Source organism: Sardina pilchardus, chromosome 1, assembly GCF_963854185.1.
Source record: "Sardina pilchardus chromosome 1, fSarPil1.1, whole genome shotgun sequence".
Lineage (NCBI taxonomy): Eukaryota > Metazoa > Chordata > Actinopteri > Clupeiformes > Clupeidae > Sardina > Sardina pilchardus.
In genome coordinates this window covers 17704672-17768749 of record NC_084994.1, presented here as the reverse complement: position 1 = coordinate 17768749, position 64078 = coordinate 17704672, and the positions used below count along the sequence as shown (strand labels likewise).

General features: G+C 39.5%; 5 protein-coding genes and 2 long non-coding RNA genes across 9 annotated transcripts in view; 1 reads left to right on the top strand and 6 right to left on the bottom strand.

Moving 5' to 3' along the window:
- LOC134083517 (CMRF35-like molecule 9) overlaps positions 1 to 293 on the bottom strand; it is a 9991-nt gene extending 9698 nt beyond the window's left edge. For both annotated transcript variants that reach the window (XM_062539812.1, XM_062539813.1), the window contains exon 1: positions 160 to 293. In XM_062539812.1, the coding sequence (XP_062395796.1) occupies positions 160 to 196 (37 nt within the window). In that variant the 5' untranslated portion in view covers positions 197 to 293. The remainder of the gene's footprint in view (positions 1 to 159) is intronic.
- A 5657-nt stretch (positions 294 to 5950) lies between these two features.
- LOC134083501 (CMRF35-like molecule 8) lies at positions 5951 to 9346 on the bottom strand. The gene is made up of 6 exons (XM_062539810.1): positions 9213 to 9346; positions 8601 to 8945; positions 8349 to 8480; positions 7449 to 7577; positions 6820 to 6860; positions 5951 to 6324 (listed from the first exon to the last, which is right to left on the bottom strand). The coding sequence occupies exons 1-6, from the start codon at positions 9250 to 9252 to the stop codon at positions 5977 to 5979; spliced, it is 1035 nt and encodes a 344-aa protein (XP_062395794.1). The 5' UTR covers positions 9253 to 9346; the 3' UTR covers positions 5951 to 5976.
- Positions 9347 to 11607: 2261 nt separating this feature from the next.
- Positions 11608 to 15323, bottom strand: LOC134083559 (CMRF35-like molecule 5). Its single transcript, XM_062539815.1, has 7 exons — positions 15243 to 15323; positions 13358 to 13690; positions 13143 to 13220; positions 12937 to 13014; positions 12629 to 12730; positions 12394 to 12434; positions 11608 to 11811 (listed from the first exon to the last, which is right to left on the bottom strand). The coding sequence occupies exons 1-7, from the start codon at positions 15280 to 15282 to the stop codon at positions 11680 to 11682; spliced, it is 804 nt and encodes a 267-aa protein (XP_062395799.1). The 5' UTR covers positions 15283 to 15323; the 3' UTR covers positions 11608 to 11679.
- A 3863-nt stretch (positions 15324 to 19186) lies between these two features.
- LOC134083751 (uncharacterized) lies at positions 19187 to 19983 on the bottom strand. The gene is made up of 3 exons (XR_009939752.1): positions 19958 to 19983; positions 19412 to 19441; positions 19187 to 19259 (listed from the first exon to the last, which is right to left on the bottom strand). It is a non-coding gene; the product is annotated as an uncharacterized LOC134083751 (long non-coding RNA).
- Positions 19984 to 26152: 6169 nt separating this feature from the next.
- LOC134083447 (CMRF35-like molecule 8) lies at positions 26153 to 43305 on the bottom strand. 2 transcript variants are annotated; one of them, XM_062539775.1, is made up of 8 exons: positions 43228 to 43305; positions 31797 to 32138; positions 30862 to 30909; positions 30394 to 30420; positions 30091 to 30180; positions 28338 to 28442; positions 28033 to 28103; positions 26153 to 27173 (listed from the first exon to the last, which is right to left on the bottom strand). In XM_062539775.1, the coding sequence occupies exons 1-8, from the start codon at positions 43277 to 43279 to the stop codon at positions 26718 to 26720; spliced, it is 1191 nt and encodes a 396-aa protein (XP_062395759.1). In that variant the 5' UTR covers positions 43280 to 43305; the 3' UTR covers positions 26153 to 26717. The 2 variants fall into 2 exon arrangements, with proteins under 2 accessions (XP_062395759.1, XP_062395765.1); XM_062539781.1 differs by having other exon boundaries at positions 30091 to 30177.
- LOC134083717 (uncharacterized) lies at positions 40692 to 41814 on the top strand. Its single transcript, XR_009939749.1, has 3 exons — positions 40692 to 40758; positions 40976 to 41111; positions 41378 to 41814. It is a non-coding gene; the product is annotated as an uncharacterized LOC134083717 (long non-coding RNA).
- A 2337-nt stretch (positions 43306 to 45642) lies between the features above and the next one.
- LOC134083437 (CMRF35-like molecule 1) lies at positions 45643 to 60019 on the bottom strand. The gene is made up of 9 exons (XM_062539765.1): positions 59900 to 60019; positions 54407 to 54748; positions 54095 to 54130; positions 53381 to 53407; positions 52442 to 52471; positions 49605 to 49691; positions 47807 to 47911; positions 47600 to 47670; positions 45643 to 47096 (listed from the first exon to the last, which is right to left on the bottom strand). Exons 1-9 carry the CDS (start codon positions 59934 to 59936, stop codon positions 46401 to 46403), a joined length of 1431 nt encoding a protein of 476 aa, XP_062395749.1. The 5' UTR covers positions 59937 to 60019; the 3' UTR covers positions 45643 to 46400.
- Between the last annotated feature and the right edge of the window lie 4059 nt (positions 60020 to 64078).

Below are 64078 nucleotides of genomic sequence, written 5' to 3'. Positions count from 1 at the left end.
TTAACTGATACTCATGTGATGTGATGTGTGTATGTGTGTGTGTGTGTGTGTGTGTGTGTGTGTGTGTGTGTGTGTGTGTGTGTGTGTGTCCAACAGTGGTGTGTGTGTGTGTGTGTGTGTGTGTGTGAGTGAGGGTGAGTGATGTTGTTAGATCCTCACCTGCAAGCAGACAAAAGATGATCAAAAGTGTTTCCATATCTCTCCATTGGATTGAACAAATATCCAATAACTTTTTACTTTTGGCATTTGCATTGAGAGAAAGAAAGAAATCAATCAATCAGCAGGTGTCTGTTTGAGTCGTAGTGAACTCTTAAAGTGCATTTGATGTGTTAAGACCTCCGTTTAGACCCCTCCTATTTCCTCTCTTGGCGCTATTTAGAGATGCTTCTCAACAACAGAGTGCGACGTGAAACATAAACGAGACGTGAGACAGAAAATGTGTCACCTAGAGCAGAGTGTGACATGAAACCGGGCTAAATGTGTTATTGAAAGCTCACGTTCTGGCGCCTGCTGCCGGTCTCTAAAAGGTCAGTTCAGATCAGGGCCCGTATTCACAAAGCATTTTATCTTACCACTAAGAGTACTCCTAAATCGCGCTAGAAGATTTTAGTTAGGAGTTTTCCATTAAAAGTTATTCACAAAGCCTTTCAGACCTACTTTTAGTAAGGAGAAACGCCCACTCCTAAACTAAAAGTGAGTCTTCGTTGCTATGGTTGACGTCATTACTCATGCACGAGCTTGATGAAAGTGACCACCTTGATTGGCTGGTGATTATAATGCGGGAATGATGGCAAACCTCCCCTACAATGACGAGTTGAGTGACAGGTGTTAGGTGTTAGGTCTTAGCTGGTGAGAATGCGTGCGCTATGTCGGGCTGTGAAGGATGGAAGATGATGAATAAATAGGCATAGCCTTAATGAATAAAGAGTAAAGCAAGCCTAGGCTTAATGAAACACTATGGACTGGAGCAGTATATTTGCAACATGTTTTAAATTAATCTGTATGAAAACACGTAGCCTATATTTGCAAAGAGGAGAAGCGATTTAATTTAATTAGGCACAATAAGACGTTACATTTAGTTTACATGCAATGGTGGTTTTGGTTGTCGGTGGCATTATTGCATTTGCATCCTTAGTTGCAATGCACATTTATTCCCTTGCATGACAGCGAGCTCCTGCACTGCACGGTCATTTCAAAACATCGCGACGTGAAATGCCACTAAAAGCGGGTTGTGAATAGGTCTTAGTGAGTTAGAAGTCCTCTCGAGTTCTTTTACGCTGTCCTAGACTTAGGAGCTACTTTTAGGCTTAGAATGCTTTGTGAATAACTTTTAGTGAAAAAAATTAGGAGTCATAAAGTTACGAGTGACACGCGCCCATTATTTTTAGGAGTTCCTCCCTAAATTCGCCAGTTAGGAGCTACTTTTAGCCCTAAAATTCTTTGTGAATACGGGCCCAGTTCTCTAGTTGAGATAAACTGCTGACACATTTGTCACAAACACATTCAAACACATGTGTATTTCTCTTACTTAAACCAAGGGAAAGTGTAAGCAGTTTATCTATGATCACATGAATACCTTCAGATAAAAATAATGGGCCAATTGCTCTGTCAGTTAGCATTGTGCTAGCTGTGCTACGATTTAAAACCGTGCTCCTTAAAACGGAGGTTTTGGAGTTTAACACGCAGCTGCGCATGAAGTTTAACGTGATTGCTGTGTCAGAAATGAGACAGGATCAGCTGATTCCTAGTTACTGGGGTTAAACTGCCTGGAAGCCGGAAGTACGCTGTTTTGAGTTTTGCCCCAGCAGATGCAGTCGTAATTCAACAGTCTTAACGCATTTCAGGATTTTGACGGGATACTTTTTATGACTCTTGTGGCTAAATGCGCTCTAAGTGCCAAAACACTTTGGAAATGTAAAGTACATTTTAATAAAACGCAAATAATGTTGAAATATATCATGAAATAGTCTAGGCTACTTTTGTGGAAATCTGAATCTGAAATATTATCCAGTAGGCTATGCTTTATAACATTAAATCAGTCAATCAATCAATTGTCACGAATTAAATAGAACATTACACGGAGGAGCAAAAATAAGCCTTTTAATCGCCACACTTCAGCCCAATATGGACAAATTATGCTGGGCACTAAACCCACATTCCATGGCTCCGTGCGCATTCCAGCCTTTACGAATCCATGTGGGACTAGGCTACGTATTTTGTCAGCCTAAACAGGACTACACCATGGCCAGGCAAAATGCATCTGTGCGGTATAGGCTACATAATGTCACAACTGTCTTTAATGCCTGTGAAATGCAAGTTAGTGTGTCGGATAGGGGCAGACGTTTTCAAATCATACTGCTCCCCGAGCGCCGCTGGTTGGTTGGTTCTCTCACAGGATGAAACAAGTACCTATTCTATTCTATTCTATTCTATTCTATTCTATTCTATTCTATTCTATTCTATGTAAGGGATAATCAACGACGCGCCCTGTGCGTTTCTAGGAAAATGATGCACTTATCGAAGTGTAAAGTCCCCTCCGCCTGCGGCATCGGGTCCTTATTACCACTTCGAACGTGCATTATTTTCCTATAAACGCACGGCGCGTCTTTGATTATCCCTTAATATTCTATTCAGTCATTGAATGAATGAAAGCGCCTCCCGCAAACAGCGGGTGGAAATCCCTTTCAACGACATGAAACGTAATAGTGAACCTTCAAATATAATAATGTTTCAGTGCCCATCAGTCTCTACATTTAGCAACATCACCAAACAGTCCAAAAGTAAATTAAACCCCAAACTAAACTGAAAACTACTGCTTTTACAGTTTTTGCCTGTTGCTTGAACACTATAGACCCATGCTTAGACTAAAGTAACACAACTTGAAGTTTTGTTGCCATATCTCAAACACATGTACCTATACCTTAAACACAAGTGCTGCTTTGCACTCTAGCTGCAATTCTGCAACACACTTACTCCTTTATGCAACACACTTGGTCCTGCATACTACTCTCTATGTCATACATAGACACTTCGTTCAAAAATGAAATCTCAGAGTACCATTTGTTAAACACATGTATCCAAAATACAAAACACATCGGTTAATTGCAACCACTCAAATACACACCTGAACGCACCTACTTGCAAAACTGAACACCAATCAGCCATCTACAAAAAGACCATTCGTTTAGCCATTGGAAATGGTGATGTGAACGGTATATTTCCCAGTGTTGTGTCATTGTTTCCTTGTGTGTAGAGTTTTGGCACAATGAGTGAAGTTTTTCTAAATGTATTCAAGCAAATATGTTTTATATAAAGTAGACTAGTGTATTCCTCCTGATTTGCAAGTGTATGCATATGATGCAAGTGTGTTTCATTTTGTCACCAGTTACATTTTGACAAAGGATTGTTGGGTTTTGATTGCAGAGTTTAGGTACTGATAGAAGAGTTTCAATTTGGCATACATGTGAAAGGTTTATTTCCTAGTGTTGTGTTAAGTTCACTAGTGTGTAGAGTTTTGGTATGGTGAGCGAAGTTTTGCAAAATGTGTTCAAGCAACAGGCAAAAACTGTAATAGCCTGCCGGTGCCGCTAACAAAACGCATGTCTCTGGTCTCACAATAAAACGCACGTAACAAAAGTTCTTGCCTGGAAGTCTGCCTCAAATAAATGCTTTGCGCAGCCTAAGTAGCCTAAATAAAGACCATAATCGAGGGTTGATGGTACGATCTACCGTGCGTTAGGCTATTTTACGAATAGGCCTACTCGTTCTTTGTACATTTGTAGTTAGGCATTTGCCAACTTAAGCAACTGCTATCTTGTAGCCTTTATTGTAGCCTACTGTGTAATAAGTCCAAACTAGCCAACAGTGTGTGTATGTGTCGGTTTATGAAGCGTAAGCTGTCACCTATCTTGCTATCCTGCAAACTATGGTTTAGTCTACCGCAAAACCATGTCCTTTCCGAGATTAGACTAACACGCATTACAGTTTTTGCCCGTTGCTTGAACACTATAGACCCATGCTTAGACTAAAGTAACACAACTTGAAGTTTTGTTGCCATATCTCAAACACATGTACCTATACCTTAAACAAAAGTGCTGCTTTGCACTCTAGTTGCAATTCTGTAACACACTTACTCCTTTATGCAACACACTTGGTCCTGCATACTACTCTCTATGTCATACATAGACACTTCGTTCAAAAATGAAATCTCAGAGTACCATTTGTTAAACACATGTATCCAAAATACAAAACACATCGGGTAATTGCAACCACTCAAATACACACCTGAATGCACTTACTTGCAAAACTGAACACCAATCAGCCATTTACAAAAAGCCCATTCGTTTAGCCTTTGGAAATGGTGATGTGAACGGTATATTTCCCAGTGTTGTGTCATTGTTTCCTTGTGTGTAGAGTTTTGGCACAATGAGTGAAGTTTTTCTAAATGTATTCAAGCAAATATGTTTTATATAAAGTAGACTAGTGTATTCCTCCTGATTTGCAAGTGTATGCATATGAAACAAGTGTGTTTCATTTTGTCACCAGAGTTACATTTTGACAAAGGATTGTTGGGTTTTGATTGCAGAGCTTAGGTACTGATAGAAGAGTTTCAATTTGGCATACATGTGAAAGGTTTATTTCCTAGTGTTGTGTTATGTTCACTAGTGTGTAGAGTTTTGGTATGGTGAGCGAAGTTTTGCCAAATGTGTTCAAGCAACAGGCAAAAACTGTAAATGCGCCCTCTAGTGGGTGATTTGAATTTCCTTGAAGACACAGCAATTGAGATCAATGTAAAACGCAGCAGCAGGTTAAACCACAGGTGCATATGACACAGCAATGGAGCTTAAGTCGTCACGTGACTTCTTGCGTCACCACCGAGTTTAAAACCGTGTTAAACTCCAAACTAGCGACAGAGCAATTGCCCCAATATGTCCACCCAAAAGCAGATCACAATAAGGACCAGAGGGACTGCAGGGGAGTAGGTCAAAAAGCAACTTAGGGGCCAGAGCGTAGAGGGATTTTTAGGTGAGAAGCAGAAGATCTGCTACCAGGTCTTAGTGCCTGTTAAGACTCTTGGTGGTGGCTGAGTTCTGTTTATAGTGTAGTCTATACAGGGACTTGAAGGGGAGACCTGTGAGTATGGTAATGCAGTAGTCCAGATGGTGGAGAAGAAGCAGTGGATGAGGGTTTTTGGCTTATTGACTCGGATAGAGGGGGTTGTAGTCTTGATTTTTCAGGTGACAGACTGCAGATTTTGTGGTGTGCTTAATGTTTGATTGGAATAACATGGTGGGGTCCAGGACGACGCCCAGGCTGCGTACTTTGTGGGATGGGGCAATGGAACAGCCATTCACGCCCAGGAGAAGATCCCCAACTTTCCTGAGCCGTGGCTTAGGAGCCATCACCATGGGCTGATCAGTTGATCATCACCACCATCAGATACTGTACTGTAGGACAGTATTCAAATGTAATGAGCTACCAAAACCAAGAGGTGGCGACATTGCTCTAGTACCTTTCTCTCTCTTTTTCTTCCTTCTGACACCTCCACCATAATTGTGTTCTTTCAATTCTTTCTCTCTCTTTCCATCCATGTTCTTTCTTTCATCAGCATAAATTAATACACATACATTATATTTTACATAGATAATCTTACATCAATCTGGCATTAACTTAGTTTTACGATCTTACATCGATATTACATTAACTTCAGATAACAATATTGTCCTTATGGTAATTATATTCCTCGCAAAAAAAGTGGGGAGATCAATGGCCAGATAGCTCACCCCAAAGACCATGATCTCATGCAACAGAAATAAGTCACAAAATACAACACACATTGTGTTTATTTATCATAAGCCAACAACATTGCAGGGAGCTGTATTATTGAATTACAATTAATGAAGAATTATAGTTATATTATTATTTACAGTATCCATAATCAGACACCGCAATCAGGTCTTCACTTGTTACTTTGACTCACATTTTGGGGAGTCGTACTTCTGAGTAGAGAAAATCACCTTCCCTATTCCGCACCAGCGTGTGAGTGTTAACAGTGTTTCCCAACTGTGGTACAAATACAAATGAATAGTGCATTGTGGGGGATGTTGTTTCTTCAGGCAAAATGTCATTGGAGTAGATGACGTTGTCTTCATGGGAATTGCAGTAGATGGGCTGGTCTGAGCCTTGTGTGACCGGCCTGACTGTGGAGCACAGTGAGATCATTGAGGGTCGTTGAGATGCACCTGCAAGGTTATCACGACGACTCACCGATGCCCTGGATGCTGGAATGCTGCCCAGCTCATCAGACATATTGTAACCATTGGGCTAGAGGACAACACATGGGTATGATGAGAAAACGATAGAATGGTCATAGTAACAGACATGCATTTTACCATGCATAGTGGAAGAAATGCATGTTAGTGAAATCGTGCTGCCAACTACAATGGTTAGTTACTTGTTTTACATTTTTACAATACACTTTTTACAGTAAAGTATACTTGGAAAGCTAAACAAAGAAACACATGCTGTATATTACACATATCCAACAGCAGAGCTGCCAAAATACTGTAAAAAACAATCCATTACATACCCATAGAATAGATGTATAACTGTAGTGTATATTTGTAATATTAGCAATTACTTGAATAGATAATTTTGTCAGTTGCCAATTATATCTAGAGTACATACAGCACATATGAGTCTATTCTAGTTCCACCCTCTGTGGTTTGTGAGAGGTGTTTCTACTTTCGGTTTATTCATAAAACTTCCTCTCAGCTGTGAGTGGTGTTTCTACATTCAGGTTATTTATAAAACGCTTACCTCCCTAACGTGATCACTGTGAAGGCTGGATGGGCCGCACGCTGTAACAGATTAGAAACAGAGGGAGAGGGCAACATGAGGGAAATGAGATAGTGAGTGTGTGTGTGTGTGTGTGTGTGTGTGTGTGTGTGTGTGTGTGTGTGTGTGTGTATGTGTGTGTGTGTGTGTATGTGTGTGTGTGTGTATGTGTGTGTGTGTGTGTGTGTGTGTGTGTGTGTGTGTGTGTGTGTGTGTGTGTGTGTGTGTATGTGTGTGTGTGTGTCTGAGTGAGTGAGTGAGTGAGTGAGTGAGTGAGTGAGTGAGTGAGTGAGTGAGTGAGTGAGTGAGTGAGTGTGTGTGTGTGAGTGAGTGAGTGAGTGAGTGAGTGAGTGAGTGAGTGAGTGAGTGAGTGTGTGTGTGTGTGTGTGTGTGTGTGTGCATGAGCAAGGTGAGATAGGCATGCGTGTGTGTAGTATGTACGTGGTTGAATGTACATATGCGTTACTGCATGTGTTTGAGTGTGAGTGTGCGCGCATGTGCATGCATGACTACATTTATGCACGTGTGCATTTGTGTGTATTCTGTGTTTGCACATGTTCTCTGTGTGTGTGTGTGTGTGTGTGTGTGTGTGTGTGTGCATGTGTGTGTACCTGCTGTCTGCTTCCTCCTCCTCTGTCTGTAGTAGAGGGCTGAAACTAACCCACACATCATGACCAGCAACATCAGAACACACAGGATCACCATGACGACAGAGTCTTCTGGGTCCTCCTGAGGCTCAGCTGTTTCAAGGCCCGACATTATAGAGGGACATATTGAATGTGCATGTAATGCTGCATGAATGCAAGAATAATACCTCTTGTTTGTTTCACACATTACAGTTTTTCTCAAATGCTAAAACACATTTCACAAATTTTTTCTGCATGACTAAGAAGATCCGTTACTCTAAAGTTTTAAAAATATGCATTGGCAGTTATGAAACAAAGAACCTTCTCACAAATTGAGCATTGTGTTTTCAATTGTTTTGCTGTAGTGTGTAATGATGTGTATAGTGTACATTTTTGAAAGCTTCAAGCTGCTATTTTGGTGTGAAAGTTTGAGTTTTGAAGTGAGAAGGTGTGGTTGTGCTTATGTAGCTTTAGAAAAGGGTATTGTGTTTAGACATTGGGGAGCATGGAGGAAACGTTTGTGAAATGTGTTTTAGCATTTGAGAAAAACTGTAGTGTCTTCAATTTTGAGTCGTGTGTAATAAATGACGCCAGGTGTGTTCATTGTGTTCAGTTATTGCTGACTGTGGCAAGCATTTTGCATCACATGAGCTTTCATTTGAGAATATGTTTTGGATTGGCTTTTGTGTTTTAGCATTTGAGAAAAACTGTAAAATGTATGGATTTATTACTGCAACAGACAATTCTGTATGCATTCATGGACATACTGTAACACTTGGATGAAGAAAACACTTCAAGGGACAATGGAAATCAAGAAATTACTCATATGACATGTCTTTTTTTCACATTTTCAAACATTTAGAAATCTTGGAGGTGAGTACTAACCACTTGTGGTTGTCATCCTGATAAGCCCAGACTGGGAGGTGTTGGATGCTGGAGGTGAAGATGAAGGTGATGATGAGACAGTTTGGGGTTCAGTGGAGGGTGCATGTGTTGAGATCTGGGTGGGAGGGGGACCTGAAAGTGAGAGGGAGAGAGAGAGAGAGAGAGAGAGAGAGAGAGAGAGAGAGAGAGAGAGATGTATGTGAGGAAAATAGTTCGCATATTTTACAATACAGAGATATATCTTGATTTTACCTTTTTTAACATTTAAGTTCACTTCAGTGTACACATCAAGTTTTCCAAGTGGTCTTGCAATGGCACACCAGTACTTCCCAGAATCCTTTGCAGTTAGTTCAGTGATGGTCACAGTGAAGACTCCAGCAGTGGTATCATCATGCAGAGAGAATCTGTCATTGATTGCTTTGGTCTGACCTGCTTCAGTGCTGATTGGAATGTCTTTACTTCCAAAGATGCGCGGACACGTTCCTCTGCAGAGGTACTTGGATTTCCTTTCATATTGTTTTTCATAGGAACATCTGATCACTGCTGATCTGCCTACGTATCCAGTTTCACTGATCACAGACTCCGCAGGAAGAACACCTACACACACACACACACACAAACACACACACACACACACACACACACACACACACGCACAAACACACACACACACACACACACACACACACACACACACACACACACACACACACACACACGCACACACACGCACGCACACAGAGAAGCAAGAAATACATATACATTGGTGCCTATCCACTTCATGTTACTGATATAAGATTGCGATATTTATTCAATAGTGAAGCAGTGGTTGTGAGTGTGTTTTCTGTTGTTAGAATATCTCACCAGCAAGCAGACAGACGAAGAAGAAAAAAGGTGTCTCCATGTCTTCCTTTGGCGTGGAACAACGTTTCTTTTTTTTAGAGTAGTTGGAAGAAAAGTATCCTGCTAGTAAAATGTCATCCCTCTCTTTTGATTTTTTTTTTCTGAATCTAACAATGAAACAATCTATGTATGTATGTATTGATGTATGTATACATGTATATGTATGTATCTCTCTCTCTCTGACTCTCACTCTCTCTCCTATGTGTGTCTGTGCATTAGGTTTCTGTTGAAGTCGAAGTGGACAATGAAAGTTTGTCTAATCTGTCAAAGACACAGTTTTGACTCCTCCTCTTTCCTTTCATTTCTTAACCACAGAAACTACCCAGCTGTGGCGCTGCTATAGAGAACAAACTTGGCTCATTTTCTGTGCCATGAGAGTGTACAAAATATATATGTCCTTTTTAAACTCAGATACTTTTCAAACTCAGATTCATTGGCCTTGACTCATTTGGCTTTAGTGACTACAGACCCCTACTTATAGCTTTTAAATATGTGTTGTTTGGATCTTCTCAACCTGAGTGTAATAATTGAAGGTGGTATGTGCCTTAACTGCTCTCTCTCTCTCTCTCCCCCCCCCCCTCCCCCCCCCCTCTGGGTGTGTGTGTGTGTGTGTGTGTGTGTGTGTGTGTGTGTGTGTGTGTCTGTGTCTCTGTATGTGTACATGTCTGATTGTAGGTGTCTGTGAGCACCTGCTATTCCCACACAAAGTTACAAAACTGTTACATTTTAAGCTCTTGCACCTGCTCTGACAGTCCTATCAACAAGTAATTCTACTCTCATGTGTTGTTGAACTAATTATAGGCCAATACAACACTGAAGTCAATATATCTCTCTTTGAAGAGGTTGATGTACATTCTGGGATGTCAACAGGGGAATTATTATAACTGATGATGTGATTATGATTATTCCTGAGATTCTCTTGTTTTAACCATGACATATGCACAATTCCCGTTTGAAAACATCTGCAGACGACTACATCAAGTCAAATCCCACTATTGTTTACATTTTGGGGTCATATGTGCTATTGGTTGATTTATTTCATACAAGTGGAATCTTTAAATGTGATTGGGCCATCCACTAGAGCTATCCCTTGCTTCACCTAAGAAGACTGGCTTATCAAACATAAGATTTGATCTAACCAGGGCTGCCAATAAATGTTATCTTAGTATAATTATGTTATATCATTCATAAACTATTGTTGTGTTTTACAATACTGTTCAATGATCAGCACGATAAACATGTTTGGCCCTAGGGCCCATTGTGTCTTTGACCCCATGATCTAGTGACCTCTAGGGGGAGCCTGGGTTTATTATGGAGGGCTCAGTGCTGCCATCTGGCATCTTATTGCTTTGCAGTGCATTGTACATTGGCACCATGCCGAGCTACGCTCCAATTTCATTGTTGCAATGAAATGTGTCATTGTGATTACATCTCCCACAATAGCCCGACTGGGTCTTTGTGCATATGTGGCATCAAAATTACAGTCAACACACACAAACACACACTTACACACACTAGCATCTACACTGATGTTCACTCACTATTCACAGGGTTAGAGGCCTAAGAGCTGTTTGTTGTGTAGAAAGTGATAAAAGCACAGGAGGCCAATGCTCAACTACAACTCATGTATCTCATCATCAAGCATGGTAGCAACTACAATCTACATCTAAACTCAAACTTTTTCATTTCCCCATCTGCGATTAATCAAATTACAGACATCTAGTTGAGTGCAAAACACTTTTTATTTTTTACAGTTTTTAGGCTTCACCACAGTGGCTTTATGGGGTTCACGGTCAGAAGTCAGTGCTGCAAGCACTATATGGAAATGCATTAAGTTCTGAACATACAACTAACACAGAGCAGTACATAAATAGATGTGTGTGTGGGGGGGGGGGGGGGAGAGGAAGAGAGAGAGAGACATAGAGAGAGAGAGAAATTGTTCATACAGTGCATGGTTCTCGTCCCACCTCCATGTTATACTCAGTCATGTAAGTAACGCCACCTGTTCATGGTGATAATCCCTATCGTCTTAAACTACCCATGGACAAGGCAGTAAGGCACTGTTTGGGGTGTAGCATACAGTACATACACATAGATATGACATACATAAATAGGGTGGATGTTGGGAAGGCTGCAGTGCATCAATTGTGTTGAGACTCAGGAAGACTCAGATGTACAGTAGACAGACAGACAGACGGACAGATGGACGGATGGATGGATGGATAGATAGATAGATAGATAGACAGACAGACAGACAGACAGACAGACAGACAGACAGACAGACAGACAGACAGACAGACAGACAGACAGACAGACAGACAGACAGACAGACAAACAGACAGACAGATAGATAGATAGATAGATAGATAGATAGATAGATAGATAGATAGATAGATAGGTACTGTAGGTAGGTAGACATGCAGACACATTATGTATCCTGAGTATGGTGCACACCCTTTGATCCAAGTTGGATGTTCTGATATATGCTGCCTTGCTGTTTCCTGGTGGATTCTACATTAGCGTAGACTCCATCATGTTCACTTACAGTATGACCATCAGCCTGCAATATATGAAGAGTTTGGTTCCAAAACGCTATATCCACCATTTTGATGAATATTCATAAATATTTTTACAATTTGTTTTCCAAGTAATTTCAGTAGAAATATTTTTGGATATAGCTATTTGATTTATCTTTACTCAATCAAAACAACACAAAAGCAATTTGTTAATATTTCCTGAAATACACAATTACATAAACATAACTTAGATGTCAGAATGAGGCTGATACAGTCATGTGGGATTTTCAAATAATACAATTCCAAATATCCGGACAATAATTTCCAGCTTCTTTCAAATACTTTGAACCCTGCGGCTTATACAACAGTGCGGCTAATCTCTGTGCTTTTACACAGATTCAGCAGGGGGGATTCTCAACCTATGGATATTACAGGTTACAGTCCAACACCTGCGGCTTATAGTCCAGTGCGGTTTGTTTATGTACACATTGTTATAATTTCGCTGGTGCGGCTTATATTCAGGTGCGGCTTATAGTCCGGAAATTACGGTAAATTGGAGATTGTGCCTCCTGGTGACAATGCACTCATCAGAGTGTTGTTCAGTTCACCCCGTCACGTTTACTCACCACTGTTTTATATGTCCTCCTTGTTTTGCATGATGGTGGATCTGCCATTTGAAGCAACGCAGCATAATGAGGTGAAAAAACATATCAGGGCCGCTATCATGTTTGCTTGGCAAAGCCGCACTAATAGAGATCATAGAGGTTTAGAACACTGGTTTAACCAATTATTTAACTTATCCTTAAAATGGTGCCTGTGGTCATTTGAATGACTCCAAATGTGATATGTTAAATGTGTTACCTGGATGAGGTGTTTTACAATGTCTGTACTTCACATAAAGGCAGATGAGCCCTGTGATTAGTAAGACAAAACCCAGTCCTACAGGAATGTACAGACCAATATCTACAAGAGACAGGGAGAGAGAGAGAGAGAGAGAGAGAGAGAGAGAGAGAGAGAGAGAGAGAGAGAGAGAGAGAGAGAGAGAGATACAGTAGTTCAATTTCACCTGTTCACGCGAACCATTTCCTACTAATATTCAGACTAGAAAATGAAAATCATCCTGCACATTTCTTAAAACTTGAAAGGGATGATGTTGCAGGTAAACTCACTGCTGATGGGCTCAGGACTCTTGGTCATTTGGGTTGTCTGATAGACATCTGTTTTGGGGATAGTTGCTGCCTCATATACTGCACATGCACACCAGAGGTAGTTATTTGGAAATTAAATAGACACAGGATTTGTTTACAGATTCGGCCTAAGTACTGTGTGTGATATTTAAAATAAAAAAATTACATGAATTAGTCTTAGCACTCACTGCTGGTTGGAACTGAAATCTTGGTCATTTGAGTTGTCTGATAGGCATCTGTTGCAGGGGTCACTACAGGTGACATATCTACAGTAGGTAGGGATACAACATCAGGTTTAGAAAAGAGATGTAATGCATCAAAAGCAAATGAGACATTGTTTTAGCAATGTGTGTTTGTCAATAGCAATGTGTGTTTGTCACCCAAAACAAAATACTTTGCATACCTTTTATAACTTTTAAGTAAACCTCATTGTACAGGTCACCTTTTATAAAACTTCTTTCAACACCACACCAGTATTTCCTAGAATCCTCTGCTGTCAATCCAGTGATATTTACAGTGAAGACTTTAGCAGTGTTGTCGTCATGCAGAGAGAATCGTCCATTGACTGCTTTGGTCTGGCCTTCTCTTGTCCATACAGGGATGTCTCTGTGTCCGTAGCTAGGACACTCTCCTCTGCAGAGGTACTTGGAGTATCCCTCATATCCTCTATCATAGGGGCATCTGATCACTGCTGATTTACCTACATATCCAGTCACCCTGATCACAGGATGAACACCTACACACACACACACACACACACACACACACACACACACACACACACACACACACACACACACACACACACACACACACACACACACATCCCAACAAGTCCAAATATATTATTGTACATTTTCCATAATACGTTTGCTACAAGGAATGTACTCTTGTGGTTGGAGAGAGCAAGATATACCTATAAGCAGATACTTAGGTGACCAGACAAAACCACTACGTCAAGCATAACTCCGGCAAAAAAAATTACCAAAGGGTGTTGATCAAGTACTCTGGGATTTTGAGACTTGTTTGCAGAGCAAAGATAGAAAAAGCATGCCCTGGCAACAGAACGCAGTTGCGTGTCCATTGTAGGTAAGGGTCTAGGCTGGGCAGGGTCTAGGCCCGGCAGCTCTATCTCCTCTATATCCTGCCAGAACCTTTGGCTCCAGTCACAAACTATACCTCATCCAAAAGATGCACCGGATTGTTGGTCTGATTGGTTGAAGGATTATCCAAGCATGTGGAGTGATGATTTGAACAATGTCAGTAAAGCTCAACAGTCCTGCCCCTTCTCCGAGAGAGCATGCCTCTTGTACAGTAGAAATAAATCACAGACTCTAATGTTCAATCTTAAAAGATTGAGTATTGTGATAGCCAGACTAGGTAAGAGTCTACATGGAAAAAAACAAGTGTCTTAGTGCAGTTTGGGGGATTCGGTGCAGCCTTCCAGCATCTACTGTATGGTTTTGTGCCAAGGATCTTTTTTGTGGTATTGATTTTGCATAGTTATTTAGCAAGCTTTAGCTAGACATCTTTTCCTGAAAGCCACCAGGAGAAGATTAACACTGATTGTGATTCAGTGCAAAACTCTGGCCTCAATCTGTGGAGCTGGCTATCATTGCAGTTTTTCACAATTGCTAAAACACATTTTTCTTTTCCCAAAACTATAAACACAAATGGCAAATCTTATACTATATTCACAAAAACCTTTGCCAACTTCTGCAGAACTCCACAATCGACTTAACACTCAACAGTATCTGTGCTCAAAACAAAACATTGTCTTCATATCATCTCAAACATCAAAACAATACTGAGCAGTCATTAGACTCTACATCAAAAAAGTGGGTTGAAAAAAGGGTGGAAGGTTTTAAAAAAAATCTGTTTTAGCAATTGTGAAACTGTTTTCCGGAAAAGACAGGCATTTCAGTACTGTAAATGAGAAGTGATTATTCTGAAAGCCTCACTGATAGTTTCTGTTCATTTTTGGTATGGTCCTGTCCTGTTCAGCAACCTGTTTAATCTCTGAATTAGCTTATATTGGTTGTGCTACATCATTTGAAACCAATGAGAACAATTTTGAGTAATTGTATGTGAACATGTGCCATCTGTGCTCAATTTGTGTTTACCTCTTGCTATTGTATTGCAGGAGAATGTGTCTAGAGTTTCCAAAAAAAAGAGTCTATGACATCTGCAAATTGTGTTTTATATGTGAAACAAGGTCTTAGCGAGGCACGATGACGATGAATCCTTATCTGGTAGGAGAAGCAAAAGCAGAGAAAAGACAAACTCACCAGTGAGTAAGCAGCAGATGAGGAGTATATATGTCTGCATGCTAAACCTTGTCCACAGTCCAAAACAGAAAGTTCCCACAAGCCTGTGAACACTCTGAACAAGTGGTTTACAGTGTGTACGGGTGACAAGGTGCTCCTCGATCGCCCCTCCTTAAAACAGCTGTCATGCACCAACCTTTTGAAATGGCAGTCAGGTGTGAAACAGCAATAAACTAATTTTCCTTTTGTCCAAGCTGTATTTTCCAATGGCTTTGTAACTGTGTGTGTCTCTCTCTCTGTGTGTGTGTTTGTGTGTGTGTGTGTGTGTGACAACTAATGCAGAGGAAGATAATACATTGAGGGGGCCCTACCATCTGACTCTTCACATCTCAGACCACAGTCAGCATGCTCAGTTCGAAGAAATATGTTCATATGTGTGAGAGTGAGGACATGTGTGAGAGTGAGCTCTGTGGTCGCCATGCATACCAATAAGAAAATAGCCTTGAGGTTTCAGTTCGGGTTGATATGAAGGTGTTTCACAGTGAGATAAGTGCTACAGGCACACTCGAAAATGAATTCAATGCTCTTGCAACACTGTAATCTTCAAGTTAACTTCCCTTGTTGGCCATTAGATGGCTTTGTCATTTCTAATGTATTTCCACAATTGTGTCACCAAGAGTGTTTGTATGAAAAGATAATACATCTATTTAGATGTAAATGTGGAATAAGTGTCTGTGTGTGTGTAATAGTATAACAAGAGGGGGCTTTAAGCTTTCAGCATGGGGTTGCATCCCATCATCCATGTCCCACAGACAGGCAAGCCTGCGTTTGAGGTGCATTTGACCTTACATTGTGATCAGTAAAAGGGAAATAGGAAATGATTCAGAGGGATACTCAGGAGTAAGATACAAAAATGACTGCTGTTCAAAATCCGTCCCGAGGTACTTGACCTGAATGGAAGCCAAGGGGATGCTGCCTCTTGTGCCCCCTAGTGTTGCATTAGGGTTTTATGGGCCTAAATGAAAAAAAATGACGGGGCAGAGCATGCAGTGAATACGACAAAAAAAAAATGGTTGGGGGGGGGGGGGGGGGGGGGGGGCAAGGATTGCACAGATCTCCTCCCTCCCTCTCTCTCTCTCAAAATTCAAAAGATGTGATGTGAATAATACACTACAAAGACAATATCATCCAAAACGTGTTCTGAAGGTGGATTTATCGAATCAGATATGACTTCAAGAACTTGTAGAAGTTGGAAAACTAGTGCAAACATCTTACAGTAATCCATTGTTGTTCAAAATTGTATTTTTATTAGTACAGTTTATTAACATTATAGAGTATTTTAATTTATAAAATACATTTCTACAAAGTGCTGTCAAATGTAACACTCTAATATGCACTCTACATGTTAAATATTATACAGATGCAATCAATCAAAAAGTCAGGAAAAGACAGTAGCAAAAATAATAATTGCAATTTAATATTTATTATAAATGCAAATTAATCTCAACCAAGTAAGATGGCCATATGATCAGGGACGTCTATTAAGTAATATGATAGATAGATGGATATTTAGGTAGACAGATAAATTAGACAGATGTGCTCAAATAACAAACAAACTTTTACATTCATTCATTAATTTCATTCATTCATTCTAGTACACATTTTGGGTAACATGCTGGTGAATAATGCTGCAGTCTCACACCAGTTGTTCATTCATTCATTCATTCATTCACTCATTCACTCATCTCGAGCCTTGCAGAGGGGGGCCCTCATACACTCATCATCATTTTCAGCACTATCTCCGCACCCTGTTCAGAGTCTTCCTCATGGACATGTACTACTTTTCTGCACCTCTCCTTGCCTTGCTAAGTGCAGCTTTCTTGGGGTTGCTCTCATTTTCATTACCTTCTCCCATGTTTGAATATTCATTCTCACCACCCTTGCTAGCCTTGCTCATGCTCATTGTGTCCCACAAGGATGAATATTCATTCTCAGCACCCTTGCTAGCCTTGCTCAAGCTCATGGTGTTCCCCAAAGATGCGTATTCATTTTCCACACCTTTGTTAGCCTTGCTAATGCTAAGTGTGTTCCTCAAAGATTCATATTCATTTTCCGCACCTTTCTGAGCCTTGCTAGTACAATGGGTGTCCCCGAAATATTCATATTCATTTTCCGAACCTTTCATAGCCTTGCCAAGGGTGTCCTTTTCCTTCCCCTTCCCAGGATACCCGTTGACTCGTGGTAACTGGGCCTTCCCACTGGCCAGCGCTCCCAATCTCTCATACTCTACATCAGGACCACACTCCTTCAGCTCCAGGCACTGGTACACAGAGTCATTCTCACGACGAGTGTTTCCCTTCAGAGGAAAAATGAGGAAAAATGTCTCTGTGAGTGTTTATTTCACTTCATATTATTACTATTGACTACACTCAAATAAAATTATGCATGGTCTAGGCTAAAACTTTTTTTTGGCACTTACAGCAAACACCTCACCATTCGCTAGCTGTCTATGCTAATGCTAATAAACTGTAAAAAAAAAACAATAATCAGCAGAACTGCTAGTCCAGTTGCACTGCTACCCACAACAACATCTACACAGAGACGTCAGAAAAGACGGTCAGCTAGCACAAGGTCGGAAAAGAAAATAATAAATGTCAGAAAGGAAAATAAGTCAAAAAGGTAAAAAAAAAAGGAGTCCTCCCACTGGACAGCGCTCCCAATCTCTCTATACAAAAATAATGAATCACAGAAATACATTGTAAGCTAGGATAATGGCTAGTCATAAAGAAAAACTACATTACCCATGAGCACTGCATACCTCTCTAGTATTTTCTGTGTCTGTGCAACTGCTTGCAGTGGTAAGGGAGCTTCCGCTTAAATTGATGTCATCTGTTAAAGACAGAACTAAGTTAATGGAAAACAAACATAATGTATTCCATGAGTTTGTGCGGAAAATGGTCAAATGTGTCTGTGCAAACAGTATAGAGGATCTGTGTGTGTGTGTGTGTGTATGTATTTCTGTGTAAGTTTGTGTGCATGTGTGTGTGTGTGTGTGTGTGTATGTGCGTATATTACCAGGCGTTTTGTTCCTCTTTGCTGCACGACACCCCAAAACCACAGCGATGATCAGCAGAACTGCTAGTCCAGCAGCACCGCTACCCACAAACACATCTACACAGAGACGTCAGAAAGCACGGTCAGATAGCAGAAGGGTCATCAGAAACACAAAATGACCCACAACCACATCTACACAGAGACGTCAAAAAGGACAGTCAGATAGCATAAGGGTCATCAGAGACATACCGCTACCCTCAACCATGTCTACGCAGAATTGTTCAAATTAACAACATTAAAAAGCCGACACATGGAGTATTTATCTTCATGTACTGTATACAGATTAGGGAGGGTAAAAAAGCAGGAAATATAAAAAAGCAGTCAATAAAATCAATTAATGAATGGACTACTTGTGGAGTGATATGAAAGACATTAATCTGAAGCACAAAGCCTTTTTGACAGAGTGTCTGTGACACATAACAAAGGACCTCCGAACATAGGGGCATCAGAGGATCAATCTGTATGGTCCTCGGGAAGTAGTGGTATCCCTACAGACCTCCGAACGTAGAAGTATCTGTATTGACTTACGAATGGTTTATGAGTATCTGTACGGTTTGTGTGGGTATCATTTTCAGGTTGGAAAAAACAGAATTCCAGGAAAAAAGCATCCCTGGACAGATGCATGTCAAAGATTTCTTTAAAAAAAAAGGAGGATTTGCACATTTGTGATAGTTGTATACACACTGTATTTGACATGAAAGAGAGAGTGAATGAGAGAGTGAGAGAAAGAGAATGAGAGAGATACTGTGAAGACAAACACACACACACACACACACACACACACACACACACACACACACACACACACACAAAGGTCATCCTGGACCTAAGTCTTACAGGTCAAGTTTACAGCTTGTTGCTGACTTGCGATGCCAGGATTCTCAATACAGTCTTCACAGAAGTAATCAGTTGCCACAAGTGCTGCTGAGAACAGTTATGCAAGAAACAAAAGTCAAACAACAAACAAACAAACAAACAAAATGTCATATTAGATTAATGTGGAAAACATTGCTTTTCTTGAGCGATTGTCTTTAAAGGCACAGGCCCAGAGGTCAAATCCAAGCTGTTTCACTTACATGTGGTTGATATATCAGTCACATCAGGTGCTGTGAAAACATTCAGCAAGTGTTTGTTAGACACATAGGCCAAAAGACATAGCCATCTCGAAGCTCTTTTTGCATACGACATCTCGTTTCCAGACAGAATTGTGCAATCATTGGTCCAAGCTGCCAAGGTCAAAACCCCTCCCACGTCTGTCAACTTTCGGTTTCAGATAAGTTCGTAGGGATTTATTTGTGACAATAAACTAGTAGAAAGTCCAAGAAAACATGCTGGAATTATCATACGTGTAAAAAGTCCATGTTGTAGGCTTTGGTATTTCATATTCTCTGTGATTTGCGTGTCTGTTTATTCTAGCCTAAGAGGTGATGTGCTGTATCATCAGTAATTGAATCTCTTGAAAATGATGCTTGAGTCTCATTTCTCATAGCTGTCTCTCCTTTACTCCTCTATCCTTGTTTCTTCCTTGTTTCCTCCTCACAATTAATTACACGGTCATGAAAAGAGGGAGTTGTTACGCCCATGCCCACGCCCATTGGTCAAATTCAAGATTTATAACTTACTTGTGCTTACTTGTGCTGATACATCAGTCACCTTAGGTGCTTTGAAAACATTCAGTAAATACATACAATGTTTTGTTAGACACTGCAAATACAGTATGGGACATACATAGCATTGCAGTGGGTAAGCGCTGTGCAGTACCATAATACCACTGGGGGGTATATACATACTGTAGTGTATACATATGTATACGTACATATGTCAACATAGATAATGCACATAATGTTCATAAACACTCAATTAAAAATTAATTTCAGACTCTTAAGAGGGTTCATAGCATATCACGTAAATACATAAATAAAATAATCTAATAATGACTGATTTATGAAGCGAATCATACATCAAGTACACATACACATATTGATTTGCATACATGGTAAAATGTGTAGATGGACGGCATCACTCACTTTTGATAACTGTAGAGATTATGGGCTCCACTGGCGCTGTGATGATAATTGCATTATAGCAATAATAATAATGATAATAATAATAAAAACAATCAAACATTATACCATTCTAAGACCACTAAGGATGAATATTAAAAAAACGTTTTTAAAAATACATAATGTGCAGGGATATGCCTTGATATTTACCTTTTCCAATCTGTAACTTTACTTCAGTGCACACGTCATATCTTAAAAACCCGGTTGTGATACCACACCAGTACTGTCCAGAATCCCCTGTACTCAGTCCAGTGATAGTCACAGTGAAGACTCCAGCAGTGGTGTCATCATGCAGATAGAATCTTCCAGTCTTTGCTTTGGTCCGACCTGCTTCAGCCCTGATTGGAATGTCTTTACTCCCCCAGACACACTTTCCTCTGCAGAGGTACTTGGAGTTTCCCTCATATCCTCTATCATAGGGGCATCTGATCACTGTTGATCTACCTACATATCCAGTCACCTGGTTTACTGCCATGACAACATTGACACCTTTAAAAATAGACATACACAGAGACACACATTTAGATACAAATACTGAGATACAGTACAGGCAATGAGACAAACAAACACACACAAACAAAGCACACAACACACACACACACACACACACACACACACACACACACATACACACACACACACACACAACACGCATGCACGCATGCACGCACGCACGCACGCACGCACACACTGGTGTTGAAGGAGAACTACCAACAAATGCACAACTGCCCAAGTGTTACAGTACCATTCAGCCACCCTAGGCGGTTTTCCACCGAAAGCGAACCTGGTGTTGAACTGGTGCTTTTCGAAAGTCTTTCAACTTTCAAAATATTTCAACTCATGGAAGGTCTCTCGGACCATCAGAAACAAATAAATAGTTCCATCGAACCTTTAACATTTGGTCAAAAGTTATTAAAGATCAGAGCATTGCCCTTGATCAGGTATTAGCTGTGACGTGCAGTTAAGTGCTACTAATGATGAAATAATGAAATGTAGCCTAGAAATCTAGACTCAAATTAGCATTCCAATTGAAATGAATGGGGGAGGGACTTGTTCACTTTCTCCAGTTCTTACAATACCTCCTTGGGAGAATGCCCAAGTAAACTTCTCTCGGGCAATCACATCGTGTACAGAGTCGGTAGGCAGGCTTAACATAATGACAACTGACCTGCGACCAGAAGTTGCGACCGTTAAGCATCCTGCTACTTGAAAACAAGAAGATGATTCGTCGCTATCCTATTGAGTGGAGAGGGAACTTGAAAGATAACTGTTTATCCCACCCCTCCAATTGAGGCCCTGCCTATGGTGAGTACCCAACCCTACATCTTGATGTGGGTCTGGCTAGTCAGGCTATATTGGCTTAGCAATGTTGACAATGTTGTAAACTTCACTTAAATAAAGCTGACACGTACAAAAATTATAGTGGCTACTTCTTCTTTGACCATTGTTAAGTTTGAAAAGCTAATGGAGAAATGAGAAGTGTATTTAGAATGCAATAGATAGAGGAACCAACTGACTTGAATATGAATTAGTTGGCTCTTACACTACTTGCCTCCTAGTATTTCCGACGGACATTATGTAAATGAGCTCACGTCTGAACGAAACCAAGAACATGTAGAGATTCTGTTCATGTACGTGATCAACCACATTCAACCTGTTCAACCACGCAGAAACTCTGTTCATGTGCGTTCGTGTCGTTCACATATAATTTCCGGATGTTAACATCATATCGGAATCACCCGAAGGGTTGGACCTCCGTCTCATTGAATTTACTGTGAATTGAATTTACTAATTGACATGTCTGAAAGCAGCTATTGTGTGTGAGTGTCTGTGCATGTGTGTGTATATATGTGTGTGTGTGTGTGTGTGTGTGGGAGAGTGAGCATGAGCCAGTGTATGAGCCCACACAAGAGAGTGAGAGATCAGAGTGTAAGAGCAATTGTGACTGTAACAACCAACGTTTTCATTCAAATGGGGTTGGCTGATCTTACAGTTGATTTGGACATTACTTAGAAATATATGCACATTAAAGTAAATTAAATAAGATCTGTCCAAGTTACTAATCGGATCCTTCACTACAATCTCTCAAAACATGCTGTAAATGATTGAGGTCGTCAACGTTTTATGACATCAAAATAGGGTCAAAATCAAGGTTAAATCAATAGTGCTTCTGCGGAAACTGGTGCGTCAATGGGAAGGGACAATCTCAACACTATTGAAGGAGGAACACCGGAGCAACACAGAAGTTTACTATACATTTTAAAGCATCGTTGCACAGCAAAGACTACTACATAACTACATCTTCGTCAGAGTAAATGGGTCATCTGCCTTTTATTAAAATCATGTACCTTCTATATCTCTAAAGTATTCCAATTTATAATGCAAATCAGCAAATAGTCTTATTATAATCTGAGCATCTCCCGATGTCCTATCACAGACAATCCAGTCAGTAAAAAAATACTCTTTAGTGAAGACAGCTCCAGAGCATGTACCATGTTTGTATTGAACGGCTACTAAGACATCACATGGTTTCCAACCGTGTTTAGCCATATAGGAGCTACATGTTCCAATAGACTGCTCCAATATCAATACAAGTGTTCCAATATCAATACAAGTGTTCCAATAATATTACCTGAGATCAGGCAGAGGTAGAGGATCTTAATCTTCATCCTGAGGTCGACCGTTCAACACTGTCAAATGGCTATGTGAGGCTTGGTGCACAACTTTCATAAGAGACTCAGACTTCTCCTTCAGTCTTTCTGTCACACACACGCACACATTCAAACACACACACACACACACACACACACGAACACACACACACACACACACACACACACACACACACACACACACACACACACACACACACACACACACACACCAAAGTTAGTGTTAGACTGTCCTTCTGTCTGGTCATCTCCTTTGTCATTTGAGAATTCGCAGGTCTTCAATCTCTCTTCTGCTTTCAGCAACAAGTGTGCACATGTGCCGTGCCACTGCTGGCCATTTGGGTGCCCTGAGCAGAACTGCTTTGTGGTGCCACCCCCCTCCTCCCCCAAATCTAATTGATAAATTAATAGAAATATATTTCACAGCATAAATCACAATACAGCTTATTAGACCTCATTTAGCAGAGTGCACTTTATAGGCCTATAGATGCAAGACTACAGAAGTTATCATTTTAACAATAGTGACATAGAGACATGTCGTCATAACATAAACTCCGCCAAGGAGGTTATTCTTTCATCTGGGTTTTTTTGTCTGTTTGTTTGTTAGCAAAAACGTATGGATGGATTTTGATGACATTTTCAGGAAAGGTCTGAAATGACCTAAGGAAGGAACTATTCAATTTTGGGAGTGATCCGGATCACCGTCTGGATCCAGGAGGTCTGCGCTCTCCGAGTGCTTTTCTAGTTTAGAACATGAACCAAAACACTTTTCCACGTCATTCTAATTTTTTGTTTTAGATGCACCTGTAAACAGTGGTGTAGTCAATGTGATATGCAGCATCTACACAGCACTACACAGCATACCCACTCTAAAATAATCACCATCTCAGTATACCCACTTAATATAGGCAAGGATAGGCCTACGTAACATTTGGTTTCGATCACATTATACCCAGCTAACTGCACTGCCTGTATATCTCAAGAGCCTCGATCCAAATTGGCTTTGGGGATATTTATACTGGTTCATGCTCCAACTGAATACTCTGCTTCTCCTCATCAGAGTAGCAAATATTGCATTTATAAATTGCAGGGTCATAGGCTGCAGAGTTTATACCTTCTGGTACGGTGAGTATTTTTATTACTATTATAATGACTATTTTCCTCTCCCAACTCTTTCTCCTTAATTGTCTCCAGTCTAAATAACCAACAATTTATATAATTTGACAATAGGTGATGTTTGGCTATGCCTATATAATATCCATCACAACATTATCCATTGTAAAACATTAAAGATTGTCAGTTCAGGTTAGATAGGTGCATCTCCACTGAATTTCAACTTAACATTTCCAGTGCAGGCAAACATCTCATCTCCCCTATTGCATTTTTATTGTATTTAACCAGTACCTTTCTCATTTGACATGCCAGAGGTACAAGGCCAACAGTATATGCAACTACATGTCACGTGACAAGGATAATTGTCTCATCGGCTACTTTTACTTAATAAATGAAATGAAACTTGATACGTCCATGTTACTGCAACTAGGCTACGTGTCACCTGACGGTGCATCGAGGCAAGGATAATTGTCTCCTTAGCAATTTTCACTTAATACATGAAACAAAACTCAAAGAAACAAATTCTGGTGTCCTCTTTGGCAGATACAGCCATGTGACTTCAACAAGGCTACGTGACACCTGATGGTGGGTTGTGGTAATGATAATTGTCTCGTCGGCTAGTTTTACTTAATGAATTTAACAGAACTTGAAGAAAGAAAATACAGAAGACATGGCCTCAGTGTCCTCTATAGTAGATATGGCCATGCTCACAGTTTATAAAGGCAGCTAGAACCATCCACTCTCTCCCTCTCTCTTGTGTGCGCTCAAGATACGTTACCAATTTGAGTAGCATAACGTTCACATTAGATCTGCATAGCGGAGATTGAGAGGATCCATATAAAGCAACATGCGCATACAACCATGGTGTGGTACTGTTTGTACTAACAGGCCACACTTAGGTAAAGCCGCAGACTGTCTGTCACAGGTGCTGGCAATTTGCGTTTCTCTGTCATGTATGCATTCAGAGTGAGTTTTGTTTAAAAAGTTGTAAGTGTGAAAAGGCACCTAGTTAGGTATTCCCTGCATGTATGAAAGCTATTTCCACTTTATAAAAGCAGATGATAATCCACACTTAAATGTGTCAGTACGAGAGGTACTATTTCTTGATCGCTAAACTTTTGATTCTTTTAATGTTGTCATGTTGGCTCCATTCATCTGTATTTGATTGAATCATGCCGTTGAGTTGTGAGCTGTGCAAATTTCGGTAGAGGGTGGATACGGGTGCTGATTACCCAATGAGCTACAGCTATGGTAAATAGCACATAAAATGAAGAACCACTGCATTCTCTTTCTGCAGCTTTTCCATAGCATTGAAAACACTGCATTCGCAAATCTACATTCTACGATTGGTCTTTGAGGGAGTGTAGAGAAGTTGGCTACTAAAGGAAAATATGCTTGCGGAGTGATGCAAACAATCTGGGTAAGGTGTGAATAATGTACTACAAAGACAATACCACTGTCACTGTTAATTATTATTATTGTACACAAAAATAATTAATTTCTTATTTAGTTATTCAAAGTTAAAGACAAATTCATTTTGCAATTATACAAATAATTTGTTTGTGAGTTTTAAATTTTGTCTTTGACTTTATTTTTTGTTTCAATTTTACATTTGACATTTTGATTCATTGAGTTTTGGGACAAATTCTGGCATACCGATGGCATACTAGCATGTGAAGTGATGCAAAATAAGTGTATGAATAATGTACTAGAAATACATTGCCATACAGAACATGTTCATTGGATTGTATGGTGGATTATTTTTTACCAAATCTAATTCCTAAATCAGAATTTACAAGAACTCAGAAGTTATACAATTAGTGCAAACATACTATCCAAAATATCTCACAGTAATCCATTGTTGTTCAAAATTGATTTGGTATTAGCACAGTATGTTAACATTATATTGGGTTAGTATATTTATTAATAAAATACATTCATAAAAAGTACTGAAAAGTGCTGCCAAATTTAACATACTAATATGTAAGGTGCACTATGTACATATTGAAAATAACAAATATTATACGCAATCAATCGAAAAGTCAGGAAAAGACAACAGCAACAATAGTAAAAGCCCTGTTTATACCAACAATCATCATCATGATGTACAAAGTGCATATCTCAACCAAGAAAGATGTCCATGTGATCAGGGATAGATACATGTAGATGAATAGATAGATATATAGACAGATATTTGGAGAGATAGGTAGACATATATATAGACAGACATGCCCAAATATCAATAAATTGTAGACTGTGCCTTTATTCATTAATTAATTCATTCATTCATCTAATTCACATTTCAGGTAACATGTTCCCAGTATTGTGAATAAAGCTGTAATCTCACACCAGTTCTCCTGGATTTGGTTTGACCACAAATTCATTCATTCACTCATCTCTAGCCTGGCAGAGGGTGGCCCTCATACACTCATCATCATTTTCAGCACTATCTCCGCACCCTGTTCAGAGTCTCCCTCATGGACTCATACTTGGTATCAGTGCTCTCCACTCCTCAAGGAAGAGTGGCCCATGTACTACTTTTCTGCACCTCTCCTTGCCTTGCTAAGTGCAGCTTTCTTGTCATTTTCATTACCCTCTCCCATGGCTGTATATTCATTCTCAGCACCCTTGCTAGCCTTGCCTGTGTTCATGGTGTCCCACAAGGATGCGTATTCATTTTCCACACCTTTGTTAGCCTCGCTAATACAGTGGGTTCCCCTCATAGACTCATATTCATTTTCCGCACCTTTCTGAGTCTTGCTAATACAATGGGTGTTCCTCAATGATTCATATTCATTTTCTGCACATTTCCTAGCCTTGCTAATGCTAAGTGTGTCCTTCTTCTTCCCCTTCCCAGGATACCCGTTGTTTCGTGCTAACGGGGACTTCCCACTGGCCAGCGCTCCCAATCCCTCATACTCTGCATCAGGACCACACTCCTTCAGCTCCAGGCACTCGTACACGGAGTCATTCTCATGAGAAGTGTTTCCCTGAAGATGAAAAATAATAATAATTTAAAAACCTGTGTGAGTGTTTATGTCACTTATTCTTGCTATTGCCTACCCTCACTTAAAATGTATCTAGCAAATCAGTCAAGATAACAGCCAGAGATATAAAGTAACTAAAGTAAAAATACTGAAGTACAGTACTTAATGGCGCTTTCACACCTGGCTAAGGAATTCAATTACAATTTGAGCTGCTTGCTTGCTAGCATTGGCGTCACTTTTATGTAAACTTTCAAAGTGTTTCTCAGTAGTCAATTGTGGTTTATAATGGGCTACTTGTCATACTTAAGACTGTTACGTAAAGGTATTCAAAACCATGTTACGTGTTATTTTAGGCTAAAACATTTTTTTGTCACTTACAGCAAACATCATCTCACCATTCGCTAGCTGTCTATGCCCTTAAAATACACTGTACAAAAAAAAAAGTCCCTGTGGACATCTCAGGCTTCAAAAACTGCCACAAAACAATCTGGGCCAGCCTGGTCCATAAAAATTGCAAAAGATGCTCATTTATGAGAGCTTCAATTACATGGGAGGAACAAGGGGGAGTAGCGAGATAGCTGTCTGTTTCGTTTGAATGTTAACAGAAGTAATGTTACCCAGAATAGCTTAGTCATTTACTGAACAAATACTTGTAGTTTTACTCAACTGTAGGTTTCGGATACTTTAGACAACTTTGATAACAGCATTGCTGTAGATTAACCCCCCTTTGTAACTAAATGTAAAGAAATAATGTGAAATAGTTTACAAAAATAATGGATCACAGTAACACATTGTAAGCTACAGTATGATGATGGCTTGTCATAAAGAAAAAAAACTACATTACCAATGAAGCACTGCATACCTCTCTAGTAGTTTCTGTGACCGTACAACTGTTTGCAGCGGTAAGGGCGCTTTCGCTTAAATTTGTGTGACCTGTTAAAGACAAAACCAAGTTAATGGCTGACAAATACATAATGTAATCCATCAGTGTGTGCAAAATATGGTCAAATATGTGTGGAGTGTATGTCTGTGCAAACTGTATAGAGGATCTCTATGTGTGCATGTTTATGGTTCGTGTGTGTGTGTGTGTGTGTGTGTGTGTGTGTGTGTGTGTGTGTGTGTGTGTGTGTGTGTGTGTGTGTGCGTGTGCGCATGTGCGCATATTACCAGGAATTTCCAAACTCTTATTCCTCTTTGCTGCACGACACCCCAAAACCACAGCAATGATCAGCAGAACTGCTAGTCCAGCTGCACCGCTACTCACAACCACATCTACACACAGACATCAGAAAGGACAGTCAGATAGCATAATATATAAGGTTATCAGAGACATACAGCATACACTCTCAGAAATAGGGGTACAGTTGGGGTACATTTTTCTTCTTTTATGTACAACTTTTGACCCTGTACCTTCTAGGGAAGACAATCGAGCCACTAAAGTACTAATATGTACCATTTGGGACCATTAATGTACCTTTAGTAAATACACTCACACCATATTTGTACTCAAAAGTTGTGAGAGGAGATCCATTGTAAGTCAGTACACATACTTGTCACTGGTGAAGTACCCTTTTGAAGAACAATAATGTACCCATGAATGCAGGTACTTGTACCCAAGTCATCTGTACCCATCAAGGTACACTTGTGTACCTGCAGTGACCAAAATGTACCTGTATATGTCATTACTGCACACTCAAAATCTGCAAGTTCCAGTTTGTACCTACAGTAAGTTGGTACAAATGCTTGTCGCTCAGGCAGTACCCTTTTGAAGAACAATAATGTACCCCTGATGCAGGTACTTTTTTGTACCCATCAAGGCACTAATCGGTACTTTAAGGGTACTACCCCACACTGTAGAAAATAAAGGTTAGGGTTTATGGGTACGTTTTGCTCTCTTGTTTATAATTGTTATTTATTTTTTTCCTCACTGTTTATTCTGGATTTTTGGGATGTGTATGACATAGAGCACGTAATGAGCAAAATTACATTAGCAAAATACATTTTCAGAGTGTTGTCAGGATAACCATTGAGGAGAGGACTCTTATTAAAATATATGGACATTTTAGAGAGTAGACATACTACTTTTAAGCGCAATGCAAAATTGATTACTTCCTCAATTAGCATTGATATTCTCCCTTGGCGGTGTTGCCGATGTTGGTCGTTAGAGGCAAACTTCCGGCAAAGTTCTGGCAACAATCAGAAGTTTGTGAAATGCTTTTGCCAGTGATTTTCCACCAGTCTTAGCCAATAATGGCAAACTTATGGTGAACTTCTGGTAACAATCCCAATTTGCATATGACATTGCCGGTGAACCTCAACTGTTTGCCAGAAACCTAATTTGCATGTGAAAATATGACCTTGCAGCAACTGTTTGCCATAAGCATATTTCGTTAAGGGTATACAGAGATATTACAAAGGGCAAAAAGCCTAAACATTTATCTGCACGTATACATATCAGGGATGGTAAGAAAGCAGGAAAGGTAAAGCTGTCAATGAAATCCATTAGTGAGTGAACTACTTGCAGAGTGATATGAAAGCACCAAGCCTGTTGGACTGAGGTCTGTGACACATAGCAAATGACCTCCAAACATAGGGGCATCAGCGGATCAATGAACGTGGGAGTATCTGTATGGTCCTCGGGAGTTAGGGGTATCTCTAGAGACCTCAGAATGTAGAAGTATCTGTAGTGACCTCCAAATGGTTTAATGGTATCTGTACGGTTTGTGTGGGTCTCAAATATAAATCCTTAAAAAGGAGGATTTTCACATAATATATGATAGTTGTATATATAGTAGGGAGGTTAAGTAATACTGTATTTGACAATAAAGAGAGAGTGAGCAAGAGAGAGCGAGACTGGGAAGACACATACATACACACACACACACACAAACACAAAGATCATCCTGGACGTAAGGCTTACACGTCAAGTTTACAGCTGGTTGTTGACTTGCGATGCCAGGATTCTCAATACAGTCTTCACAGACAACGTAATCAGTTGTCACGAGTGCTGCTGAGAACAGTTATGCAATAAACAAAAATCAAACAAAGATAAGAAACAAACAGACAGAATATCATATCAGATTAATGTGGAAAACATTGTTTTTTAGATAATAAACAAGCAAACAGAATGTCATATCAGATTAGTGTGGAAAACATTGCTTTGCTTGGGCGATTGTTTTTAAAGGCACATGCCCAGAGGTCAGATCCAAGCTGTCTCACTCACATGTTGATACGTCAGTCACATCAGGTGCTGTGAAAACATTCAGCAAGTGTTTGTTAGACACTAGGCTTCATCTCGAAGCTCTATTCTGGAATTATCAGACATGCCAAGAGTGTTCATATCATACTTGTAGGCGTTGGTATAAGTTCATATTCTCTGTAATTTACGTGTCTGTTTATTCTAGCCTGAGCAAGGGTGATGTGCCACATCATCAGTAATTGACAGTCTCTTGACAATTGATGTCTCTTGAGTGCAAAAACAGTACTTTTTTGAGGCACACATCGTTTTTATGCACATCATGTTTTTATTATCTTATCTTATCATATTTAGTTGTGTATACATATTGTTGTATTGAATATATATTGTATATCATATATTTGTATCACCTTCAGATAGTGAATGTTGTGTTGTGGTGATTAGACAATCAAAGGAAACAAGGACTGCACATACGAGATAAGATGTTGAACTTACTTGTGCTTGATACATCAGTCACCTCCGGTCTCTCTGTTGGCTCCCTGGCTTTGAATAAAAATATGAATTAATGAAATATTGTTTTACAATTTCTTAAAACACCATTGTTAAGGTTTAATACATCCTTACATTACAAACTTATGAAAATATCTAGCTGTAGCCTATGCATGTAAAATGTTTAAGAAACATAAGCTATGTCACATCCTCGCATCCCTTTATTCTGCCGTGGCTGGAGTCGACAAACGAGCGATGGTGTCAAGCTCCCTAAAAGTCGAGGAGGCTAAAACAAATCAATTGAATAGCCTAATGAATTAACGAAAGTTTGCCTTCACCACTGCGACCAAATCATCGGCGGGATGTCGGATCTGCCGCGAGAGACCATGCAAAATGTTGAAGACATCTTAAAAGTCATTCTGAGAGTGCAAATATCCATACAGACCAAATAGTCTATGCCATGCAACTTTATAGTAGGTAAAGTTGCCCAGGCCGGGCAGTGCGATCCAGAAATGTTCCTTCGCTACATTCTGCCAGATTTCAGCTATGGAACATTGCATTTGACCACCGAGCAAAAATGTCAAGGCATGCTTAGCCTACATAGCCAGCAGCAATATTGGTATAATAATTGTAATGTTAGGATTATTATTCCGATTGTTACTATTAGAATGTGGATCAACAGTTTGATGTAAAGGGGAAATATCATGTAAATACATAAATAAAATCATCTAACAATGACTGATTTATGAAGTGAATCAAGTACGCATACACAGTTAAATGTGTACATGTAGATAGCATAACACACTTGTGATAACTGCAGTTTTGAGCACCACTGGTGCTGTGAAGATAATCACAATATACCAGTAATAGTCAATCAATCAATCAATCAATCAATCAATCAATCAACCAAATAAATGAACAATCAATAAAATGATACATACCTGGCAAGACATGCAACTTCAGCTCAGTATGCACATCTTTCCTCCCAAACCCTGTTTTAACACCACACCAGTATTGCCCAGAATCCTCTGCAGTCAGTCCAGTGATGGTCACAGTAAAGACTCCAGCAGTGGGGTCATCATGCAGAAAGAATCTCCCATTGATTGCTTTGGTCTGGCCTTTTCCAGACCTGATTGGAATGTCTTTACCTCCAATGCGAGGACATGACCCTCTGCAGAGGTACTTGGAGTATCCCACATATGCTTTATCATATGGGCATCTGATCACTGCTGATTCACCGATATATCCATTCACCTGCATTACTGCCATGACAACATTGACACCTTTAAAGAGAGACATACACAAAGACACACAATTAGGCAATTAGACACACACACACACACACACACACACACACACACACACACACACACACACACACACACACACACACACTCACATTAGTGTTGAAGGAGAACTGTCAAGAAAATGTACAACTGTCCAATAAGGTGCCATAGTTCCATCCAGCCTCCCTGTGCCAGCTTCAACTTACAACTTATGCATATATTGTTTGCTATATCCTGTTTGTGTGAGAAGCACACCTTCAATTGTATTGGCAATTGAAATGTGCCATACAGTATACTGTATATAATATTAGCCTTGAAGTCCATAGTCTTTATGAATCAATAAAAACAAGAACCACACATTCTTAAATTTCAAAGGTAGACACGTACAGGTTCTTTTGAATAACATTTTATAATTAAAGGCTGGAATTGGGTAGGGTTAGTATTTGTTGTAACACAACAAATGAAATACCCACCAACCCAAAATATGTGTTGTTATTGTTCAAGAAGCAATTATTCTGTATTTTGTATATTCTGTTATCTTTTGCGTCCCCTCCAGAATGTCATTGTACATACAGTATGTGAGGGAGGGAAGTATAGAGTAGGGAATCTAGGGATGACACCACACAAATGGGGAAATGTGAGTCTGCTACCTATATGTAGATTGCTAACACTAGCCAACTCTCTTTAGAAATAATGCTCGCTGGTTCTTTATGTGGAAGTGATTGCGTTGTGGCCAGTAACCTATAAACGTTTTGGGTTCAATTCTTGGCTGCCATCATTGTGTTCTTGAGCAAGGCAACCCAAAGTTAACCCAACTCAACTATGGCCCATAACAAGTGTCACAAAAGAACAAAAGTGAATGTTCTTTGGTGCAGAGGAGTTAAACCAAAATACATATCTTCTGGTCAGATATATAATTGATTATAATAAATCATTTGGTCAGAAATTGTAATAGAACAGAGCGTTCATATTAGCTGTGATATAGTTTAGTACTATTACTAATGACTATTGTTTGAACAATGATAATGTTGTACGCTTCACTTTATAAAGCTGACAAAAGAAATGGGTAACACTTTACATTACGGCTCGCTAATAAGGTGGTAATTGTATGGTAATTTCTACGTAATTTCATGGTAACAATTCCTTGTTGCCACTTGTTACCACTTATTACCAGTAATTTCTATGCAGTTTCTAGTGCAATTACTCTGCTGTTTCTAGGTAATAGCAATGCAAACAGCATTAATTAAGGTGGTAATTTCTATGTTATTTTGATATCATTTCATGAATAATCCTTTGTAGCCACTTATTACAAGTTATTTCCATGCAGTTTCCAGTGCAATAACTCTGCAGTTTTTAGGTAATAGCGATGCAAACAGCTTTAATTTTGAGTATAATAAAATGGTAATTATTTGAAACTTTACTTATTGTTTTTGTTTAATTACATGACAAACAAGGAGGTAATTTCCAGGAAAATACACAGCATCAGGGCCGTAAAATACATTATCACTTATTTCCACCCAATTACTTACAGTAGTTATTAGCCTACTAAGAAAGAGAAAAACCAAGTCATTGTCGTAGTAAGCTGGTAAAGAAGACATTATGTGCCTGTAACTAAACTGGAACAAGTGAAGTAATTTTATGGAAACTATATGGTATCAGAGCTGTAAAATGCACTATTGCCTCTTCCTATTTAATTACCTAGCTGTGTTGATAAACCCATCAATTATCCTTATGACATTTTGAGTGTTGTTTTTGTTTAATTACCTGAAAAACAAGGAGGTAATTACCAGGAAAATACACAGTATCAGGGCCGTAAAATACATTATCACCTATTTCCACTCAATTACTTGGTTATTACCATCTGGCTAGGCTATTTTGTAGCCTACTGACATTCAATACACAAACACATGTTGAGTACGACCTTTATTACTTTGTTCTGCAAAAAAAGAAAGTTAACATTTAACATACAACATTTAAAGTAGCCTGTAAGTCCGCCGAAAATTTAACTAAGCCATGGAAGAAGTATTTTTCGTTGATCAGCAGTAGGCTAGCCTGCAGAGCTAGCATGAGCTACAGCCCAAAATCGCTAACAGTGGCATAAAGCCATAGGCTACGCTTTCAAAATTAAACCACTAACATTGCTCAAAACAGCGCAAAACCTCGTCAGCAGCTAACTCGAGGTGTCTACACATAAAACAAAGCAAAGTTAGTCTGTAAACTTTGGAATAAATAGTCTGTACACACTTAGAAATCGTTCGAGACTGCAACTCTATATGAAGCACAGAAATGTCACACAAGTGTTCACACGGAAGCACGTGCGGGTGACGGGAGCTATTGCCAGAAGAGACTACGGGTAGTCCAGTGCTCAAATTACAGTGAGATCAGAGCCCGTCTTTTCTCTGGTGAGATATGCTACAGACAGAAGAAAGAGGACAAGGAAGACAGAGTGGTTCGTGTCTGTTCCTTTCCCGGCAGCGAAACAAAAATTAAAAGTTTACAATCCAGCAAGTTTTTCATCAGCTGTAATTGCGATACGGTCGGTCTCCAGTGGCTTATTGTTTTGAATGTGGACATTGACACCTCAATCGAAACGCTAAAGTAATGGATTACCGTGTCTGCTGTCATAATTTTGAGAAGGACGACTTCATTATTCCGAGAGGAGCTTCTGACCCAAAGAAGTCAACGAAATATTATAATATTTTCATCTGTAACAAACACGTCACCTCTGTACCTGTATGAATGTTTTGGTAGGTTTAGGGTGCACTGCAAATAAAATATTTAGCCTACTGTTTCAGAATTGGATTATGTTGTTTTATTATTGCAGAACATGTTAAATGTGTGAAAACAATGTTTTTTTGCAGAACAAAGTTAACCCTCATGTTGTCCTCAAATCTTACCGACGTTCGTTGTCCTTGGGGTCAATTTGACCCCAGCTAAAAAAACTCTCAAAAAATGATTAAAATTATTTTTTTTACCCAATTTTTTTGTGGTAGGTACTTAACAAGAGTGTAATAACCACCATCAAAAGCCCTACAAAACAATCCCACCCCCCCACACCCCTTTATGAACCCTGGAACCCTGACTGGCAATATGGCCAATCCAGTGTCAACAGCCCAAAGGCTGACTTTTTGGACTTTTTCAGACCTGCCAAAATAACTTATATGTAATATGTACTTGTATATGCAATAATGATAATAACTACATGTTCTCATACTATTACAATAATAATATCCATAATTTGTCAAATATTCATTTTCATCATGTTTCATAAAAATGGGGTCAAATTGACCCCAATACCACCAACGTAACTATTTTTTTTACAGGACATTGGAAACATATTTTTGTGCAAATTTCATGTTTACTCTGTTGTACCCTTCAAATGAGGAAAAGTCATGAAACTTGAAGCAAAACAAAAAAAGTGAACCATATATTTTATGATGTTAAACACTGCTTGGGGTCAAATTGACCCCAAGGACAACATAAGGGTTAAGGTTGTGCTCAACATGTGGTTGTGTGTTGAATGTCAGTACACGGTAACCTATTTCAGATCAGAGATGGTAATAACTAAGTAACTGAGTGGAAATAAGTGATAGTGTATTTTACGGCCCTGATGCTGTGTATTTTCCTGGAAATTACCTCCTTGTTTTTCAGGTAATTAAACAAAAACAATAAGTAAATCCTGGACTATCATTTCAAGAACTAGATTCATTTTAAATCCTTACCATTTTATTAAACTTAAAATGAAAGCTGTTTGCATCACTATTACTTAGAAACTGCAGAGTAATTGCACTGGAAATTGCATAGAAATGACATAGTAATAAGGGGCTAAAAAATATTATTACCATGAAATTACATAAAAAATACCATAGAAATTACCACCTTAATTAATGCTGTTTGCATTGCTATTACCTAGAAACTGCGGAGTAATTGCACTAGAAACTACATGGAAATTACTTGTAATAAGTGGTAACAAGGGATTGTTACCATGAAATTACATAGAAATTACCATACAATTACCACCTTATTAGCGAGCCGTAATGTCAAGTGTTACCAAGAAATGATAGTGGCCACTTCTTCTTCTTTGACAATTGGCAAGTTTGTGCAGCTAACACAGAAATGGGAAGTGTATTTAGAATTAAATATATAGAGGAAACAGTATAAATGTTTTTGAAGCAAGAAATAGTTTCCCACTCGTATACATACATACTGTACATGCATACATAGATCTGCATGTGTGTGTGTTTGCGTGAGTGAGTGTGTGTAAAATATAAGTCTGGATGTTTTGCTGATGCCAAGCCGTTGGGCCATATATTTGAACAACATAACCGGACATCTGGAATTCTGAACTTATCAACTACAACTCCCCAAGCATCATATCTGAATCACCCAAAGGGACCTCCGATTGAAAATCCACATTTACTGCAGAGGAAGTGTCTGAAAGCAGCTATTGTGTGTGAGTGTCTGTGCATGTACTGTATGTGTGTGTGTGTGTGTGTGTGTGTGTGTGTGTGTGTGTGTGGGAGAGTAAGCATGATCCATTGTATGAGCCCATGCAAGAGAGAGTGAGAAATCAGAGTGAGAGTGAGAGATCAGATAAATTGTGACTGTAACAGCCAACGTTTGAGAACTTTGCGGATGTGGGGTTGCCTGACATTCAATGGGGTGGGCTGATCTTACGGTTGATTTGGACATTGCATAGAAATATACGTACATCAAATAAAATAAGATATATCCAAGTCAAGTTACTAATCGGATCCTTCACTACAATCTCTCAAAACGTGCTGTGAATGATTGGGGTCGTCAACGTCTTGTGACATCAAAAAGGGTAAATCAATTGCGCTTCTACGGACAAATGGTGCGTCAATGGGAAGGGATAGTCACAACACTAATGAATGCCAGAGCAACACAGATGTTGACTATAAATTTAGCATTTTAAAGAGTAACTATGCAGGTTTGACAGTTTCTTCGCTGTTTTCTCATTTTACGCTTACAGGTTTCTCTGCAGAGCCTCCCCGACAGCTTTAGCGTGTATATTTTACAAGACTCCTCAATCGCTGAGTCTGCCTTTTCATGCGCACGATCGCGAGCCTGCGAAACTTTCTGTTAGTCATGCCACCAGCCACAAACTTGCAAGCGTAGTTTTTCCATTCACTGGGTTTAGCAAGACTGCTATCATTCAACCCAGAATAAGTAAAATAAGCATTCCAATGACTCCGAAGCTGATCGGATAAGGTAAATTAAGATAAAAAAAACTGGCATAGTTCACCTTTAAAGAATCGTTGCACAGCAAAGACTACTTGTAGTGGCAGCCTTCCATGAGAGAGGATAACACTGGACAATGTGCGTCTTTTCGATTATAAAGTCGTTTATTTACACTGTAAAAAATGGCTGTGAAATTCACAGTTATTTACAGGAAATTTCACAGTAGCACTACTGTATATGCTTTTTACAGTAGAATGTTGTAAAATTTACAGTAACGCCCCTACAATTACAGTAGTCCAAGTGTTACTGTAAACATTACAGTAGTCAAAGCACTACTGTAAAACAAACACAGTATAGCCACTATAGTACTGTAAATAGTAAAGTAAACTACTGTATTTTTTCTTTTCAACAATTGGCCAGTAAGTTACTGTAAATACAACTGAAATCACAGTATTTAATTGGTTTTCATTTTACAGTGAATGCATAAAATACTGTAAATGGAAATGCGGTACCTTTACTGTAAAAAGTATTCACAGTAACTTGCTGGCAACAATTGGGCAGTAAGTTACTGTAAAACTACTGAAATCACAGTATTTAATTGGTTTTCATTTCACAGTGAATACATAAAATACTGTAAATGGAAATGCGGTACCTCTACTGTAAACTACAATTACAGTAGTAAGTGTTACCGTAGAAATTACAGTAGTCAAAACACTACTGTAAACAAATCACAATATAGCCACTAGTAGCCTAGGCTACTGTAAATAGTTAAGTAAACTAGCCTACTGTGTTTTCCCTTTTTTAATCTTATCTTTCTTTTAACTCATAATGACATACCAGAGACGGTTGAGAAAGTCAATTTGATGTCAAGAATTAAGGCTGTGATCACACTATTGAGCAAGCATAACACATTTCAGCCTAATCATTTTCCACGATTGTTTTTAACGGCTGCTTATCGCCTCTTGATAAGCGCATGCGCACATGCAGTAATTCCCATCCCCCACCCCTGACATTTCAACTCCAGCCAGATTGACTTCACTTCAACCGTCACTTTTCAATCATGAATCTGACTGCAATTTTCAACTCTGTACAAACATCATATTCAAGGTAAGAATTACAGTACTTTTTTATGCCAATTGAAAACGGGAATTTATTAGAAATGTATTGTTTTCACAATGAAATGTTAAACAAAGCCATTATTGCCCTGTTAGAATCAGCATAGCACATATCGATAGCTAGAACTAGCGAGCTAACGTCGCTAGCGTTAGCGATGTTAGCTGTTAATGTTAACTTTTCCAGTAACTAACTTAACCATCATGTGGGATTTTTCGAATGATAGTCAATATCATATCTAGCAATAATTCAGTCTGATATGTCGTTATGAATGTAGAGTTTTAGTTTGAATGAAATATCAGACGCAAGTAGCTTAGCTTAAAGTGGCTGTTACCATGCAGGCTGAAGGCTGAAGTTAGCTAGCAGACAGACACAGGTGAAAGTTGTTAACGTTAGCAGCTAGTTAGTAACATTACTTTGCGAACTCCATGGGGCATGGGTAGTTAACATTAAACTTAATACATGTAGTGTTGATGCATAATATGTAGTGTTGCTATAACTGGAAAGAGGACCAGTAAAACAAATTAATGAAGTAGGCTGATGTGTAAGTTATCTCACCCCTAATTTAGGAACTGTAGTTTTGCATAGTCATGCTCATAGATCCGTCATATAGTGGATGTGAAAGGGGAGCATTTGGGGAATTTCAATTACCAGAAAAATATCATGCCGATAAGTAAAGGGATCCAGTGTTTCCCACAGATTAGAAGGCAATGTGTGGTGGTCGCCCTACGTCTGACGGGGGGGGGGGGGCACCCATATTTTTCATTGCATCGCCTTTTTATCGCTCTCCTTTCATATAATGTAACTTTTTTTTTTTTACCAACATGTGAAGCTTGTCTTTATTTGAAACACACACACATTATGTAATTATTTACATTATATAGGCCTATACTGACATTTCTGATATTCATAACAGCAAACTTTATGCAGATTAGCCTACTATTCATATTACAACTCCACTTCTTAAATTCAGCGTTCTGGTAGAAGCCTCAAAATATTGTAAACATAGCAGGCTAAGCTTATCATACTCTACTGGTTGGACTGTTCAGTTTCCCCACATGTGTTTAAGTTTCAAGGTAAGCTAATACTTTTTCTCCTTGGGACAGGCCCTTTTAAGTCTTGGAGTTGAAAAACATTGTTGGTCAGTCAACTTGAATGCAAGAGTTTTAATCAAATGTCTGCAGTATAGCCTACTAATGATGCTAACCGAATATAACAGTAATTTAGCTAGTCGTCTTCTGTGCGTCAATGCGTCCACGATTGTGAATGTTTTATTTGGATTAAATGTGCATGTGGAGGGCGGCTGTCCATTGAGCGCGCACGAGAGCGGGCCAAGGAGAAAAAGTTTACTTCTACTGTTTGGTAATTAAGTTGCACGCATAGACTACAAACGTTGCGGGAGAACTTTATGCTTCTACCCGAGCAGCGTCAGGTGCATCAGTGCGACCACCGACCACGCTTCCAGGGATGATCTCGTTGGTTTTCATGGAGACAGACAGCCGCGGTGTGCACGGAGGGTAGGGGCTGTGCGTGTGTGTGTGTATGAGAGACAGACGCGCGAGTGACAGAGAGGGAGTGCAGGGAAAGGAAATTCAGCTTTACGAATGCTGCATGTTTTTCAATAGCGTTTCAAAATAAGAATAAATAAATAAATAAATAAAAGAATAACGAAACGCAATATGTGGCGGCCGGTGCTGAATCTGTGGCGCACCGCCACAAATTTGTCTATGTGTGGGAAACACTGGGATCTTTAGTTTGTGAAGGGTAGTGTTTGGCTAAATGGTATTCATTTTATAGCCTTTATTTGCCCAATGTTTGGTGACTTAAATTGAGGCATGTGTTTATTTAAGATACATGTGAGTGTAGTAGTGCTTCAGTGATGGTTTTTTCATGTTCTGTGTGTTTTGCAATGTATTAATTAATGTAAGCCTCTTTCTGTTCCCTCTGTTAGTAGGTGGTGTGAGGACTGCTGCCCTGAGAGCGCTGTGTCAGAGACACTTAGGCTGTGTGCATTTTGGAATGTTCCAAATGTGTGTCACTTCCATAAGGAAAAAGTTCCAAGCCTGCAAGTGAGTTCACTCACCAAATAGAGACACACGCATATAGCATTTAATATGTGTGCATGTACTGTATTTGTGTCTGTAACTGTTTAGTTTATCCCCTCCTTTCATGTGTCTGTTATGACTTTGTGGGCTCAACTGTCCACAACTGTCCAGGGCGAAGTCGGTCTACCCCGATGGCACTACCTGATGGCACTACCCTGATGATGTCTGTTAGCCATGGCTGCTGCCCTCAACATGGTGTAAGTGTTTGTGTTTTATTTATGTTCTTAAATAAACTGATATCAAGAAGTAACATAGATGGTGACAAGGGTGGCAAGGGTGCCTCATGGCAAGGTAATTATCATTTCTATTTCTACATCTGATTGCCTTGCTTATTTTTTAAAGCTATGATTTGTTTTGTATGGCAATTGCTGTTTATTAACAAATTATATGGCAATTGCTGTTTATTCTTTTTAGGAGCCATCCAGAAGTCCCAGCCTGGAGCCAGAGGCTGCTATTGCAAGTCAGATGGGAGATGGCCTACAGTATGTTAGGCATCAGAAAAGTGGTGTTCGCATGAAGGCAGAGTTGCCGCAGGCAATTATGAGATTAGGTATGATATCACATAGACATACTTCTGTTCAGAAGTGTAGGGTCACTTCGAAATGTCCCCTTTCCAAAAAAACACTGGACATATCAAAGTGAACTCCCAAACTTTGCTATGGTGGTGTATTGTACACATCTGCATTACTTCTATCTATTGCACCTGACTAGTGTGGGTTTGCTTTTATTTGTCACACAACCGGAGTAGTTTGCATTAATTACTGTATATTCATGAACGGGGTCAATTGTAATGTATGCTTTCTTTCTCTTTTTCAGACACTTGACATTTACTGCGAAAGGTACCATCAGAGCACCTCTCCCTACCCTGCAGGATACCTATACCAGAAGAGTACAACAACGGCCCAAAAGTATTTCAAAAGACATTTCACGCTCTGACCACGGACTGTTTAAACCACTGAGGTCAAGCAGACGTCTCTGTTCCCACGTGGCAGACTGAGGGAACACCCACAAAACAGACTGGGGATGAGTTTCTTTACTCCGCATCCTGTACACACACACAACTCCTTATACTACATTACATAGACTTGCCAGTTGCCATACTGCACTTACACACACTGCGCTTTTAACCCCCTTATCTGTGTCAAATCAGATAAGGTTGTGGTTGTGTTCAAACCATGTCTACTGTTGTCTGTCAACATCCACTTCAGTCATACATTTGAAATGTCTTAAATAAATAACAAAAGTTAAAATTGTTTTATTGTCTGCAGTTAACTGAAATATTTTGGAATATGAGTTATTCTATTAATGATTGCTTATGTAAGTTCAATTGAATTCACAGTATTTAACTGACCTAGCTTTTACAGGGAAACAACCAATACTGTAAATACAACTAAAAAAAAAAAAAATCTTAATTTAAAATCAATTGTTTTTCACTTTACAGCGAATACATAAAATACTGTAAATGAAAATGCGGTACCTTTACTGTAAAAAGTATTCACAGTAACTTACTGGCAACAATTGGCCAGTAAGTTACCGTAAATGGAAATACAGCACCTTTACTGTAAAAGGTTTTCACAGTAACTTACTGGCAACAATTGGCCAGTAAGTTACTGTAAATGGAAATACAGTGCCTTAACTGTAAAAGGTATTCACAGTAACTTACTGGCAACAATTGGCCAGTAAGTTACTGTAAATGGAAATACAGTACCTTTACTGTAAAAGGTATTCACAGTAACTTACTGGCAACAATTGGCCAGTAAGTTACTGTAAATGGAAATACAGCACCTTTACTGTAAAAGGTTTTCACAGTAACTTACTGGCAACAATTGGCCAGTAAGTTACTGTAAATACGACTGAAATCACAGTATTTAATTGTTTTTCATTTTACAGTGAATATATAAATACTGTAAATGGAAATACAGTACCTTTACTGTAAAAGGTATTCACAGTAACTTACTGGCCAATTGTTGCCAGTAAGTTACTGTAAATTTTACAGTAAATTTTTTACAGTGTAGTTAATCTTTGACTATAAAACAAACAAAACCTCTGTCACAGTCACGCGGATGAAAAATTGTTTGCCACTTCCGCTCTTCCTGTCCAAAGTGTGCCAACCCTTCGTATATTCATCACTGCGTCTTCGTCAGACTCCATAGATCATAAGCCTTTTATCACGATAATTTACCTACAGTCTATAGCTCTGAAGTATTTCAATCCAATCACAAAAAAAACATATTTTACGAAGACAGGTCCAGAGCATGTGACATGTTTATATTGAACGGCTGCTGAGACATCACATTATTTCCAACCGTGTTTACTTATCTCCAATAAGTGCTCCAGTAGAGTGCTCCAATATCAATACAAACATTCCGATATCAATACTAGAAAAACACTTCCAGAGTGCAGACCTCCACTAAGCGCCTGCTGAATCAAGACGGTGTTTCGGATCAATCCCAACATTTTTAGAACTTTCCTGAAAATGTCATAAAAATCCATCCATATCTTTTTGAGTTATCTTGCATACAAGCAGACTTATAGACAAGCAGACAAACAAACAAACAAACCCCGATGAAAACATAACCTCTTTGGCGGAGCTAGTAAATGTTCAAATAGTAATTACAAGTGTTCCAATATCAATACAAATGTTCCAATGGCAATATTTGTCTTACCTGAGATCAGGCAGAGGTAGACGATCTTCATCTTCATCCTGAGGTCAACCATTCAGCACTGTCAAATGGCTATAAGGCTTGGTGCGCGACTTTCATGAGAGACTCAGACTTCTCCTTCAGTCTTTCTGTCACAAACACACACAAAACCACACACACGCACGCATGCATGCACACACGAATGCACGTACACACGCACACACACACACACACTGGTCATTTCCTTTGAGAATTCACAGCTTCTCAATCTCTCTTCTGCTTTCAGTGTGTGTGTGTGTGTGTGTGTGTGTGTGTGTGTGTGTGTGTGTGTGTGTGTGTGTGCGTGCACGTGTGCAGTGCTGCTGCCATTTGGTTGCCCTGAGCAGAACTGCTTCAATTGTTATTAAAGATGCTTTGCTTCTCCTCATCAGAGTAGCAAATACTGCATTTGTAAAGTTTGGAGGTGAGTGTCGCATCTATTTCCCTTCTGTTCTCCCTTTCTCCTCCACAACAAGCCTAACTAACCAATAATTTACATAATTTGGCAATAAGTTATGTGTGGGCCATGCTTAGATAATATGCATCATATTACAGTAAATACCCATTGTATAACATTAATTTCAGTGCAGGTTAGCGAGGTGCTCCACTGAATTTCAGTATAACATTTCCAGTACAGGTAAGCATCTCATTGGTAGCCCTATTGTGTCTTGATTGTATTTACTGTAACCTTTCTCATTCTTTTTGACATGCCAGAGGTACTAGGCCTATCTGCAACTTCATGTCACGTGACGGTGCGTTGAGGCAGTAAGAATTGTCTCGTTGGCGATTGCTACTTAATCAATTAAATGAAACTTGATCCGGCCATGTTACGGCAACAAGGCTACGTGTCATCTGACAGTGCGTTGAGGCAAGGATAATTGTCTCCTTAGCAATTTTTACTTAATAAATGAAATGAAACTTGATGAAAAAAATACCAGTGTCCTCTATGGTAGATGCGGCCATGTGACTGCAACTATGCTACGTGACACCTGATGGTGGGTTGAGGCAATAATAATTGTCGTGTCGGCTAGTTTTACTTCATAAATTAAACAGAAGTTGAAGAAAGAAATATCGAGGACATGGCTACTTATATTTACTGGCTAAATGTTTGTGCCCCCAACACCCCTTAGTGCCCTACGCACAGTGTGTCATGTCCGTGGTGTTAGTGTGCAGGCGCGTAGGAACCGGGGGAGTCGGGACACCCGCAATGTTGGACCCCCTCCCGAAAAAAAACGCTGCAAAGTTCAGACGTTGTTGATTTCTTAGGCTCAATTATATCCTCCTGAGTTACGGCCCCATAACTATAGCTATCAGTGCGCATCGGAGGTCTTTCACATTGTGTTTTAAGAATGTTTCCCGAAACGAAGCCCGTCTCAATAATGCAGCATGGAGCACTTCCTCACCTTGAGTGCCTAAAGCTGCTGAGGACTATCTCGCAGTACATATCTTTAATATACTGCCTTCTTTCATTATTTTCGAAAAATTAAGAGGATAGCCTACTGTGGGTGAATACAGTATAGTCTACGATAGCCTAAATAAGTTTTGGTCTTTGGTCTTACAGACAGCTGTCGATTTTTGAATGCACTTGCGAAATCGGACGTGCACATAGCCTATCTGGTTACCTGCATTTAATATAGCAAGTCCATACACTTTGTTAATCCTATATTATATGCTTTTAAAATGAAATATGTAACAATTTGCCCCTTATTATAATCAAGAGTAGGCCTACACACTGTCACGACGCACATAGGTTACAGGGGGATATGAGCAACCGCATTGAAGGCCTCGGTAGGCTACCAATTAACACAAAGCACAAACAAACACCCCTAAAAGCAAATACTGTATTTAAATTAAATTTAATTAAAATACTGCCCATATCTGTGTTTAGGTGTGTATGTGTGTGTGTGCGCGCACATGTGTGTGACTGTGTGTATTTTGTTCATCAATAGTGCCCTCCTTTGGTCATCAGCTGTAATAGTTACCACAGAGACTGGTGAATTTATGGCTGATTGTGGACTACACTCTGCTGAGGTAGAGGTACTATCGCTTTTGCGGCCACTTCAGGCTTTTTTCCTTTGCAACATACACATAAAACCATGGTGTGGTATGTACTAACAGGCCACATTTAGATGAAACCACATACTGTGTCACAGGAGATGACAATTTGCATTTGTCTGTCATGTATGCATTCATAGGTGGTCAGGGGAAACGTGGGAGTTTTGTTTAAAAAGTTGGAAGATGCGTAAAAGGTGCCTATTACACTAGGTATTCCCTGTATACAGTGCCTATAGAAAGTCATCATATTTTTTGTCTTACAGCCTGAAATCAAAACCCATTTAAAATGTATATTCCCAGTTTTATTAACAAATTTAGCTGTAAAACAAAAATAATGATGGAAAAAAAAGACAACAGTTCTGAAAAATTAATAAAACATTAAAAACTAGAATAACAGGGTTGAAAAAGTCAACATATCCCTGATTTAATACTTTTGTAGAGCATCATTCTCATTTCCAAATTAGAATTCAAGAGACCTCATGAAAGTAAAAAAATAGTGCAAACATACAGTACCATCAAAAACATCTTACAGTAATTCATTGTTGTTCAAAATTGAATTGACATTAGTACAGGATATCAAGATAAAGCATTAGTATTATCATTAATAAAATACATTTCTAAAAAGCTACCAAATGTAACATGCAAATATATAAGGTACACTGTACATATTAAACATACAAATATGATACAAATGCAATCAATCAAAAAGTCAGGAAAAGATATCAGCAAAAATAAAAAAAAGTTCTGTTCATATTAACATTCATCACCATCAAAATGCAAAATCCCAAATTAATCTCAACCAAGAGAGATGGCCATACGATCAGGGATGTCTATAAATATAGATGAATGGAAAGATATAGATAGATACATAGATACATAGATAGATAGATAGATCGACGGACAGACGGATAGTAGACTGTAGCTTAAACTCCCATCTCCAACTCCTCATCTCCTGGGGAAAATTCATTCATTCATTCACTCACTCATTCACTCTAATTTACATTTTGGGTAACATGCTCCCTACATTCATAAATTCATTCATCCATGCACTCATCCCTAGCCTTCCTGAGGGTGTACATCATACACTCCTAATCGTTTCAGCACTATTTCCGTACCCTGTTCAGAGTGTCCCTCATGAACTCCTGCACTGTATCGTTGCTCTGCACAGCTCGAGGAAGAGTGGCCTTCATGGACATGTACTCATTTTCTACACCTTTCCTCGCCTTGCTAAGAGCAGCCTTCTCGGGGTTGTGATCATTTTTAGCACCTTTACTAGCAATACTATGCATGCCTCCCATAGATTCATATTCATTCTCGGCACCTTTGTTAGCCTTGCTAATGCTAAGTGTGTCCCTCATAGATTCATATTCATTTTCTGCACCTCTGCTAGCCTTGCTAATGCTAAGGGTGTCCCTCATAGATTCATATTCATTTTCTGCACCTTTGCTAGCCTTGCTAATGCTAAGGGTGTCCCTCATAGATTCATATTCATTTTCTGCACCTTTCTTAGCCTTGCTAATGCTAAGGGTGTTCCTCATAGATTCATATTCATTTTCTCCACCTTTCTTACCCTTGCTAATACTTTGTGTGTCCCTCAAATATCCATATGCATTTTCCGAACCTTTCTTAGCCTTGCCAAGGGTGTCTTTTTCCTTCCCCTTCCCAGGATACCCGATGACTCGTGGTAACGGGGACTTCCCACTGGACAGCGCTCCCAATCCCTCATACTCTGCATCAGAACCACACTCCTTCAGCTCCAGGCACTCGTACACAGAGTCAATCTCACGAGACGTGTTTCCCTGCACATGAAGAAGGAGACAAAACGTCTGTGTTTATCTTACTTCATGCACTTGTTACTGACTACCATCTACCATCAATTAAAATATATTTAATGTTTTTGAACTTTACTGAGTGCATGCTTTCAGTCGTTAGACCTTCATCAGGCAGAGACTCTAAAGTAAAGTTCAAAAACATGTTTTGCACAAAGACTTGAAGTGTGCAGATTCTTCTTTAAAATGACAAGTTTACTCTAAATCCTGCACCTCACACGGATGAGCAGTGATCTTGTTTGCTTAAAATATATTCATAAACTGTAAAACGATATATTAAAAAAAACATAAAACGTATAACATAACTCAATCAAGATCGAAAAGTATTGCCATAGATTAATCCTCCTGTGACACCAAATGACATAAATAACATGAACTACTATACTAAATGAAAGAGTCACAGTAATACATTTTAAGATATGGTAATGGATTGCTATAAATAAAAGCTACATTATCCATGAAGCATTGCGTACCTCTCTAGTAGTTTCTGTGTCTGTGTAAATGTTTGCAGTAGTAGGGGCACTTTGGCTTAAAGGTGTGTCATCTGTTAAAGACAGAAATAAGTTAGTGGCAAACAAACACGCACTGAATTCCATGAGTTTGTGTGAAATATGGTGACGTATGTGTGAAGTATATGTACATCAGGAATCTCTGTGTGTGCACGCAAATGTGTGTATTACCAGGCGTTTCCAAACTCTTATTCCTCTTTGCTACACGACACCCCAAAACCACAGCGATGATCAGCAGAACTGCTAGTCCAGCAACACCGCTACCCACAACCACATCTACACAGACACATCAGAAAGGACACATATCCACTCACAACATCTACACAGAGACGTCAGAAAGGACACATATCCACTCACAACAAAATCTACAGACATTTTAAAATTAACGAGAATAAAAAAACCTGAACATGCAGTATTTACACACACATATATATATATATATATATATATATATATATATATATATATATATATATACAGTACAGGCCAAAAGTTTGGACACACCTTCTCATTCAATGAGTTTCCTTTATTTTCATGACTATTGACATTGTAGACTCACACTGAAGGCATCAAACTATGAATTAACACATGTGGAAAACAAAAAAGTGTAAAACAACTGAAAATATGCCTTATATTCTAGTTTCTTCAAAGTAGCCACCTTTGCTCTGATTACTGCTTTGCACACACTCTGCATTCTCTGGATGAGCTTCAAGAGGTAGTCACCTGAAATGGTTTTCACTTCACATGTGTGCCCTGTCAGGTTTAATAAGTGTGATTTATTGCCTTATAAATGGGGTTGGGAATCAGTTGTGTTGTGCAGAAGTCAGGGGTGATACACAGCTGATAGTCCTACTGAATAGACTGTTAGAATTTGTATTATGGCAAGAAAAAAAGCAGCTAAGTAAAGAAAAACGAGTGGCCATCATTACTTTAAGAAATGAAGGCCAGTCAGTCCAAAAAATTGGGAAAACTTTGAAAGTGTCCCCAAGTGCAGTCGCAAAAACCATCAAGCGCTACAAAGAAACTGGCCGTCCCAGGAAAGGAAGACCAAGAGTCACCTCTGCTGCGGAGGATAAGTTCATCCGAGTCACCAGCCTCTGAAATCACGCGTTAACAGCAGCTCAGATTAGAGACCAGGTCAATGCCACACAGTTCTAGCAGCAGACACATCTCTAGAACAACTGTTAAGACGAGACTGCCTGAATCAGGCCTTCATGGTAGAATAGCTGCTAGGAAACCACTGCTAAGGACAGGCAACAAGCAGAAGAGACTTGTTTGGGCTAAAGAACGCAAGGAATGGACATTAGACCAGTGGAAATCTGTGCTTTGGTCTGATGAGTCAAAATCGGAGACCTTTGGTTCCAACCACCGTGTGGACTGCAGAGTGAAGGCAAAAGGGCCAACTAGTGCTAAGCATCTCTGGGAACTCCTTCAAGACTGTTGGAAGACCATTTCAGGTGACTCTTGAAGCTCATCAAGAGAATGCCAAGAGTGTGCGAAGTAGTATTAAAAGCAAAAGGTGGCTACTTTGAAGAACCTAAAATATAAGACATATTTTCAGTTGTTTCACACTTTTTTGTTAAGTATATAATTCCACATGTGTTAATTCATAATTCTAATGCCTTCGGTATGAATCTACAATTTTCATAGTCATATAGTATGAAAGTAAAGAAGGGGTGTCCGAATGAGAAGGTGTGTCCAAACTTTTGGCCTGTACTGTATATACATACATACATACATACATACATACATACATACATACACACACACACACACACACACACACACACACACACACACACACACACACACACACACACACACACACAGATGCATGTAAAACATGTTGATAGGATTCACATATGATAGTTAAACTGTATTTGACATGAAAGGGAGGAGAGATTGAATAAGAGAGGGATAGACATACACACACACACAAGGCCATTCTGGATATAAGGCCATCACTTACTAAAGCCTACAGCTGGTTGTTGACTTTTGATGACCGTGTTCATCTTACAGTCTTCACAGGCAAAGTAATCAGTTGTCATGAGTGTTGCTGAGAATAGCGATACAACAAACAAAATTTACAATAGACCGGTTTCAACCCCCTAACAACCGTCGTCAAGAACTAACTCGGAGGACAAGCGAACCCAGAGCCGCAACGTTACATTGTTTAGCCTACATGGACACATGCACGGACAGCACAAAGCAAGTTTGCTGAACTTAGTTGATGAAAAAGAAAAAAATGAACGGGATATGTTTCCCCTCTTTCATCTGACATGCTCATGACATACGTGCTATCCTGGGTTCATGAGTAATTCAAGCGAGAGTAATGGATGTGCGGGTGAACGCAGGCTATAGACTAGGCTAAGTGATAGGCTACACTTTGATTTAATTTCTTTTTTATTATTATTTTATTTTAAAACTTGATCGTAGAGACAAGGGTCTAGTCTCGTTGAAAAGCCCCAGTCCTGCTCTTTCGGTCTCATCTCGCTGCAACGAATAATCGCGCATCAACGAAACATAGAGGAATGGGTGTGTTTTTTAACGCACTTTGCGTAAATCAGGCTCATGGGTTAAGTGCACACATCCATACCATGAGGTAGATAGATAGATGCTTATTTTCGTCAATACTGTATAACCCGGTCAGAGAGTTCCTCCTAGGGCCTATTAATTCAAGTTAAAGAGAATTTCCTACTTAATTTGTTTTTAGGTCCAAGCTCAACTCCTGGTTACTAAATACTGTGACTTTGTTGTGTGGACCTCCAACTCCATGGTGATTAGGCCAAGTCTTTTCCATAAAGATTAAGTTTAATTCACATGATAGTGAGAATACGTTTTTGGAATGCATTCAAAGCTGATGAAGACGGAACTCTTGTTTCAAGGTGAGGTATTCATACAGGGAAAACAGTGCCTGCCAGTTGGGAAGGCCAGTGAAGGGAAGAGTTTTCTCATAATTTCCAATAAATCCAGCTAAATTTAGTTCCTCATGCAACCCATTCACTTAGTTTTGTAACTGTTCACAATGTTTCATTGTCATTTCAGTCTGACAAGAAACCCCTGTAACAGCAACATCTTCCGTAAAGACATTCACAGGAGTGTGCAACTCCAACAGCAAAGCACTTTCACTCCTGACCCATTTGTCGACTCTTTCCTTCAGTCTACGGTGTCTTTCTATGCTATCTTTCTGTACACCACAAATGTTATAGGCTTAGGCATGTCCCAATTTCTGGGATGGAGCCCAGTCTGGATTGTTTTCATCCAGAAGTGAAGCAGGTTTACCTATGGAAAAGAAACGGATGTTTTATGGAAGGTAGGCTTACAATTCGGCTGGTCACTTAGGGGTGGCAAAGGGGAGCAAATGCAGCGGTCCCCCCAAAAAATAACCTTTAAGGGCACATTCCTCTCCATGAACTTGAGTTTATTGTGTAAATAAAAAGTTTATGTAGCTTCTGTGACTGTAAAGCATTGTTTAAGTTGTGAATTTGAGGTTAGAAAAAATGCAAAGTCACATTTATTTGTAAGGTTAGAACAAGGAAGTAAGAATTGTTTATTTAGTACAAGAAATGATGGTTTGCAAAGTCAGTGATTAACATAAGTGATAGGTTAGAACTGTTAAAGGAAAATCTATCGTAAGGAGAGAGATGTAGCCTAGGCCTAATGTATTGTAGTTAGTTGTAATAAACACTCCTTGCCTGTTGGTGGCGTCCTCCTTAGTTCGGACCTGAGTCTAGTAGGCTATATTAGAGTGTAACCAGAGAGACATGAGTTTCTGATGACATCTAGAAAAGTGTTGGTCATGAGAAATCGGTCTCTGTGGTTTATAAATTAATCCTCATCAAACAGTACAATACCAAATACAAATCTGGTAGCCACACACAAACAAAGAACACAAACTAAACGTAAGGTAGAGCCTTACAAAGCCTACTATTTGTAGATTAATGTTCGGGCAGTAGGAGGATACTGAGGTTGATAGCAATAATGACACAGATGCTTCAGGTTTTAAGGTAAGATAAGGAGGACTTTTTTTTTACAATAGCCCGCTGTGGCATGGTTGCTTGTTTGTGTCGTGTGACATTATTTTCAATTGGTTGTTTCTGCTGGCCTACACACTCAGCTGTTTTATTGACAGCTTTATGAGTGATGGTGCTTGTGATGGTCATGCATGCAAGTCTGTTTTTTTTCTTTTGAAGGGGGGTGGGGTCCGGTGTGCACAATGCTCCCCGTCCCAGTTTAGATTAAAATGAGAACTTTATTAGCCTTTAGCTATAGCCTAGAATAGTAGTGGTCACTAGGCCTACAGACTCGTATGATGTCCAATTTTTTCGTGCAGCCATCTCCCAAGAGATCCCCTCTTCGTATCCGACTTAACCACGTAGGCTATCTCTATTTTTTTTTTTATATATATATATATACTGTACATATGTCTCGCCTTGTCTGGGTGTATCATTTTGCAGGAATTGAGGGCAAGCAGAAATAACTTTGTTTATCACGATTGGGATGATTAGAGTAACCGTACACAACACAAGTTCACCATCGTTTCAAGCTTGGCTACAATGTAAAGTTGCGGCTCTGCGTTGCTTGTCCCCGAGTTTGTTCTTGACAACGGTTGGTAGGGGGCTGAATTAATTGCCTTTGAATGAGGAATGTAGTTGTTCATTTATCAGAGACAGCGAGAAAACAATGAAAGCCTAATGGCATTTTGTCTGCACATATTTTGCGTTGCCTTTTAATATATTTAAATATTTTAGAGCAGTAAACATGTAAGATCCAGAGGTCACCTCCAAGCTGGTTTTTTTCACTCACTTGTGCTTGATACATCAGTCACCTCAGGTGCTGTAAAAGCATTCAGCAAATACATACAGTTTTTGTTAGACACACCGATATCAACTATGGGACATAGCAGTGCAGTGGATAAGAGCTGTGCAGTACCATTCTAAGACCACTGGGGGAGGGGGGGTCAGATAGACAGATCCATATAGCCTATGTAGAACTAACTGTCATACTACATCCATGGAGTACATACATACAGTGCATACTGTACATACATTTGCAAAGGCCTACATACATACATACAGTACTGTACTTACACTCTACATACACATTGCATATAATATGTAGTACAAACATACATACTGTACATTTGCTTTACATACATAATGCACACAAACAAACAAACATCATGTTAGATTAATGCATAAAACATTAGGCATATGGTTGTATACCCCTAACTAGCGCTTCTGACAACTTCACACATCTAATATGCACTTGCTCTTCCTCCTCTTCCTTCCTCCCACTTCACTTCACTTCCCTCTCTTCGCCTCTCTACATCCTATTCTACCACTTCTCCTTCTTCATACTTTGAGTTGATTTGTAGGCACTCTTATCCTCTAGTGCTAATATTGACAGATGCAGTGGTAAACTCCTAGATATTACACTCCTCTGTAGTTAAACATTAATCTAACACTGGCGGTAGAATACTAGCGGTAGCCCTGTAGGTTAGCTTAAATGTTCAGTTTCAATGTTAATAGTTTAAATGTTATTCTATTGCTGTAGTTGTAGCTCTGTAGTCTAAATTGTAAAATGCATACATGTTAATAACCCAAATGTTATTCCATTGTGGTAAGTTGAAGTAATGCGCAAGTGCCATCAATGCAAATGAATAGTGATTGTCATGGTTCATCTGTTAAATTAACTAAGGAAACAGACCCAGAGGTCACATGTAACCTGCAATGTGTAACTTACTTGTGATTGATACAGTCACCTCAGGTACTGTGAAAACATAATACACACAATGTTTGTGAGACACACATATGGGACATAGCATTGCAGTGGGCAAGTGCTGTGCAGTACCATTCTAAGACCACTGGGGAGCAGATAGACATATACATATAGAGGTGCTTGCTTTCATACCTACATAGATTTAATATTCTTACATACATACACATACATACATACATACAAACATGCTATACAAAGGTCAACATCCATAATGCACATATGCATATCATGTACATAAACACTCAATTCAAAATGTATTTCAGACACACTGGAGGGTCCATAGCATATCAAGTAAATAAACTAGAAATGCAATTCCTATGTGTACAAATGTTAATAGTTTTTAATTAATAGTTCAAAAAATATAAAAGTTACAAAGTTGAAAAACACAAAGCCCGGATGGCCTAAGTGAGACCATTTCCATGCACTGTAATAAAAACAAAAAGCCTAGGAATAACAATACAGTAATAAAAAGAAAAAGCCTAGGAATAGCAATACAGTGCATTTCCTTGCACTGTAATAATTAGAAGCGACCGGATTTCAATAGAGGGGATGCATCTCCTCTAATAAACAAAATAATCTAATAATGATAGTACAAGTGAATCATGAATCAAGTATACACATGCACAAATTGATATGAATACACAGTAAAATATATATATATATTTACAGCACACTCACTTGATACAACTTTAGTCGTTTTGGGCACCACTCTTGCTGTGAATGTATGAGTAATAATCAATCAATCAATTCATCAATCAATCAAACATTCTACCATTCTAAGATCACTGAGAGTGCAAATAAACATAGTAGGATAGATACAAAAAATAAATAACATACTGTATGCTGCCATCCATATACACACTGGCCCAGTGAGGGTATTAACAATGTATCAGTAATAATCAATCAATCAATCAATCAATCAATCAATCAATCAATCAACCAACCAACCAACCAAAGAAAGAGAGAAATCATCAATAAACTGATACATACCTGGCAAAACGTCCAACTTCAACTCAGTGTATACATCAGATTTTCCAAATCCTGTTTTAACTCCACACCAGTACTGCCCAGAATCCTCTGCAGTCAGTCCAGTGATGGTCACAGTGAAGACTCCAGCAGTGGGATCATCATGCAGATAGAATATGCCAGTCATTGCTTTGGTCTGACCTGCTTCAGTCCTGATTGGAATGTCTTTACCTCCAATGCGAGGACATGACCCTCTGCAGAGGTACTTGGAGTATCCCACATATTCTTTATCATATGGGCATCTGATCACTGCTGATTCACCTATATACCCAGTCACCTGGATTACTGCCGTAACAACATTGACACCTTTTGAGAGAGACATACACAAAGATACAAATTCTGTTTCAGACATAAGCTACAGAGATACAGTACATAGGCAATAAGACACACTTACGCACTCATGCACACACTGTGACGCTCCTGTCCTCCTGTCAAGGAGACGCACCTGCCTTCTCCCTTAATTTGCGCGACACACCCCCTTTGTGGAATCACGACGGCAAAAGCCCCAATTTAAGAGTTTGAAATGGCTGCCGCCAGTGCCTAGAGCAGGGGTCTCAAACTCGCGGCCCGCGGGCCAATTGCGGCCCGCGAGACGATATTTTGCGGCCCCCGGGCTGAAGTCGAAGCTTAATGTTAGTGCGGCCCGCGCAGATGCATCTGGGCATTTTATATTTTGTAACAATCGTGGGCTGGGCTCTATGGCTGCGCTACCATAGCTCAGGTTCATGACAGCATCACAAATTAGCAATTGTTTACTTGCAACATGTTCCAGCCCGCAACTTTCTGTCAAAATAATAATGTAGCCTAAGTCGCCCCTTGAGGGTATTTTTTATGCGATAAACGACGCGGGTTAAAACAGACGGGAGGTACGGTGACAAGTCTCATTTGTAGCCTAGACTCCACCTGCTAGACATCAAGTGTTTCGATTCAAGCAACGTTTTCACGAACTAGCCCCCTCATTACAAACTACAAATATCGTCTCGCGGGCCGCAATTGAACATGTTTTACTAGCAACCACATACAAAACATAGCTATTAGAATATATTGCTATTAGAGATTCTGGCCAACAGGGCACCAAACATGAGAACCACTCTCCACCAATGAGACAGAACGTCTTTACATAGCCCATCAAATTATTGGTACGATTTTGTACCTGCAGTTATTATGTTTTGATTGTTAAAAAGAGTCCCAAGCCTGTATGGCCTTATGTTTGGATTGAACTGGTTGAGAGAGAGAGAGAGAGAGAGAGAGAGAGAGAGAGAGAGAGAGAGAGAGAGAGAGAGAGAGAGAGAGAGAAGCTTTGAGTCATGCCAATAAAGCTCCTTTGAATTTGAGAGAGAGGGAGAGAGAGAGATGGATGGAGAGAGAGAGATGGAGAGAGAGTGTGAGTTGTGTGAGAATGAGTGTTACTGACTCAGACACAAAAAGGGACAACATGGCAAATAGAGAAAAAAGGTTGTTTTTTGCGAAAAGCAGTCACACACATGCATATAGGCACATCCACTTTCACATACATAACACTTCAACATCTGAGCTCTCTCTTTCTTTCTTTTTCACACTACACACACACACACACACACACACACACACACACACACACACACGCGCACATAGATAATTTGTGTGATCCTGCCACCCACTCAGTAAAATATGCATTTTATGACCGTATGATAGTGTATTGGTACTTCTACTTTGATACATCCAATCAATAAATCAAGCAATCACTCAATTTAGTGTCCAACTATCTACAGCGTTGTTATCCTGTGTCCTGCTAATGGATGGACAGGTCAGCTTTATGTAATATCAACCATGGGAACTAATAGATATATTTCTTACACCCCGTCTTGAAGTGTGTGTGTGTGTGTGTGTGTGTGTGGGGGGGGGGGGGGGGGGGTAGTAGAGTGAGATAAATGAGATTGAGTGAGATAGAAGAGAGAAGTAGAAGAAGAGATATAAAGTGGACATGGTGGTTTTGGTCAAGAGTGAAGGGGCAGGGGTGTTTCTATTGGTGCTTGCACATACTGTCAAATCGTTGGTTCACTTTTGCCTGTGATATGTGTCATTTATTACTCATTCTAATGCACATTTTCAGTTCCTCAGCTACCGCCACATACCCCTGATATGCCTGAACTATGTACACACAAAAGGTGAGGACATGGCTGTACTCTTCACCTTATAAAACCGACAGATACATACAAAATACTGATCACTTCTTCTTTAACCTTCTGTCGGTTTGAGCAGCTTACTGAGAAAGGGGAAGTCTTTTTAAATTGAAATAGATGGAGAAACCAATATAAATTATTAAAAAAATATTCATACATCAGTCTTGGCAGCATTTAGTCAGGATATTCTACATCCATACATACATTTGTCAATCTGTCCATACTGTACATACATTTTATATATCAGACATCCATATGCACATGCATGCATTCATACATACAGTGCCCTCCAAAAGTATTGGAACACATGCTTAAAGTTAAATATAAAATAATCTTTTGGAAATTGATCTTAATGCCTTAAATGAAACAATGAGGAAATATTCAACCTTTAATGACAAATGTCTTTGTGAATGAATAATGTATTGCAAATAAATAAATGTTTTCCTTAAAATATAGCGGGTCATAAGTATTGGAACACCCATGTTAAATCCCCATAGAGGATTTTTATTTTTATTTTTAAAGGCCAGTTATCTCATGGATCCAGGACACTATGCAACCTGATAAAATCCCCTTGGCCTTTGGAATTAAAATAACCCCACTTGTATCTAGAGTTTTTAGAATAGGTTTAAAAGTGGATAGTGAAGTGCTTTGATGTAGTGCAAGTGGGAGAGAGTTCCTGAGTTTGGGGCCAGCCACGCTAAACACCCCCTGTCAAATGCCCAAAACAAACGCCCTGTCGCCCATGGAGCAGAGGTGTGCGATGGGGGTGGATAGGAGGTGTGCATTAGTGGATCATAAGGTGCGGGTTGCTTGGTAAGGTTACAGGAGGTTTGAAAGATAGGAGGGTGCAAGATTATGTCGGGCTTTGAAAAGAAGAACAATTATTTTGAGTTGAATATGGTATTGTGCAGGGAGTTGGTGTAGTTGATGGAAGATGGGAGTGATATGTTGCCAGGGCATAGTCTGGCTATCACCATAATCTTTTATACCCTTCACCATACTAAGAGTTTGGCATGATTAATGTCAGTTATTAGCTGTAAGCTAATTAGCTGGTTTGAATTGCATTGAGCTCAATGAGAATGAAACCAGCTAATTAGCTAACAGCTAATAACTGACATTAAGCATGCCAAACTCATAGTATGGTATAATTCTTTAAGATTGAACATTGGTCTGGGGAATCTGGGCGCGATCAATGGGCATAGTTCAAATGACTGTATGCTTTTGGATAGTCCTTCAACCAATCAGACCAACGATCCAGGTGTACCTTTTGGATAAGATAATTTGTGATCGGACTCAGCAAACGTGGACAGGAAGCAAGGGAGACACATGTGCAGGTTTCCAGCCTGAGCTGCAGGGTGAAATCCAAATCACCAGCAGATCAGGCAGGCTTTACCCAGCCTAGCCAGGGCCTGGTGCAGGTGAGAATTCTTGCAATTGTGTATGTTGAGACACCAAAATAGTCCTGTCTGGCAGTCATGAAAGCATGAATGAGAGTCTCAGCAGTGGTGGGGTTAATTCAGGCTATTTATGAAGTGAAAAGTACATGTTTTAAATCTCAAAACAAATGTCATATTTTTCTGTCACTGTCTTCTTATGAACGAAAACATGTTCTATCATAGTAGCTCAAAATTGATCAGAAATGACTTTGTTTTGCTTTTTTGTTCTTCCTCCTTGTTTCCCACATACTTGTCCTCATCCTCTCACATAGCTTCTTCTATCCATTCTCAGACAATCTATTTGATCTCTAAACTGGCTTATACTGGTTGTAGCATATCATTTGAAACAAGTGAAATCAATTTTGAGTGGTTGTGTTTAATCACGTGTTTGTGCCTGTACCTGTACGTGCGTGAGAGAGAGAGAGAGAGAGAGAGAGAGAGAGAGAGAGAGAGGAGAGAGAGAGAGAGAGAGATAGAGATAGAGAGAGAGAAGATAGAGAAAACACAAGTCTGAGTGGGCCCATCTCTGTCACAGTCAAGATAAAGAGATAGAGAGAGATAATGATAGATCAGAGACACAAGTGAAGGGACAGACAAAACTGTCTGTTTGTTTACAGTTACTCTTTAAGAGAAATAAAAAAGCATGCCTTCACGCTCTGCTGTAAACACAGTGTCCAACGTAAAGCATGACACTTCTGATTGGATACAACAAAAGATGTACAGTAGCACATCAGCTGCAGTAAAATGTTTCTCCAAAGGAGGCTCCAAAGTTCTAATACTGAATATAGTTGCTTGATTATGGCAAACATCACATACACTGTATAAAAAACAATTACTTTTTGATCGCTGTTATAACAACATTTGATTGCAACAACACAGTGTATACTGCATTCATGTTACCATTCTATATCTCTAAAGAAATGTAGCACAGGAATCATAACTAAACTGGATGAAGTGTTCAGATATTGAATGCATTGTCTGCTGTCACAAATAGGTAAAGGTCTGATTTTTTTTATTTAGCTTAAAACATTACGATTTAGGAATAGCAACATAACCTGACATCACCATTTTTACATGTTAAGAATCTCTTGTGCTGCCCAAATAGCTGCTAAAGTTACCACACAATCCAACCAGCCACAGCAGTGGACCAAAGATGATGAAAAATGTACAATCACAAACATAATGGTGTCTTCAAAACTACTTAAATCCTAGGCAAATTCCAAAAACACATCTAGACTATATAAGTTCACCTACTTACACCTTTCAGGTGGTTGGTTGAAATTCAGTAGAATTTTGAAATTCCGCAAAATGTAGTTAAGCAATTAATTCTAACCATAAATTATCCATAAATAGTAGGGTAACACTTTACTTGAAGGTATCTACATAAGAGTGACATGACACATAAACAATAACCCAAACCCTAATCTCTAACCATAACCCTAACCGAAATCCAAACCTCTAACCCTAACTCAAACTCAAACCCAAACCCTAACAATAACTTGTCATGACAAAAAACGAATGACACAAAATGACAGAAGCGTCATGTCATAAGCATCCAGTCAATAAAAACATCCATCCAGTAAATAAAAAAAAATACTCTTTAGCGAAGACAGGTCCAGAGCATGTGACATGTTTGTGTTGAACGGCTGCGAAGACATCACATGGTTTCCAACCGTGTTGAGCCACAAAGGAGCTACAAGTGTTCCAATAGAGTGCTCCAATGTCAATACAAGCATTCTAATATCAATGCAAGTGTTCCAATATCAATACAAGCGATCCATTAGCAATACAAGTGTTCCATTAGCAATACAAGTGTTCCATTAGCGATACAAGTGTTCCACTAGTATAATTTGTCTTACCTGAGATCAGGCAGAGGTAGACGATCATCATCTTCATCCTGAGGTCGACCGTTCAGCACTGTCAAATGGCTATGTGAGGCTTGGTGTGCGACTTTCATGAGAGACTCAGGCTTGTCTTTCTTTCTTTCACACACACACACACACACACACACACACACACACACACACAGACTGCTTGCTTCAGTTTGGTAATTTCCTCTGAGGTTTCACAGCTCCTCAATCTCTCTTCTGCTTTTGGCAACACGTGTGTGTGTGTGTGTGTGTGTGTGTGTGTGTGTGTGTGTGTGTGTGTGTGTGTGTGTGTGTGTGTGTGTGTGAGAGAGAGAGAGAGAGAGAGAGTGTGTTTGTGTGTGTGTCAGTGAGTGTGTTTGGATGCTTTTAGGTGGGTTGGTTTTGACCAGCTTCATTTATGTCAAAGAGTTGACCCATTTTGAAGAGCACACACCACACCACCATGTTTCAGATCCTGCCCTGGTCTTCTTCTGTACCACCCAAAACCACCGTGCATGTCTAATAATAGAAAGCTAAAGCCTGATCTCTGTGCACCTCATAGCGGGACCACGGACCACTAACGTTTGTATTGTAATGTGATGGAGCAGTCAAGGTCAGAGGTGTGGTGGAGAAATGTGCACATCTCTGGTGAGGGTGAAACATGAGTGCATTGCATTACATTACATTTCATTTGGCTGACTCTTTTTAACCAAAGCGACTTACAACATGATAAAACATTTACGTTTTTTAAGAGCACTTCTAACATCAATTAAAAAAACACAATAAGTGCATCAATGAGTGTAATAAGTGTATCGAGTGGGTGCAATTGTCTGTAGAGTGAGTGAGCGTATCCCTACTTGTCCCAGCTTCTCTCTATGTTGTGTTGTGTTTAAGAAATCACAAACAACTTCAGTCCTGCTTGCTGTTTATTGTTATTTTATGGGGATAAAAGGAAACAAAAAAAACATTAGAAATCATAAAGGAATGGAATGAGTTGTGTCACACATCCCCTGCAACGGGACGGTAGAACCAAGCAGACATGTTGAACAGTCCAGAAACAGGGAAACGGGCCCTAGCCGTGGCACAAATGGCTGTGGCACCTGCACTGCGGAGACACGGGTTCAATTCCCGCCCCGTGGTCCTTTCCGGATCCCACCCCAACTCTCTCTCCTACTCACTTCCTGTCTGTCTCTATACTGTCTTATCTGATTAAAGGCATAAAAGCCCCAAAAAATATACTTATAAAATGAAATAGGGAAATAGGGAAATAGGGAAGCGTAGGAAAATACACATTTAAAAAAGGCCTTGATATGAAAATAGGTTCCCAGAGTATCTTGGTGACCTTGAGTTGAAAGCTTAGCACGGAGCTAAACATGAAAATGACTACAAAGGAAAGTCTGAAGTATAATGCTGGCAGTGATAGTGTAGTGGGCTAGCTTGCGGTATAGCCAGAAAAGTTGTACATTGCATTGCGTGTGTTTGGGCAAGGCACAGTTGCTTTGAGGAGCCTGAGCTTTAGATATTTGACATATCCCCTATCAAAAAGTCCTATAGGATTCTAATCAGATTCCGATCAGATTTTGGAATCAATAGGATCCTAAAATCTGATTATAGGACTCCAATCAGATTTTTTTTTTCTTTGACAGTCTTATAGGATTTTTGCTATTGGAATTCTATAGAATTTTGGTTCCAAAATCTGATTGGAATCCTGTAGGACTGGACCTGATAAGGGATGCCAGTGACTTTGGATGAAAGTGTCAGCCAAAGGTTTAAGTATGAGTATGATGAGTCTTTGATTTATACACCAGCCCAGGCTCCCAGAGTGTATCGTTGGCCTTAATAAGTAGGAAGAATAGGAAGGTTTGTATAAAAGTAAATGTAAAATGCCTTCACAGGATGTTGATGATGAGGATAATGATGCAGATGATGGTGATGTAGCCTTTGTTTCATACACCAGCACCTAGGTTGTGGGTTCCCATTTAAATTAATGTAAAATACCTAGCATGATGATAATGATGATAAGGATAATGATGATGATGATGATGATGATGGTGATGAAGCCTTTGATTAATATGCCAGCCCTATGTTGTAGGTTCCCATTTACATGAAAGTAAAACGCCTTCATAGGATGACGATTAGGATAATGATGATGGAGATGGTGATTAAGCCTTTGTTTGATACACCAGTCTATAGGTTGTAGATTCCCATTTACATGAAAGTAAAACGCCTTCATATGATGAGGATGATGATGATAATGATGATGATGGTGATGGTGATAAGCCTTTGTTTCATACGCTAGCCCCTAGGTTGTATGTTCCCATAGACGGAGAGGGTCTTGATGGCCTGGAGGTCCAGGCCGTGGTAGAGGGCCTCAGGTGGGACAGAGCTGGTGGGGTGGATGAGGTTCTGGTAGACCGGACTGACACGCCGGCTCTGGGCACCCACTGGAGAGTCTACCTCCACCGCTGGACAAAACTCAGCATAGCAACTGATCTGATAGTCATCAACATGGTGGTGATAAAACATAAGATAGAGAGAGAGCAAGAGAGAGAGAGAGCAAGATAGATTGATAGATAGAGAGGAGTAAAAAGAGAGATATAGAAAGAAAGATAAAGAGAACATCAAAAGTAAAAAAGAAAGAATGCAATTGTGATTAAAATGAACTATGCAAACTCATGATCAATTCACTCTATTCAGTTTCCTCAAGTATTACGGCCTCATCACTCCTAACATGAAGAGGGACATGGGCAACAAATATTCAAACCAAATGAAAATAGTATTTAATCAAATAATGTGGGTCCGTGTATGCTTCGTTCATTTGATATTCGATTGAGAATCAAAAATCAAAAAATACAAAAATGACTTGTTATTTCATTATGTGTTTATGAATGTGATACGAAGAAGCAATTAACGCTTTGTTTATCAGACTTTCGATTTCGTGGTCAGATCAAAAGTAGAACATTTAAAAAAAATGACTTAGGGACAAAATTGATTTTGATATTTATGTTTTTCCGATTGCTGTGACCCCGGAAATTATTTATTGACTTCCAATTGCCAGCTGCTGCTTCTGTCAGACCAGTCCGAATATAACTTTACCATAGGCCAGTGTTTTTCAACCTTTTTTGAGCCAAGGCACACTTTTTTCATTGAAAAAATCCTGAGGCACACAACCAGCCGAAAATGTTAAATAAAATGAAATTTTATGGAAAATTAAATTAAATAAAAATCTGTAGCCCGCATTAATGATATCAAGTCATTCTTGTCAAAGTGTCTTGAATAGGAATCAAATGAACACAAAAAAAAATATTTCTATTCACTCTTTTTTAGACCACTTTGAAATTGGATAATTTCCCACGGCACACCTAGCAATGTGTCACGGCACACTAGTGTGCCACGGCACAGTGGTTGAAAAACACTGCCATAGGCTATACACAATTTATCCTAAAGACTATGGTTAGCCAAGGCTATAGGCTATTTAAACGTCCCTTCAGCTGACAATCTAGGTTTTTCTAATATTGTTTGCTCTGCTTGTGAATGAAGTTGTGGTCCACTTTTTGCTAAAATAGCCCATAGCCTATATTTCACATGTCTTTCGTCCGAGTGGTTGTAGTGTAGTGATGGCACAGAAAACTCCTGCAGCTGTTGTGAGCAACGCGAGCATGCGCACAGAAACCAGTAGTTGGGGAAAAGCAGACATACAAACATAACACCGGGGCAATGCTACAGCTGACTTAAACTGCCACCTCGTGGCGATAAGTTGTAATACAATTCAATGTGCGTGAATTAAGTGGCCACTTCAGTACCGCACTCACTCGTTATCTTTTTATTCTTTATTGTAGCACCATGCCTAAAAAAACAAACGCGTTTCGGCGTCAAACCGTCAGTGTGTCAACCCACTGTAGCCTACTTCCATGCAATAACATGGCCTGATAGCCTAGGCTACTACAGACTAATCAGGCTACTTCTATAATCATGGAGCAACGATTTGGGCGAATGCAATGTTCAAGAAAACAGGCACGAGAAGGGAGATGATTTTCTGACGATTCAACGATGACACTGAGTTGCGCAAAGTCGCGCAGATTCTGGTTTGCCAGACAATATTTTCTGTCGCTAAAATTGCCAAAAGTCGCTAAAGCTAGCAACAAATAAGTCACTAAATTGGCAACACTGAGCACTGAAAGACCAAGG

Excerpts from the sequence above, each read along its gene's own strand:
- LOC134083501 (XM_062539810.1), bottom strand. The coding sequence starts at position 9,252 with ATGGAGACACCTTTTTTCTTCTTCGTCTGTCTGCTTGCTG. Across the intron at positions 8,946-9,212 it reads CTTCGTCTGTCTGCTTGCTG|GTGTTCTTCCTGCGGAGTCT; the intron begins GTGAGATATTCT and ends GTGTGTGTGTAG. Across the intron at positions 8,481-8,600 it reads GAACTTAAATGTTAAAAAAG|GTCCCCCTCCCACCCAGATC; the intron begins GTAAAATCAAGA and ends TCTCACTTTCAG.
- LOC134083559 (XM_062539815.1), bottom strand. The coding sequence starts at position 15,282 with ATGCAGACATATATACTCCTCATCTGCTGCTTACTCACTG. Across the intron at positions 12,731-12,936 it reads GAGTCCTGAGCCCATCAGCA|ATATTGGTCTGTACATTCCT; the intron begins GTGAGTTTACCT and ends TGTCTCTTGTAG. Across the intron at positions 12,435-12,628 it reads TTGTAAAACACCTCATCCAG|ATCCACCATCATGCAAAACA; the intron begins GTAACACATTTA and ends TTCAAATGGCAG.
- LOC134083447 (XM_062539775.1), bottom strand. The coding sequence starts at position 43,279 with ATGGTTGACCTCAGGATGAAGATGAAGATCGTCTACCTCTGCCTGATC. Across the intron at positions 32,139-43,227 it reads CTACCTCTGCCTGATCTCAG|GTGTCAATGTTGTCATGGCA; the intron begins GTAAGACAAATA and ends CTCTCTTTAAAG. Across the intron at positions 30,421-30,861 it reads GACTGATGTATCAAGCACAA|CACCTGATGTGACTGACGTA; the intron begins GTAAGTTCAACA and ends ATGTTTTCACAG.
- LOC134083437 (XM_062539765.1), bottom strand. The coding sequence starts at position 59,936 with ATGAAGATGATGATCGTCTACCTCTGCCTGATCTCAG. Across the intron at positions 49,692-52,441 it reads GACTGATGTATCAAGCACAA|CAACACTCATGACAACTGAT; the intron begins GTGAGTGAAAAA and ends CGCTATTCTCAG. Across the intron at positions 47,097-47,599 it reads ACACAGAAACTACTAGAGAG|GGAAACACGTCTCGTGAGAT; the intron begins GTACGCAATGCT and ends CTTCATGTGCAG.